The following is a 72089-nucleotide window of genomic DNA, read 5'->3' as shown; positions in this document are numbered from 1 at the left end:
GGTTCCCCTGCAGCGAAGTCCAGATCCCTCTATAGGGGTTAAAGGGTGAATACCAAGGGTTTCCTTAACTCTGCTTGCCGATTTAGCCCTACGTCAAAACCCTTGGTGACCAAGTGAGTTCACATCACTCTATGCTGGCTCCGTGAAAGGTTATCCCACGGGCCCCTTGACATTGTCTAAGAAGAATACACATGAGGCAATGCAAAGAAAAAATTAGACCTTTCCCAATATTTGAACATCTCTCCTTGGGAAAAAGAATTCATATATTAGGGAATATTTTTCCCGAACATGCACCCTGAGCTCAAAAGAAATATCAGAATGCTTGTTGGATCTGGGTAGAATTTTTACATATATGTCCAAGTGCCCAAGGCAGGAGTTTAAGATTCCTAGAAGTGCTTCTATGGAAACTACAATTTGTCAAAATTGCACTAAAAGGAGACATAAAGCAAAGGTTTACGTTGCTTACAGTGCCTGTATGAAGAGGGTCTATCCTTAGGGTTGTCTGCCAATAACAGCGACTTCCTGCTCTCACCATTAAGAAATTGCAGGCATTATAAACAGTGCTTGTATTCTGTCTAAGGCTCCAGGGCTCCAGAGCAATCACAGGGAATTGGATTTCCCCACGCCAGGTCTTTCCTATTACAAAAGTCGCTCCAGGGAATGATTTAGATATTAGGTACATATTAGGAAATTGCTATATAGACTGTAATTATCTTATATTTAGAATTTAAAGATTAACCTTTGAAAAACTATTTGAATGTCTAAGCAAAAGAGACTGCTTGTATAGTGCAAGGATTTTTACATATCTTTAATAACTTGAGTAATCACAACTTTGATAACTGATTAAAATATACACCTACAACCTGTAACCTCCATCTGCAGGACGGATAGCACACGTCTGCCCTATGTCCATACTCCATTTAGGACAATTCATGCTTCTTACCCCGTGAGGATGCACTGTCATTAAGAAGTAGGTTATAAAGAGAACATTGAGCACAGAGATGAATCCGCAAGAGAAAATGTGGCCCAGATCTAATCTTTACCACTACAATTAATGCTAACCTTAATATTATCCAGGAGAAACAGGGCATTGGCAGTAGATTCAGGCAAATTGATTCTGGAAGAAAGACTGTATACACATGATTGTTCACTGACTAGAGTTCAGATTTTTGTGGGAACACTTGAAAAAAGTAAAAACAACCCTTTTTATGTAATTTTTTGATACCTGGTGTAATTTCTAGCAATATATATATGATCAGCCCTTTTCTTAAAAAAAGTAGGAAAATCAGGATAGACTAATGAATTTAGCAAGGATATATCTGAATTTGATGCTGTGCACCATAGTGAGCATTGACCATCATAGGATTGCACGATGCATCAAAAGTTCGATACTGTTTTGATACAGTGCACCCTCAAATGGTTCGATATCGTTATTGCATGTATTTCGATACTAAGCTGTGCAGCTGCACAGTTTAGAATTGTAACACATGAATCTATGAGAGCGGAGCTGCGGCTGTGTGATACAGCCACTGCTACGCTCCTGAGTCCTGAGAAGTGTGCGCGTGGTCAGTATGATGTGATGCGACCAGCACTGCACTAATGAGCGGCGGCACTGAAGACCGAACATGGCGGATGTACTGCAAAACACCCCCATGTTCTGTCTTCAGTGCCTGCGCTCACTAGTGCAGCGCCAGCTGCATCACCTCATGCTGACCGCACACGCATTTGTTGTCAGGAGCAGGGCAATGGCTGTATTACACAGCCGCAGTCCCGCTCTAAAGGCGGAGATCAGAGAAACCTCTCATCTCCGCCGCTAATCCCCTGAGTGCTGCGATCAAACTGATTGCAGCATTCAAGGGGAAAATGCAAAGGGAGATGCCCCATGGATTGCGTCACAGGGAATCCCTGTGAAGCAATTGAGGGACGTACCATATATGGTCAGACAGCCCAGGGTCCATTGAAGGACCCCAGGGCTGTCTTACCATATTTCCTGTTGTTTGGGCATACATAGGTATGTCCTAACAACTGCCTGTGTACACATATCAGTATCAGAAACACCTGTGGGGTCAAAATGCTCACTACACCCCTAGATTAATTCCTCAAGTGGTGTAGTATCCCAAATGGGGCTTTGATGTCAAGAAACCAATCCAGCAAAATCTGTGCTCCAAAAGCCAAATGGCGCTCCTTCCCTTCTGATCCTTGCTGTGTGCCCAAACAGCAGTTTATAAACACATATGGGGCATTTCCGTACTTCAGAGAAGTTGCTTTACAAATGTTGGGGTTCTATTTTCCTTTATTTGTTGAGAAAATGAAAAATGTTGAGCTAAAGCTACGTCTTATTGACGAAAAAGGATTGTTTCAATTTTCACTGCCCAATTCTAATAAAATCTATGAAACACCTTGTGGGGTTAAAATGCTCACTACACTGGCGCTCTTTCCCTTCTAAGCCCTGCCGTGTTTCCAAACAGCCGTTTATGACCATATAATTTATGTATTGTAGGAGAAATTGCTTTACAAATGTTGTGGTGCTTTTTCTCCTTTAGTCCTTGTGGAAATGAGAAAAAAATAGCTAAACCTACATTTTAATTTTCACTGCCTGCTTCTAATAATTTCTGCAATAAACCTGTAGGGTCAAAATGCTCACTATACCCCTAGATAATTTCCTTAACCCCTTCCCGCAATTTCACGTACAGTTACGTCATGGGAGATGGCCTATTCCCGCATCTCCACGTAACTGTACGTCATGGAGATGAAGCTGGCTCAGGAGCTGAGCCAGCGACATCACCGCCGGGTGACAGCTGTATGTTACAGCTGGCACCCTGAGGTATCGGCCAGGACCGGAGCCAGCCTCCGATCCGACCGATTAACCCCTCACATGCTGCGTTCAATAGAGATCGCAGCATGTGAGGAGTTTATAGCCATCGGCACCCCAGCAACGTGATCGCTGGGTTGCAGGTGGCTGCAAAGGCGATCAGAGGGCTAATGCTTACCTCCCGGTCCGCCAGCAACGGAATCCTCCTATGCCCCGTCGTCGGCGGGGCCCAGGAGGCTTCCGGTACCATCGGCAAGATGGCGCCGGCTCAGCTTCCGGCTCAGAAGCTTAGCCGGCGTCATCAGCAGTGGGTGTCCGCTGTATGTTACAGCGGACACCCCGATCTATCACCAGGAACCGGAGCTAGCTCCGATTCCTGGCATTAACCCCTTCGATGCAGCGATCCATTGTGATCGCTGCATCCTAGAGGTTTGTAGCAAATCGGCAGCCTTGCCACGCGATGGCAAGGCTGGCGACTGCTACCATGGCAACAGGAGCCCTAACAATGGACTCCTGTCTGCCATTACGTAAGCTGATTAGGCCCCGCCCAGAGGCGGAGCCTGATCGGCTTGCTGTCAGTGAACAACTGACAGTTCTATTACATTGCACTACATAGGTAGTGCAATGTATTAGAACATCAAACAAACAGTTGGACCTTCAAGTCCCCTAGTGGGACTAAAGAAAAGTGTAAAAAAAAAGTGTAAAAAAAGTAAAAATAAAAGTTGTAAAAAATACAATAAAAGTTTCAAATAATAACACAAAACACAATCGCCCTTTTTCCCTTATCAAGTCATTTATTATTGAAAAAAATAATAAAGCCATACATATTTGGTATCGCTGCGACTATAACGACCTGAACTATAAAAATATTATGTTATTTATTCCGCACAGTGAACGCCGTAAAAAAAATAACAAAAAAATACTGACATAATTGCTATTTTTTGGTCACTTTGTCTTCCAAAAATTGAAATAAAAAGTGATCAAAAAGTCGCATGTATCCAAAAATGGTACCTATAAAAACTATAACTCGTCTCGCTAAAAATAAGCCCTCATACAGCTCCGTCAACGAAAAAATTAAAACCGTTATGGCTCTCACAACATGGCGACAGAAAAAATACATTCTCTTTACAAAGGTTATTTTATTGTGCAAAAAGTTGTAAAACATAAAAAGTGCTATAAATTAGGTATCACCGGAATCGGACTGACCCGCAGAATAAAGCTAACATGTAATTTATAACGCATGGTGAACGCTGTATAAAAAGAACTAAAATGTGCCTTACATGTGCCCCCACATTATAAACGGAAACACCAGTAAGACTCCAAACAAAACTACTACAAGCAAAATCCACGCTCCAAAAGCCAAATGGCGCTACCTCCCTTCTGAACCCTACACTGTGCCCAAACAGCAGTTTACTTCCACATATATGGCATCGCCATACCCGGGAGAACCCTTTTAACAATTTTTGGGGTGTGTGTCTCCAGTGGCACAAGCTGGGCGCCACATATTGGCATATCTATTGAAAAACCATTTTCACTCTGCAACATCACGTGCACACCAATTTTTGCCAATCACCTGTGGGGTTAATATGCTCACTACACCTCTAGATGAATACCTTGAGGGGTGTAGTTTCCAAAATGGGGTCACTTCTGGGGGGGGATCCACTGTTTTGGTCCCACAGGGACTTTGCAAATGCGACATAGCGCCCAGAAACCAATCCAGCAAAATCTGTACTCCAAAAGCCAAATGGCGCTCCTTCCCTTCTGTGCCCTACTCTGTGCCTAAACAGCAGTTTATGACCACATATGTGGTATTGCCGTACACAGGAGAAGTTGCTTTACAAATGTTGGGGTTCTTTTATTCCTTTATTTGTTGAGAAAATGAAAAATGTTGGGCTAAAGCTACGTCTTATTGGAAAAAAATGATTTTTTTTATCTTCACTGCCCAATTCTAACAAAATCTATGAAACCCCTGTGGGTTCAAAATTCTCACTACACCCCTAGATGGATTCTTCAAGGGGTGTAGTTTCCTAAATGGAGTCACTTTTTTGGTGTTTTCACTGTTTTGGTCCCTTAGGGGCTTTGCAAATGCGACGTGGTCTCCGCAAACCATTCCTGCTAAATTTGATCTCCAAAAGCCAAATGGCGCTCTTTCCCTTCTAAGCTCCGCCGTGTGTCCAAAAAGCCATTTATGACCACATGCGGGGTATTGTTTTACTCGGGAGAAATTGCTTTACAAAAGTAATTTTCTCCTTTTAGTCCTTGTGGAAATTAGAAAAAATTAGCTAAACCTACATTTTCTTTGAAAGAATGTAGATTTTCATTTTCACGGCCTACTTCCAATAATTTCTGCAAAAAACCTGCAGGGTCAAAATGCTCACTATACCCCTAGATAATTTCCTCAAGGGGTATAGTTTCCAAAATGGTGTCACTTTTGGGGGATTTCCACTGTTTTGGTGCCGCAAGAGCCTTTCAAACCCGACATGGAGCCTAAAATATTTTCTAATAAAAAGGAGGCCCCAAAATCCTCTAGGTGCTCCTTTGTTTCTGAGGCCTGTGCTTCAGTCAATAAGTGCACTAGGGCCACATGTGGGGTATTTCTAAAAAGTGCAGAATCTGGGCAATAGATATTGAGTTGCGTTTCTCTGGTAAAACTTTCTGTGTTACAAAAAAAATAGATGAAAAATGAATTTCTGCAAAAAAAAAAAAAGAAATTTGAACATTTCACATCTACTTTGCCTTAATTTCTGTGTAACATCTAAAGGGTTAAGAAACTTTCTAAATGCTGTTTTGAATACTTTGAGGAGTGAAGTTTTTAAAATGGGGTGACTTATCGAGGGTTTCTAATATATAAGGCCTTAAAATCCACTTCACAACTGAACTGGCCCCTGTAAAAATAGCCTTTTGAAATTTTCTTGAAAATGTGAGAAATTGCTGCTAAAGTTCTAAGCCTTGTGATGTCATAGAAAAATAAAAGGATGTTCAAAAAACGATGCCAATCTAAAGTGGACATATGGGTGATGTTAATTAGCAACAATTTTGTATGGTATTACCATCTGTCTTACAAGCTGATACATATAAATTTAGAAAAATGCAAATTTTGGTGTTTTTCACAATTAAATACTTAATGTATCGAGCAAATTTTGCCAGTAACATAAAGTCCAATGTGTCACGAGAAAAGAATCTCAGAATCGCTTGGATAGGTAAAAGCATTCCGGTGTTATTACCACATAAAGTGAGACATGTCAGATTTGAAAAAATTGGCTGTGTCCTGAAGGCCAAAACAGGCTGTGTCTTGAAGGGGTTAAGGGGTGTAGTTTCCCAAATGGGGTCACTTTTGGGGGATTTCCACTAGGTGCTCCTTTGCTTCTGAGGCCTGTGCTTCAGTCCAGTAGAACACTAGGGCCACATGTGAGATATTTCCTAAAACTACAGAACCTGGGCAATAAATATTGAGTTGCGTTTCTCTGGTAAAACTTTGTGTTACAAAAAAAATGGATTTGTAAAGGATCTGCCAGGCACAGCTTCGGGGTTAACTCCCTTAATTAATCAGTCAGCACCTGAATCTACATCCCTGAGACTGACTCCAGCTTCCACCACTCAGGCTGGCAGGCTTAGGAGTGGGAGAGCCTATCGCAGCCTGGCCAGACTCAGCTAGCTCCCGCCCTCTGTCTATTTATACCTGCATTTCCTGTTCCTCCTTGCTTGTTATTCTTTTTCGTGTCGTTTCCTGGCCCAGCTACAGCTCCTTCTATTTTGTTCCTGCTCCTTACAGACCCTGGCTTACTGACTACTCTTCTGCTCTTCGTTTGGTACCTCGCACACTCCTGGCTTGACTCGGCTCGTTCACCACTCTGGTTGCTCACGGTGTTGCCGTGGGCAACTGCCCCTTTCCCTTGCTTGTATTCCCTTGTATGTTTGTCGTGTTTGTCGTGCACTTACTGAGTGCAGGGACCGCCGCCCAGTTGTACCCCGTCGCCTAGGGCGGGTCGTTGCAAGTAGGCAGGGACAGAGTGGCGGGTAGATTAGGGCTCACTTGTCCGTTTCCCTACCCCCCGGTCATTACATAATAACATGCCCATACCTAGTCTACCCTGGTCCCTGACACCACTATGGACCCCCGTGAGACCCTGGCTCAGCAAATGCAGGGTCTCTCCCTACAGGTCCAGGCCCTGGCTCAGAGGGTCAACCAGCCTGATGCTACCTTGGTAGTTCCCCTCACCGCACCTCTTGAACCCCACCTCAAGTTGCCCGACCGGTTCTCAGGGGACCGGAGGGCTTTTCTCTCCTTTCGGGAGAGTTGTAGGCTTTACTTTCGTTTAAAGCCTCATTCCTCAGGTTCTGAGAGCCAGCGGGTGGGTATAATTATGTCCCGGCTCCAGGAAGGGCCCCAAGAGTGGGCCTTCTCCTTGGCTCCTGACGCCCCTGAACTTTCCTCCGTTGATTGTTTCTTTTCTGCTCTCGGACTTATTTATGACGAGACTGACAGGACTGCCTTTGCCGAGAGTCAGCTGGTGACCTTACGTCAGGGTAAGAGACCTGTTGAGGAGTATTGCTCTGACTTTAGGAAGTGGTGCGTAGCTTCTCGGTGGAATGACCCTGCCTTAAGGTGCCAGTTTAGGTTGGGTCTGTCGAATGCCCTGAAAGACCTGCTAGTTAGCTATCCCTCTTCTGACTCCCTAGACCAGGCTATGGCTTTAGCGGTGCCTCCCGAAGTTCCGTTGCTTCGTTCCTCCAGGAAAGACTCAGAGATACCCATGCAACTCGGGGCCTCCGTGTCCCCCCAACAACGTAGAGAATTCCGCAGGAAGAATGGTCTCTGCTTCTACTGTGGGGATGACAAGCATCAAGTGAACAACTGTCCTAAGCATAAGAATGCAGCCAGAGAACTTCCGCGCCTAAGTGATCATCGGGGAGGTCACTTGGGCGCACAGGTATTTCCAGTAAATAGGAAACGTACTAAGATCTTGCTTCCCTTTCAGGTCTCTTTTGGTGGTAGGTCTGCTACCGGCAGTGCCTTCGTGGATTCAGGGTCCTCTACTAATATTATGTCTGTGGAATTTGCTATGTCTCTTGCTATGCCTCTGATTGATTTGCCTAAACTTGTCCCGGTAGTGGGTATCGACTCCACTCCTCTTGCTAATGGTTATTTTACACAGCATACCCCTGTTTTTGAACTCCTTGTTGGCTCCATGCATTTGGAGCAATGCTCTGTACTGTTGATGCAGGGATTATCGTACGATTTGGTTCTAGGCCTTCCCTGGTTGCAGTTGCATAATCCCACGTTTGACTGGAATACGGAGGAGCTAACCAAATGGGGTAATGAATGTTGTACGTCATGTTTTTCTGTTAATTCTATTTCTCCCCCTGAGGAGGCGAATATGCTACCCGAGTTTGTTCAGGACTTCGCTGATGTTTTCTCTAGGGAGGCCTCCGAAGTGTTACCTCCTCATAGAGAATACGATTGCGCTATCGAATTGGTACCAGGAGCTAAGCTTCCTAAGGGTAGGATATTTAATCTTTCTTGTCCCGAACGTGAAGCCATGAGAGAGTATATCCAGGAATCCCTGGCCAAGGGTTACATTCGTCCCTCTTCTTCTCCGGTAGGTGCTGGCTTCTTCTTCGTGGGGAAGAAGGATGGTGGTCTTAGGCCATGCATTGACTACCGTAGCCTGAATAAGGTCACGGTAAGGAACCAGTATCCCCTTCCTTTGATTCCTGATCTCTTTAATCAGGTTCAGGGGGCCCAATGGTTCTCTAAATTGGATCTACGTGGGGCGTATAACCTTATTCGCATCAAAGAGGGGGATGAGTGGAAGACTGCATTTAACACGCCCGAAGGCCATTTCGAATACCTCGTCATGCCCTTTGGGTTGTGTAATGCCCCTGCGGTCTTCCAGAATTTCATAAATGAGATTTTGAGAAATTACCTGGGGATATTTCTTGTAGTGTACCTTGATGACATACTGGTGTTTTCCAAGGACTGGTCCTCCCACATTGAGCATGTCAGGAAGGTGCTCCAGGTCCTTCGGGAAAACAAACTGTTTGCCAAAACCGAAAAATGTGTGTTTGGGGTACAGGAGATACCATTTTTGGGTCAAATCCTCACTCCTCATGAATTCCGCATGGACCCCGCCAAGGTTCAGGCTGTGGCGGAATGGGTCCAACCTGCCTCCCTGAAGGCGTTACAGTGTTTTTTGGGGTTCGCTAATTATTACAGGAGATTTATTGCTAACTTCTCGGTCATCGCTAAGCCTCTTACGGACCTCACTCGCAAAGGTGCTGATCTCCTCCACTGGCCTCCTGAGGCTGTCCAGGCTTTTGAGGTCCTTAAGAAGTGCTTTATCTCGGCCCCGGTGCTGGTTCAGCCCAACCAAATGGAGCCATTTATCGTGGAAGTTGACGCATCTGAGGTGGGAGTGGGGGCTGTCTTGTCCCAGGGTACCAGGTCCCTCACCCATCTCCGCCCCTGTGCCTACTTCTCCAGGAAGTTTTCGCCAACTGAGAGTAACTATGATATTGGCAACCGCGAACTCTTAGCCATTAAATGGGCATTTGAAGAGTGGCGCCACTTCCTGGAGGGGGCTAGACACCAGGTAACGGTCCTTACCGACCACAAGAATCTGGTTTTCCTAGAATCTGCCCAGAGGCTAAACCCGAGACAAGCTCGATGGGCGTTATTTTTTACCAGATTCAATTTTTTGGTTACCTATAGGGCTGGGTCTAAAAATATTAAGGCTGATGCACTGTCGCGTATCTTCATGGCCAGCCCTCATTCGGAGGAAGATCCTGCTTGTATTTTGCCTCCAGGTATAATCATTTCCTCGATCGATTCTGATTTAGTCTCTGAAATTGCTGCTGATCAAGGTTCAGCTCCCGGGAACCTTCCTGAGAACAAGCTGTTTGTTCCCCTGCAATTCCGGCTAAGGGTACTTAGGGAAAATCATGACTCCGCACTATCTGGTCATCCAGGCATCCTGGGTACCAAACACCTCATTACCAGAAATTATTGGTGGCCTGGGTTGCCTAAAGACGTTAAGGCCTACGTCGCCGCTTGTGAGGTTTGTGCTAGGTCCAAGACTCCCAGTTTCCGACCAGCGGGCTTACTGCGTTCGTTGCCCATTCCCCAGAGACCTTGGACACATATCTCCATGGATTTTATCACCGATTTGCCTCCATCCCAAGGCAAGTCGGTGGTGTGGGTGGTGGTAGACCGCTTCAGTAAGATGTGCCACTTTGTGCCCCTCAAGAAACTACCCAATGCCAAGACGTTGGCTACCTTGTTTGTCAAACACATCCTGCGTCTCCATGGGTTCCCTGTCAATATTGTTTCGGACAGAGGGGTACAATTTGTTTCATTGTTTTGGAGAGCCTTCTGTATGAAGTTGGGGATTGATCTGTCCTTCTCCTCTGCCTTCCATCCTGAAACCAATGGTCAAACGGAGAGGACTAATCAATCTCTAGAGCAATACTTAAGGTGTTTTGTCTCTGACTGTCAATATGATTGGGTCTCATTCATTCCCCTCGCCGAATTTTCCCTTAATAACCGGGTCAGTAACTCGTCAGGGGTCTCTCCCTTTTTATGTAATTTTGGGTTTAATCCACGGTTCTCCTCCGTTTCACCTGGTAGGTCCAACAATCCCGAGGTAGAGGTCGTTCATCGAGAACTGTGCACAGTCTGGGCCCAGGTTCAGAAGAACCTAGAGGCGTCCCAGAGCGTACAAAAAACTCAGGCTGATAGAAAACGTTCTGCTAACCCCCTGTTTATGGTCGGGGATCTGGTGTGGTTGTCGTCTAGGAACTTGCGTCTCAAGGTTCCGTCCAAGAAGTTTGCTCCCCGGTTTATTGGGCCGTATAAGGTCATTGAGGTCCTCAATCCTGTCTCCTTCCGGCTGGAGTTACCCCCGTCTTTTCGTATACACGACGTGTTTCATGCCTCCCTCCTTAAACGCTGCTCCCCGTCCTTGGCTCCCTCGAGGAGACCTCCTGTTCCCGTCCTCACCCCTGAGGGGGTGGAATTCGAGGTGGCCAGGATTGTGTACAGCAAGATGGTCCAAGGCTCCCTCCAGTACCTGGTCCATTGGAGAGGTTACGGGCCCGAGGAGAGGACTTGGGTACCCGCCCGGGATGTTCACGCTGGGGTATTGGTCAGGAGGTTCCACCTGCGTTTCCCCAGTAAGCCAGGTCCACTTAGAAAGGGTCCGGTGGCCCCTCATAAAAGGGGGGGTACCGTAAAGGATCTGCCAGGCACAGCTTCGGGGTTAACTCCCTTAATTAATCAGTCAGCACCTGAATCTACATCCCTGAGACTGACTCCAGCTTCCATCACTCAGGCTGGCAGGCTTAGGAGTGGGAGAGCCTATCGCAGCCTGGCCAGACTCAGCTAGCTCCCACCCTCTGTCTATTTATACCTGCATTTCCTGTTCCTCCTTGCTTGTTATTCTTTTTCGTGTGGTTTCCTGGCCCAGCTACAGCTCCTTCTATTTTGTTCCTGCTCCATACAGACCCTGGCTTACTGACTACTCTTCTGCTCTTCGTTTGGTACCTCGCACACTCCTGGCTTGACTCGGCTCGTTCACCACTCTGGTTGCTCACGGTGTTGCCGTGGGCAACTGCCCCTTTCCCTTGCTTGTATTCCCTTGTATGTTTGTCGTGTTTGTCGTGCACTTACTGAGTGCAGGGACCGCCGCCCAGTTGTACCCCGTCGCCTAGGGCGGGTCATTGCAAGTAGGCAGGGACAGAGTGGCGGGTAGATTAGGGCTCACTTGTCCGTTTCCCTACCCCCCGGTCACTACAGGATTAAAAATGAATTTCTGCAAAAACCAAAAAATGAAATTTTTTAATTTTACCTCTACTTTGGTTTAATTTCTGTGAAACGTCTAAAGGGTTAAGAAACTTTCTAAATGCTGTTTTGAATACTTTGAGGGGTGAAGTTTTTAAAATGGGGTGACTTATTGGGGGTTCCTAATATATAAGGCCCTAAAAGCCACTTCACAACTGAACTGGTTCCTGAAAAAATAGCCTTTTGAAATTTTTTTGAAAATGTGAGAAATTGTTGCTAAAGTTCTAAGCCTTGTAACGTCCTAGAAAAATAAAAGGATGTTCAAAAAACGATGCCAATCTAAAGTAGACATATGGGGATGTTAATTAGCAACAATTTTGTGTGGTATAACTGCCTAAATTACAAGAAGATACATTTAAATTTAGAAAAATGCTAATTTTTGCAATTTGTCACTACATTTTGTTGTTTTTCACAATTAAATACCAAATGTACCGAGCAAATTTTAACAATAAAATAAAATCCAATGTGTCACGAGAAAACAATTTCGCTCGGAAAGGTAACTATCGCTTGGATAGGTAAAAGCGTTCCGAAGTTATCATCACATAAAGTGAAACATAGCAGAAAAATGAGGCTCTGTCAGGAAGGTCAAAAGTGGCCAAAGCGGGAAGGGGTTTAGTAAAATAAAAACAAAAATACATACACATTTTTTATAATAAACATTAAAATACGTCTCAATACATAAAATATACACATATTCGGGATTGGCGCGGCCGTAATAACCTGCACAATAATTTTTTTGCGGCATTTCTGATTTTTCCCCAAAAAAAAAATTAAATAAAACCTTATTTTACTTATTAATGTAAGGCACGAGGTGTGATGAATTTAACCTCCATGTGCCTCACATTAATAGTAATTAACCCCATCAGGTACCTCACACATTAACCCAATGTTGTCCATTATGACTGAGGAACATGATGGGGTTAATTACTATTAATGTGAGGTACATTCAAAATTCATCGCACCTCACTCCTCACATGAGAAAATGGAAGAACTTATTTTTTTATTATTAGGGTATGTTCACACGAGGGCGTCCATTACGGCTGAAATTACAGGGATGTTTCAGCCTGAAAACATCCCCGTAATTTCAGCCGTAACGGCATGTGCAGGCGCTTGAACGCCGCGTCCATTACGGCCGTAATTAGCGCTGCTATTCATTGGAGTCAATGAATAACGGCTCCAATTACGGCCAAAGAAGTGACAGGTCACTTCTTTGACGCGGGCGTCTATTTACGCGCCGTCTTTTGACAGCGGCGCGTAAATTACGCCTCGTGTGAACAGACAAACGTCTGCCCATTGCTTTCAATGGGCAGATGTTTGTCAACGCTATTGAGGCGCTATTTTCAGACATAATTCGGGGCAAAAACGCCCGAATTACGTCCGTAAATAGGCCGTGTGAACATACACTTACTGTTGGTAAAGTATCGTTTTGGTATCGAAAATCGCAATACTACACAAAGTATCGGTATCGAAGTACAAATTCTGATATCGTGACAACCCTAATCCATCATCGTCGAAGGCAACGGGTGAGCAACTACTATATTTTATCGATACCATATGTTGTAATGATTCTTATATCTATGCTAATGTTGTTTTATAAAAAAAAAATTATCATTTGTTTACAATATCTTTAGAAAGGCCCAAGAAAGACCTAGGTGACGACTAGTGGCTGATAGACCCGAGAAGGAGTATTTTGTCACGACTTACCGAGATTTATAAGGGTAAAAACTGTTTCATTTTCTCTAGTTCAGCATTTTCCATTACAGCCACCCTCTGGTACTCCATAATATCTTTACATAATATGGGGAATGGAGAGTATAATTACTTGGTGCCCTCCTTCTTAGTGTATCTTCCGTGGATACGCCGATTCCTGGTCCCATCTTCCTTTAGGTAAAATGACCGCCAGCTTCTCAGACTACCCGATGGACACTGTGCTTCGGTAGTCTGAGACACTTTCCCCTGTTTTGGTTGCACTAGTGCTGATGACGTGCTGGAGAATGCACTGGATGGACACTTTGTCTCAGACTTCCAAAACCAGGAATCGGAGTATCCACGGCAAAATCACTAAAAAAGCTGCTTCAAATCTATTTTTTCATATGTTCCATATGTTTCCAGACACTTTTGTACCGTTCTGATGGCTTTCCATCAGAGCTTTCGATAGGCTGCTTGAGATTTTCCGGACTGGCATTATAAAGCATAGTACTGCGATGAGGAGGACGATTTATGCGGAGGAAAGGCTGCCCATCATCCTTGCGCTAAGTGTAATATTTTTATGTATACTGTATTGTATAACCAATGGCTTTAATAGTAAGGTAGTTTTGACTATTGGAAAAGTAATCTTTTATTTATGCCATATGTAGTGCTGCCATGTTGTTTTTATAAAATTGTGCAATGTAATTTTGCTCAAAATTTTATTTTTATTTTAGGTTTTTGGCCACAGGAGAAAGTTTCACATCACTGCACCTACAGTTTTTGGGTTGGCAAATTGACCATTTCTAAAATTGTGAGGTGAACATGCAATTTTTTTTTTCAATTTTTACACATTACAAACATGCAATTCCATATAATGTAAATAGTAATATGGAATTATTAAAATTCCCCTCCCTCTTGTATCTTGGACCTCATCCCCTCCCACACACAAGGACAGTGATTGTCAGATTAGTTACCGAATTTACATAGCCCTATATGTATAGACGCGCCATCAGATGATGCCTATCTTCCTCCGAGATCATCTTTGTTATATAAGGCCCCCAGTGCTCCAAGGCACTTGGGGCATTCCCAAAACCTGTGATACAAAATAGCACATACTAAACCACATTTTAGATATTTCTTCTTGTATTCTGAGATATATTTTTCGGAAGGCATAGTATGTTCTATGTATAAGATGGGGCACAGCCTCTCTCCAAAATTCTGAAACTACCATCCTCCTCACCTTTTAATATCTTGCCATTAATTTAGGGGATATTTCCTCCACTGAAGTTCTGGATCTAAAACCTCCCTCCATTTTCCTGCTGATAGCAGGAAACTTTATATATTTCCATATGTTGAAAAATGAAGAAGGAAACCTGGACCACACATCCACAATATACACACTGATCTGTAGCTACTAAGCCAACACATATTTCTATGAACATGAGGTTCTTTGTTAACATTTTGATCAAATTGTATAAGCCCACATGCCACTTCACGGCGACCACTTTTAAGTGAAGTAAAAAATAGTTTTTACTGTGTAAAAGTAGCATAACATACACAATCTATATAAATTTGGTATCGCCACAATCGTAATCACCCACTGAATAAAGTTATTATGTTATTTATACCACACAGTAAACGGCATAAATCTAAGATGCAAAAAAGTGTGGCGAAATTTATATATTTTTTCCATTACTCCCCCAAAAAAGTTAATAAAAGTTACTCAATAAATTATATGTACCCCAAAATGGTGCTATTAAAAAAATACAACTTGTCCCGTAAAAAACAAGTCCTTATACAGCAATGTCGATGCAAAAATAAAAAAGTTAAAGCTCTTGGAATGCGACGATAATTAATACGTTTAAGGGTACAATATTTAAAAGACGCAAGTATTGTTTTAGTGGCAACATCTTGGCAAAAATCAGGAGATCATATCATCTATGGCCACCGGGCCACGGACCAATACCGGGCTGTGGATCATGTGGTACCGGGCCGCGGTATCTTGTATCAGCCCCGGCTGCAGGGAATTCGGGGCGAAAAAACGCGCCATATTGTGGTGCAGATTTTTGTCTGGAATGTCCGCTGCAGAAAACTGCTGAGCATTCAGCAAGCCTGCTAGCAGGCCCGCCTCCTCAGATGACGTATCATCCCAGGAGAGCGCTGCAGCCTGTGATTGGCTGCAGTGGCGGTCACAAGGGATGAAGCGTATTCCCAGGAGGCTGGCCCTCTAACGTCACCCAGGCGGAATCGCAATAAACACAACAACTGCTATTTTGAATTCAATGGGAAAATTCTGCAACAAATAAGCAGCATTTACGCAAATGCAATTTCCGAGCAGTTTTTCCTCTCACTATTTATGCAGCATGTGGATGAGATTTGTCCTATCTTTGCTGCTACTGTATAACGCTGCGGATTTTCCGCAACGACTTCCATTGCGGAACATCCGCAGTATTTATGCAACGTGTGAACTGACCCTATACCCCGAAACACACACCACTCCTCCCCCCCACCGGTCCGTGGAAAAATTGTCTTGCATGAAACTGGTCCTTGGTTAAAAAAATGTTGGGGACCGCTGATTTAACGCGTCCATAACACATAGGCTCTAATGGCCTCACAAGATATATAAGCATAGCTATCCATGAGAAGATCTAAATTTGTTCGTAGATAGAAGAAGGTGTGTTCAACTTGTGATCTAGTTCTACCATCTAACTCGTCAACAAGAAGTCAGCGGAATTAAAATATTTCCCCTTAAAGGAGCCATTTTTGTTAGACTGTTTGATCTACTGCAAAGTTGCATTGAACTAGTGTAGTTTCATAGAACCAGGAGTGTCTAGACACACTACAGTAGTACCACTCTATCTTCCTATGTCGATCACTGCTAGGCTACTTTATTTTAGAAAGTGTTCCCTATAATGCTTTATGTTTTAGAAATCAGTCTTAAAATACTGATCATTTGCAGAGACATGACTATTCTGACGTAACTGATGTCTGTGATATTATTCTTATCACTACTGTTTCATGTACCTTGCATGGCAAAGAGATTATGCGGCCTGATCATCTGCGCAGACTAACAGGTTCTCTAGTACAAGATGATGACTTTTGTGGCATACTAAGAGGGAGATAGATGAAGTACAGCCAAGATAATGCACAACACGTGGGAGATACATTACTGTTTTGGGAAGCAGCCAAATTAGTTCTTTGAGGGAAAAATAATATTTTGTGGAGTTATGAAAAATAGGAAAAAATGTCTTATGTCTTAATCCTCCTCTCCTTGTCCCAGCTCTTAACACTTAATGGTCTAAAAATGGTGGATAACTGAGTAACACAATGAACGCTGGGAATACTGTGCCAAGCCCATTTAGCACAGTATGGCATAGTACTTATCAAATTATTATATGGGAAAGACTGGAGACAATGGGTAACTAACAAGAGCACAAAGAAAAGAAAATGATCCAGAATGTACAATAACTTATAAGTACACAAAATGAAAAATTTTTCTGCCACAGGAGGTCCATGCTACTCAGGTTAGAAGCTCCTATTAAAATGAATAACAGTATTATGGTAAATGCTTCCATACTAAACATAAGATGCTTAGAGACAGAGTACACACTGGATCTTTTTCTACAATTCTTCTCAGTATGCAGCACGGACCACAGAAGGTCCCAGCTAATATATTTAAAAGGAAGAACAAATGGCTATTGAGAATTGAGAATTTATTTGTATATTGAGAAGTACATTTTAGAATTGGCTATTTTTCTATTTGGCTATGTGTACCTTTGAAAGGCAATTTTTAAAATAAAATGAAAAAGGTTAGTGTGATCAGTGTAACTTTCTAAATAGTTTTTATTAAAAATTATTTTTACTTTTGAAGATACAACTGCTCTGTATTTGGTATACAGAGCAGCTGTATAGTGGGCTAAATCCCGTTCAAATCAGGTCCGTGGGAATGACAGGGTCAGTGACTGCGGGTCCTGCGTGTTTCTGATATGCAGGATCCACCTTCAATCTATCATATCTAAATTCATAACTTAGATGTGATAGATTACAGGTGGATACTGCGTGTCAGACCCGCTGTCACTGAGTGCCGTTGACCTGACGGGAACAGGATTTAGCAAAAGATACAGCTGCTCTGTACAGAGAATACAAAGCAGCTATACCTCAAAAGGTAAAAATTCTTTTTAATAAAAACTATTTAGAAAGTTGCACTAATCACACTAACTAACCTGTTTATTCCCAAAAATATAATTCCCTTCAAAGGTGTACATAGCCTTTCATTTGTTTATAACTAGATGTACACTTTAGTGCACTTGGCACTAAAGTTTGTGAGGGTCCAGGGTAGGGACCATATTACATAACCTTTATATTGAAAAACCAGTACAAAATGACCATTATATTGCATTATGGTTAGTGGTAGCCTGCACGTAGAACCGGCTAAAGGCTGGGTTCACACTAGCCTTCAGCTTTCTGCTCCTTTCCAGAGGAGCAGAACGGAAACTCCGGGAGGCGCGGTTCCATTACTTTAATGGGTTCTGTCGGGGTTCCGTGGTTTTACCGGAAAAAATGCTGCGCTATTGTATTTTTGGCCGGATCTTGCGACGTAGATGTGATCGAGGCCTTACATGTGTTTATTGGGTTGCATTTAGGGATATTACAGGTACACAAATAGTTATATATAATAAGAGTGAATTATTTTATAATGAACAGTAATACAGGATTTCCAATATACTTTCTTTATCAATTCTTGATGGTTTTAAAGTTCTTTGTTTGAAGTCAGTCAATTGGACCCTTCATTGTTTACTTTCAGGGGTGAAAATTTGTCCCATACATATGATGGACGCACAGGTGCTTGGCTTGTTACAAGATAGACCTCTGATAACTGTACTGTAATGAGCCGTGCACCTGTGTGTACATCACATGACCTGGACAGGTATTTATCCACTAGAAGTAAACAATGAATGGTCCTACTGAATGATAGCAAGCAGGATCTTGAAAACTGTGAGGACTTTATACACAAATACACAGTCGAGTCACATTATTATGACCACCTCCTACTTTCAATATCGGCAGGACATAGCCCATGAAGGAAGTGATGTGTTGTGGGCTGACTTCATGGGTATATAAGGTGTGTGTCACGGCTATGGGGTATGTGGACCCAGTAGGCTGCTCCGGCATAGCGAAGTAGCAGCTGGCCAAACAGTAGTCAGTGATAGTCTATAGTACAAGAGTACCTGGATAGGAGATTTGGCAGACACTTGGCTTGGCAGACACATGGCACAGATGGTACTTGGCACAGGTGACACTTGGTACAGATAGTGAAATCTACTCCAACACTAGAACAAACACACTTACTGGATACGGGATACAGGATACGGGAACACAGGATACAGGATACAACTAAGGGTTGCTAAACAAACATGAGTAGACACAACAACGTTCAGGCAAGGAGGAAGAGGGCAGAGTCCTTTTTAAAGTACAGGATGCATAGGGATTTGTTAGGGAAAATTACACTGCTGCGTGCGCTGGCCCTCAAAGGCCAGGAATGAGTGCCTACGCACACCCTGCAGAAATCAGCGTGCTGGTGTCTCCGGGGAGGGAAACGCCGGCAAGATGAAAGTGTCCTGCGGCTGCTGGTGAGTAGGACGCGCCAGCGGTCAGCGACCGCGAGCACAACAGTGTGTGATATGCTGTCTGGACACATCACTCGTTGTTGCCATGAGTAAAAGGGGCGATTTGTCAGAGTTACAAAGGGATGATTAATCGCTTTCAGGCCAAAGGTGGCAGTATTTCTCAAATAGCGCAGTTTGTAAACTGTTTGCCTGCTGCTGTGGTGAAAGTGTATTGCGAGTGGACAAATGGCACCATTGGGAATAACCATCATAGAAACTGCAGAGCACCTTGTGCCATTGATGTGAAAGGTCAAACGACACGCTACAGTGGAGCAGCTCACCGTGAAAATCAACCAGGGGGCTACAAGACATGTGTCTAAAACAACAGTTCAGTGAACCCTACTGCGTGTGGGGCTCCGAAACAGACGGATCGTCTCTGCTCCTATGTTAACAAAGGTGCATCGGAAAAAAAGGCTTCAATTGGCACGGCAGTATCGGAATTGGACCACCGATGATTGGCAAAGGGTTGCCTTCTCTGATGAGTCACGTTTTCTGCTTCATCGAATGGATGGACGTTGACGTGTCAGGTGGGAAACATTAGAGAACAAACGCCCTGCAACCATTCCTGGAAGAACACAAGCTGGTGACGGAAGCGTTATGGTCTGGGGAATTTTTTCATGCCATTCTCAGGGCCCACTCATCCATGTGGACGGCACTCTGAACCGATTTGGGTATGAATCCATAATTTCAGATCACGTCCACCCATACATGCTGTTTGTTTTCCCTGGGGCAGATGCAAGACAATGCAAAATGTCACACAGTTAGAAATGTCCAAAAGTTTTTGGAAGAGCACGACCAAGACTTCCAAGTACTAACCTGGCCCTCTAATTCACCAGACTTGAAACCAATTGAGCATCTGTGGGACCACCTCGATCGTCTTGTTAACATTATTATGACCAACAGCTAATATCCAGAGTAACCGCCATGTGCAGCATGGACAGCAGCTAGGTTGTCTCAGGTATTTGGAGCCGTGCTGACTGCAGTTCATCCCGCATTTGCTGGGGGGTGCGTGGGGGAGGATCCAACAATGCGCGGCTATTACTAAGCAATTTTACAGTCAGCATTACGGGAGTGAAACATGCCCTTGCCCTTAGGCTGAGTTTTCACATCGTAGTAAAAATGCAGTTTTTGTGCAAAATCGACGCAATCGCCGTTTTGCTGCAATTTTGCAAAAAGCGTGATTGACCGCGACTTGTGAGCCCAGCCTTCAGTAAGATCTGGTCGAGCCAATAAACTTCAAAAGCCATATGATTCGTTGAATAAGGTCCCCCTGTGTGCAATCAAAGTGTCACATGACCTGTCACATGATGTCAGTATAAATACACCTGTTCCGAAAAGATCCCGGAGGCTACAACACCACTAAGAAAGACCAATGAGCTCTCCAAACAGGTCAGAGACAAAGTTGTGAAAAAGTATTTATCAGGGTTGAGTTATAAAAAAATATCCCAAACTTTTAACATCCCACGGAGCACCAATAAATCCATTATAACAAAATGGAGAGAAAACTACAAACCTGACAAAAAGGCCTACCACCAAAACTCACAGGTCAGGAAAGGAGGGAATTATTCAGAAATTCAACAAAGACACCAATGATAACATTGAAGGTGTTTCAGAGATTCACAGCGGAGATGGAAATATCTGTTCATAGGACCACTATAAGCCGTACACTCCACAGAGTGGGGATTTGTGGCAAAGTGGCCAGAAAAAAGCCATTGCATAAAGAAAACCATTTATTTATTTCTGTTACTTATATAGCACCAACATATTCCGCAGCGCTGTACAAAAGTCCACACTTACTGTCCCCATTGGGGCTCACAATCTAAGTTCCCTATCAGTATGTTTTTGGGGTGTGGGAGGAAACCGGAGTACCCAGAAGAAAACCCACGCAAACACAGGATGAACATACAAACTCCATGCAGATGTTGTTCTTGGTTGGATTTGAACCCAGGACCCCAGTGCTGCAAGGCAACTGTGCTAACCACCGAGCCACCACATAAAAAGTAACATGTTTTTAGATCACCAAACAGCATGTGGCAGACTCCCTAAACACATATAAGAAGGAGCTCTGGTCATACAAGGCTAAAATTGTACTTCTGGCCATCATGGGGCACAAATCCAACACTTCCCGTCACCCCAAGAACACCATTCCCACAGTGAAGCATGATGGTGCTAGAATCATAATGTGGGATGTATTTCAGTGGCAGGGACTGGAAAACTGGTCAGGGTTGAAGAAAAGATTGATGGCAGTAAATACAGGGCAATTCTTGAGGTAAACCTGTTTCAGTCTGCAAGAGATGTGAGACTAGGATTGAAGTTCACCATCCAGCAGGACAATGATCCTAAACATACTGCTAAGACTACACTGGAGGGGTTTATGAGGGAACATGTAAATGTCTTGGAATGGCTGAGTCAAAGCCCAGACATCAATCCATTTGACAATCTGTGGCATGACCTGAAGACTGCTGTACACCAAACACAACCCAACTTGAACTTGAAGGAATTAGAGCAGTTTTACTTGGAAGAATGGACAAAAATCCCAGTGTCTAGATGTACTAAACTAGAGACAAAAATCCCAGTGTCTAGATGTACTAAACTAGAGACAAAAATCCCACTGTCTAGATGTGCTAAATTAGAGACAAAATCCCAGTGTCTAGATGTGCTAAGCTAGAGACAAAAATCCCAGTGTCTAGATGTACTAAACGAATAGAGACAAAAATCCCAGTGTCTAGATGTACAAAACTAGAGACAAAAATCCCAGTGTCTAGATGTACAAAACTAGAGACAAAAATCCCAGTGTCTAGATGTGATAAACTAGAGACAAAATCCCAGTGTCTAGATGTGCTAAACTAGAGACAAAAACCCCACTGTCTAGATGTGCTAAATTAGAGACAAAATCCCAGTGTCTAGATGTGCTAAACTAGAGCCAAAAATCCCAGTGTCTAGATGTACTTAACGAATAGAGACAAAAATCCAAGACTTAAATAGAACCTTTCACCTCCCCATACATGTGCAGCATGTAATGGGGAGGGCTGCACAAACCCTGGGGCACTTTACATTTTTTTCTACCCTCCTCCGTTATTTAGATATCAGTGCCGTTATATTTGGTGCCCGATATTTAAATAACCCCCTGAACTGTCAATGGGGCGTGCAATGGAAAGGGGGCGTGTTACTATGACTGTGACACTGTCCAATCAGATACGGACAGTGTTACAGCAAGAGAGAGGAGTGAATGTGTATGCGCGCTCTCCTCTCTCCAGCTCTTACACTGTCCGTAACAGTGATTATGCCCCCTTGCCAGTTCAGCAGACCAGTACAAGACTGTGTGATCTCTCGCGAGAGATCAGTCTTGTCCTTGTCTGCCGACAGCTGAAGAGGGAGAGCGTGCGCGCATCCGCACGCGCTCTCTCCTCGCTCTTGCTGTAACACTGTCAGTAGCTGATTGGACAGTATCACAGCCATAGTAACATGCCCCCTTGCCATTACATGCCCCATTGACAGTTCAGGGGGTTGTTTAAATATCGGGCGCCAAATAAAACGGCACCGATATCTAAATAACGGAGAAGGGTAGAAGTTTTTTTTAAAGTGCCCCAGGGTTTGTGCAGACCTGCCCATTACATGCTGCACTCAGCTGCACATGTATGGGCAGGTGAAAGGTTCTCTTTAAGGGGGTTTTACACTGGCCGATCATCGGGCAGACACATTCATATAACGCTCTTTGCCGATAATTGCCCTGCGTAAACAGGGCAGCGACCAGCAGATGAACGAGCAAACGCTCGTTTATCTGCTGATCGTATGGTTTTAAAAAAGTATAATATTATCGTTGTCGGCAGCACATCTCCCTGTAAACAGTGAGACGCGCTGCCGACATGATAATAATGTATGGGGATCTCTCGTCCCCATACTTGCTCGTCCCCATACTTGCTCATTGTGTCTCGTTGATCGGCGCTCGCTGCACAAGCCAAAATCGGCCAGTGTAATAGGGCCTTCACATCTGTAATTGCAGCAAAATTGAGATCCACAATGTATTGACTCTCAGGGGGTAATGAACATTAAGGGTATGTGCACACGATAACGACCATTACGGCTGAAATTACGAAGCTGTTTTCAGGAGAAAACAGCTCCGTCATTTCAGACGTAATTGCTCGTACTCGCATTTTGCGAGGTGTCTTTGACGGACGTAATTTGGAGCTGTTCTTCATTGGATTCAATGAAAAACGGCTCAAATTACGTCCAAAGAAGTGTCCTGCACTTCTTTGACGAGGCAGTAATATTACGCGTCGTCTTTTGACAGCGACTCGTAAAATGACAGGTCGTCGGCACAGTACGTCGGCGAACCCATTTAAATGAATGGGCAGATGTTTGCCAACGTATTGGAGCCGTCTTTTCAGGTCGTGTGAACCCAGCCTAAAGGTCTCTGTTTTTTATCTTCATTTTTGTTTGTATCACAGTAAAAAACATTTAGCACCTTCAAAGTTGTAAACCATCAAATGGTAGAATTATCCACCAAAATGTATTCCAAGCATATAATGAACAGTCAAGACATAATTACAGTGGAGGAAAAAAGTATTTGATCCCTTGCTGATTTTGTAAGTTTGCCCACTATCAAAGACATGAACAGTCTAGAATTTTTAGGCTAGGTTAATTTTACCAGTGAGAGATAGATTATATAAAAAAAAAAAAAAGAAAATCACATTGTCAAAATTATATATATTTATTTGCATTGTGCACAGAGAAATAAGTATTTGATCCCCTACCAACCATTAAGAGTTCAGCCTCCTCCAGACCAGTTACACGCTCCAAATCAACTTGGTGCCTGCATTAAAGATAGCTGTCTTACATGGTCACCTGTATAAAAGACTCCTGTCCACAGACTCAATTAATCAGTCTGACTCTAACCTCTACAACATGGGCAAGACCAAAGAGCTTTCTAAAGATGTCAGGGACAAGATCATAGACCTGCACAAGGCTGGAATGGGCTACAAAACCATAAGTAAGACGCTGGGTGAGAAGGAGACAACTGTTGGTGCAATAGTAAGAAAATGGAAGACATACAAAATGACTGTCAATCGACATCGATCTGGGTCTCCATGCAAAATCTCACCTCGTGGGGTATCCTTGATCCTGAGGAAGGTGAGAGCTCAGCCGAAAACAACACAGGGGGAACTTGTTAATGATCTCAAGGCAGCTGGGACCACAGTCACCAAGAAAACCATTGGTAACACATTACGCCGTAATGGATTCAAATCCTGCAGTGCCCGCAAGGTCCCCCTGCTCAAGAAGGCACATGTACAGGCCCGTCTGAAGTTTGCAAATGAACATCTGGATGATTCTGAGAGTGATTGGGAGAAGGTGCTGTGGGCAGATGAGACTAAAATTGAGCTCTTTGGCATTAACTCAACTCGCCGTTTTTGGAGGAAGAGAAATGCTGCCTATGACCCAAAGAACACTGTCCCCACTGTCAAGCATGGAGGTGGAAACATTATGTTTTGGGGGTGTTTCTCTGCTAAGGGCACATGACTACTTTACCGCATCAATGGGAGAATGGATGGAGCCATGTACCGTCAAATCCTGAGTGACAACCTCCTTCCCTCCACCAGGACATTAAAAATGGCTCGTGGCTGGGTCTTCCAGCACGACAATGACCCGAAACATACAGCCAAGGCAACAAAGGAGTGGCTCAAAAAGAAGCACATTAAGGTCATGGAGTGGCCTAGCCAGTCTCCAGACCTTAATCCCATCGAAAACTTATGGAGGGAGCTGAAGATCCGAGTTGCCAAGTGACAGCCTCGAAATCTTAATGATTTACAGATGATCTGCAAAGAGGAGTGGGCCAAAATTCCATCTAACATGTGTGCAAACCTCATCATCAACTACTAAAAATGTCTGACTGCTGTGCTTGCCAACAAGGGTTTTGCCACCAAGTATTAAGTCTTGTTTGCCAAAGGGATCAAATACTTATTTCTCTGTGCACAATGCAAATAAATATATATAATTTTGACAATGTGATTTTTTTATTTTTTTTTATATAGTCTATCTCTCACTGGTAAAATTAACCTAGCCTAAAAATTCTAGACTGTTCATGTCTTTGATAGTGGGCAAACTTACAAAATCAGCAAGGGATCAAATACTTATTTCCTTCACTGTATATCTTAGAAAAACCAAAAAATGTCTAAACCAAAAAATACACAAAAGTATTTCTGAAATAGAAAGATACAAATCTTTATTGTCTCATTTAGGGAAATACACCCCCTCTCAAATACATACTTCGTCAGGTAGCTACGAAGGTAGCGAAAGGCGCGTTGAGGTGTTTCCTCGGATTGGAGATTGTTATAGGCCAGCATGTCTACCATAGGTAAATGATTTAGATACTGATATTTATTGTCATACCAGAGAGACCAGATTCTAGATTCCTGATCTCTGGTGTAACATTTCACATTATTATTATTTTTCATTTACTTGACCAATAACTTTATAGGGTCATGGTGGACTTTCCGATCCGAGGCTTTTTTGATTGTATGTTTTTAACTATTGTATGTATTTGAAAGGAGGTGTATTTCCCTAAATGGGACAATAAAGATTTGTATTTTTCTATTACAGAAATACTTTTCATCAAATGGTAGAAACCCACCAAAAATCTATTTTGATTTAGGCCTGATTTACACGAGCGTGTGCGTTTTGTGCACGCAAAAAACGTGGCGTTTTGCGTGCGCAAAATGCACTTAACAGCTGCGTGTGTCGACAGTGTATGATGCGCGGTTGCGTGATTTTTCGCGCAGCCACCATCATTATGACACTCCTTTTGGATGTTTGTAAACAGAAAAGAACGTGGTGCTTTTCTGTTTACATTCAGAGTTTGACAGCTGTTGCGCGAATCACGCTGTTCGCACGGAAGTGCTTCCGTGCGACCTGCGTGGTTTTCACGCACCCATTGACTTCAATGGGTGCGTGATGCGTGAAAAACGGCGAAATATAGAACATGTCGTGAGTTTTACACAGCGGAGTCACGCTGCACAAAACTCACGAACTGTATGCATGCCCCCATAGACTAATATAGGTGCGTACGACACGCGTGAAAAACACGTACGTCGCACGCACGTATATTACGCTCGTGTAAATGATGCCTTAATGCAACAAAACAGGAAAAATCCCAAGGCATGGGGGGGGGGGGGGTTTAATATACCTTTGCAAGGCATTGTAAACATTATCTTTTACACAGGACGATTATCGGGCAGACGAGCGTTAATATAATGCATGTTCCCCATAATTGCCCTGTGTAAACGCTGGTTCATCAGCTGATCGTATTGTTTTAAAAAACTAAAAGATTATAGTTGTCGCTGCCGACATGATAATAACGGCAATATGATAACCGCTCGTCCCCATCCATAGCTCTGTGTGTCTCGTTGATCGATGCTCGCTGCACTGGCCGAGTATCGGCTGGTGTAAAAGGGCCTTAACTGTGTGTGCATGTAAATTGCCCTACCAGACACTGTTGGGATCTGCCAAGATTTCCTGGCCAGCCCCAGTGATTGCCTCCTCCTTTTGTCCACACCATGATAAGCAATGATCGCGCGATTATTCAGTAGTTAAAGAGGCTCTGTCACCACATTATAAGTGCCCTATCTCCTACATAAGGAGATGGGCGCTGTAATGTAGGTGACAGTAATGCTTTTTATTTAAAAAAATGATCTTTTTTCACAACGTTAGGAGCGATTTTAGTTTATGCTAATGAGCTTTCTTAATGCCCAAGTGGGCGTACTTTTACTTTCGACCAAGTGGGCGTTGTTCAGAGGAGTGTATGACGCTGACCAATCAGTGACCAATCAGCTATATCAATATATAGATATATCGCTATGTGCAGCCTCATACACAAGCCCTAACATTACTACAGTGTACTGATAATGAATACACATGAAATCCAGCCTGGACGTCATGTGTATTCAGAATCCTGACACTTCTGAATCTTTTTTTGTGAGATTCCGGCAAGTGAAACCAAATCTCGTTTAGCTCCGTGATCTCGCGAGATTTCGTATCCGTTGCTGGAATCTCACAGAAAAGATTCAGAAGTGTCAGGATTCTGAGTACACATGACGCCCAGGCTGGATTTCATGTGTATTCATTATCAGGACACTACAGTAATGTTAGGGCTTGTGTATGAGGCTGCACATAGCGATATAACTATATCGCTAGTGCAGTGTAAATGAATGGAGAGGAGTACATGATGCTGATTGGTCAGCGTCATGCACTCCTCTGTACAACGCCCACTTGGTCGAAAGTAAAAGTACGCCCACTTGGGCATTAAGAAAGCTCATTAGCATAAACCAAAATCGCTCCTAACATTGTGAAAAAAGATCGTTTTTTTAAATAAAAAGCATTACTGTCACCTACATTACAGCGCCCATCTCCTTATGTAGGAGATAGAGCACTTATAATGTGGTGACAGAGCCTCTTTAAGTGGCCCGGATTGGAGATATATACTGTGATAAATGCCATATACAGAGGACTTTTTAGATAGTTATTGCACAACACAATTACATTGTGTGCCGCTGGGGTTTATGGGAGCACCGCTGGGCATGACGGGAGGTTTAGACCCCACACCTGCAGTAAATTGGCTTATTTACATATTCAATGCGCACCGCATAAGGCATTTTTTATAACTTTTTTTTATATTAGTAATTATTTATTTTGTGTGGGCTAATGATTTTTCTGTTAACACATCATGTTATCCCCGTGATAGGTCCTCTTTAAAGCAGTACAGTAAAATGATTAGTATCCTATGTTAGTAAGATCCTTCAATTTGAGAATGACGTTGTGTAATCCAAGCATCTTGAAATGAGTAATACATGAGGCTAAAACGCTGGCAATGTAAGGCAGATTACCGCATGGGCATAAGGCCCTGTTCACACAGAGTATTTTGACGAGATTTTTGGCGCGGAAACCGCTCCGCAAAACTCGTCAAAAAACATCCGAAAATGCCTCCCAGTGATTTCAACCACCTCGCGGGAGAAAGAAGGGACGTGCCCTATCTTCACACTGTTACGCCTCTGACCTCCCAGTGACATCAATGCGAGGCAGAGAAAGCGTATTTCGCTGAGTTTTTTGCCAGTAGCACACAATGGGCGCGAGCGAAAATCGCGGCAAACGGTGTGCAGGAAGGTCAAAATCTGCCTCAAAATCCCAAGCGGAATTTTGAGGCAGAATTTTCCTCCTGCAAAAAACTCTGTGTGAACAGGGCCTAAGGGGCAACAGACCTGCGGGTCAAAACACCAACACCATTGAAGTCTAATGGAGGCCACAAAACAGCTGATAGTTGAATGGAAAAATGGAAATGCTGAGGATTTTTACACACGGCATACATTGTTGCGTACATTTCTGTAATTGAAAGTCCGTTCCATTCATCTGAATGTGGTAGATTCTGCAGCAGGTGGATGGATTTCTCCAAGTTCCATTCACATGTATGGAATAATCGCATATTTTTTTGCAACAAAACTGCACCCTTTAAGGTTGCACTACAGCTGCCACTGTTATGGGGGTACCCTGACTAATGCCAACGTGGTCAGTATGTGAGGGCGAGACTTGCTTGTAAAAAGTCTCCCTCAAGCTGTTACTTGCATTTTGCCAACTCTGATTTATCTAAATGAATGTGAAATTAGCAGACAGTGAATTCAGTGTAATGCTCGAACGTGCAAAACATACAGGTCTCCAGCTAAGGTATATAGACTGGTAGCAACTTGGCGGGCAATGCATGAGGAGAACGTTATATGCGCATCATTGTATGATCTTTCTGAAGCCTCATTCAGCTTGTGTAGAGAACAGGACTGAACCATTTTCAGAACAGGGGGGCGCACTTTCTTTCATTTATTAGATTACCTTGGTATGTGGTCCTGATATTTTGACTATTAGACTCACTGTACATAATAACCTTCTATAGACTCCATCAAGTGTGATAAATTCTTAAAGCCTGTGTATATGACATTCCTGTGATAAATTAAATGAGAACACCCCCCCTTCTCCTCTGCTATGTAAAGTGCCGGCTGCCGGCTGGTCTGTAAGCTGTACAATCCGCTCAGCTGCTCCAGGGAGACACACACACTCATTTATACCGGGGCTGCTTTACCGGACGCACTTACCTGGGAAGCACGACTACCGGCGCTTACCAGGCTCTCACACCGACCGAGAGCGGCCACAGCTTGGCAATAGCCGTTATATACAAGTGTACGGCGGTATACCCTGGGGCGCTGGAAGATTACATCTTGATCCGAGGACAGGACACAGGGATAAGGTAATACAGAGGTGTAGTCGGTGAATGTGTGTCACGTAACGGTATTATTTAACCCTGTCAGTGATGGGCGCAGGAGATATTCATTGTATCATTACGTATTAGCGTGTGTATATATGTAAACTTCTTCATTCATCACCCTTCTATATACAGTCCATCCATCCATCCATTCATATAGAGGCACCTCAGGTTTGTAAGCCTGTCCCAAGCAGCTGCTGTGATGGCACACGCTATGGAGAGCACTGAGCCGTCCATTCGCTGTAGAGATGATTTCTAACACTGCTCATTTGTGCATATATTATATAACGTGAATTATGTAATGTAGCCCACTTAGACGCGGTTATAGCCCGCAGGAGGGTTCTCCTAGCATTGGATGTGTACAGGGTTCCAGGGCACCATTGGGTACGCATCCTGCTAGAAGTAAGGATTATGTGCCTGCTGCGTGTCTGTCACTCCATGTGGAGCACCACCACCACCACCAATGGGCTGCTTCATGGTGCACACATGTTAAGGGTTAACTGGGCAATATTCTGCGCTGTCTTCTGTGCCACCCCAACTAAACACTAGAGATGGCTCTTTGGGCTCCCCCAGGAACCCCCTCTCTGATGGGGTCACATCTGCTGAGTTTGGTGTCCAAAGATACTGTGCACATGCCAGCTGTGCTGAACAGCTGTACCAGACCCTGGGATAATCTGAGATCAGCCAGCCGGTAATGAATTCCCATCACACACAGGGAGGAGGTGACATGCCTGTGCTCAACACAAACATACACTAGTGGATCAGGCACAAACCTATTACTGTTTACGTATATGAGCCTTATGCGTCATGTCATAGAAATATATAATGATCATGTCTGCATTAAAAGACACTTTAAATACTAATGTTTGTGATTCAATCATAGCACTTTTTTCAAAGATTTTGTGTCATATATATATATATATATATATATATATATATATATATATTTTTATTTTTTTTATGGTCGTCTTGTGTCCAATTAGTCTGTTACCTGGTCATCTAAAGACCAAATATAAAAAAAGACTACTAAAAATAATCTACAAATCTACGCTCATTGCTTTGCTGCCCCCAGAAACTGTATGGCCCTATATGATCATAAAAGAATAATAATTGTAACTGATGAAACAAGCAGAATCTAGATAACAGAGAATGACATTGATCTATATTGCCTCCACCTCTCTAACAACCAGACTTCTTAAGGGACTGTATGCGATTCACAGCTACTCCATTTCCAGAGGAACCAAGGACATGAACCTTACAGGTTTGCACAGTCATAAGTACACCTTTTTCCCTTTCTTTTTGTTGTATCATACCAGTGTTGCCCAACCAGGGTTCCTTGGAACCTGGTCGGTCAGGGCGTCCCCAGCAGGAAGACCTTTTTACTTTTACAGTAGGGATGGCAAGCTGATTTCATCCTGCCCAAAGATGCATCTCCACTAGAATATACAGCTAGACCAGTATTCGAGAACGCTTTACCCTCCTCAATACAAAGCCTCTTTGAGACATGAATGTCAGGAGTTTCCCAGAAGTAAAAAACTGCTTTTAGTGGTCCCATCCCCCCCCCCCCCCCCATGGTTGGGAATCACTGGACTAGACAATAAATGAACATTTAGAAATGTACAGGTGGCACCTAACGTTTTGGCTCTTATTCTGTTATCTATTGAATTTCTGGTTGCTTAAAAAATTAAACTGGCAACCGGCTTCTAAAGTGAAGAGCCGGATCGTGCATTGTTTTTCGTGCTGACGCACTTTTCTTGCACAGAGAGGGTTGAACGAATGCGCTTGGTCTGACATACTTGTCGGTCGGAATGTGGAACCTTGAACGTTCTGCTTCTCTTAGATCTTCCTTCTAATGGAACTTTACAGCAAAAATCTTACCAGAAATTGCACTACAAAAGTAATAGTCACTATAGTCTTCAATTGATCCTCACGCTGGTATCTCGACTCCTTCATCAGCATCCGCTCGGCCAGGCATGCATGTTGACTGTCATAGAGAACCGTGAAGACATTAGCAGCATTTACTGGGAACTGTAAAATAAGAATTAAATTCACAATAACCTCCACAAACATCAGCTTTAATTTTTTATTATGGACACTGACCAAAACTTCCCTGTCTTATGGTCTGTCCATCAGTTTGTAGGGCTCATGCATACAGCTGTTCCAGATCTAAATTGTACAGATTTATAATACAGCCGCCATAGCTTGCAATGGGTCCTTACTGCACCTTCAGCTTTATGCCGAGCCACAAAGATTTATTTTCTCACAGATTTCAAATAGCTGTGCCTCAATCACATGCTGTCCAAGAATACATTTCTACTAGGGGAATATACGGTGCCCCGCGGATGCACCACACAGCCGGACATGGAGTCTCTAGTGGTCTGTAATGCATACCTACAGGGCCTGTGCATGAGCCCTTACAGCATATGTCGCCCTCTAAAAGCCACCGCTTTCAATAAGTGACATCCACCATGCCAGGAGAAAACAGACCTGGTCTGCAGTAATCCGTCCACTGCTGTCTTATATGATCATGTATGTCTCTTCTGCATCAGGTCCTTGCGTTGTTTATGGCAATTGCTACGTTCAACCAGTCAACATGCGGCATCTTTTATTTCTTGAATACACTGCGCAGAGAATTTATGTGGAAACCGTCTTCCTCTGCAATCTGTTCACCATGATTAGATAGGCCTGGATCCACTATGTTGTCTCTGCATTTTCTGAGCTGTCATGCAGTGAACATAACAAATGTCTAGGGCAGAATATTCTTTCTTCTGTGATCGGCAGATGGGTGAAGAACCTAATTTCATGCAGGTTTTAAGTGTGAAGACATCGCCAGATTCCAGTTGTTGGCGTGAGACATCTAAACCATGATCTGATTGGTTATGAGGAGGAGACCTCTACGTCTCTGGTGTCATTCTGGGTTTCATTAATGATTCCCATAGTGATGTAGTAAACGCGTCATTGAGTTTGCACTATCTTCTGTATTCAAATCTAGTAAGTATAATGTGGTTTGCTCCCACTTCTATGGAGGCTCCTCACAATACTTTAAAGTATGTCACGAAATCTGGCTGAAGCCTATAGCAGGAATATGCCTATTGCTATATAGTGCTAACATATTCCGCAGCACCATACTTGGAATTGAGTAATACACATCAGTCCTTGTTTCCAGTGGAGTCACCGTTTAATTTCCCTATCCTATGTCTGTGAGCAGAGGCCTGAAAGTTCACTTCCTATAAGATTAGCCCATCACTTTTTTTTGGTTTTGGATTGGAGAAGTTAACCAAAGCAAACTCAAGCATGCAACATATAAGCACCATGCAGAGGTTGCCCTGGTCAGAGTGCTTGTATAAACTAGACCTACTAAGGGCCTGTTCACATCTGTGTTTTTGGCTCCATTAGGGGCCTCTGTCACAGATCCAGCAGAAAATACCGTAAGCTATAGCGTAGCATTCTGCGCTATCGTTTCTGGTAAAACCACAGACACCCCGACTGTTAATGGGTTCTGTCCACCGCTGGTTGTCTCCGTTCAACCGTCGCTTCTGAATTTTCACTGTTCTGCTCCTCTGACGGAGTAGAACGGAAACCCGAACGCAGATGTGAACAGGCCCTAAGTCTTTCTTTTTCTTACAGCTTCCCACTTTTATTTTTACTATAGATCAGAACATGGGCCTTTTCCAAAAAATGTTGAACTATTCCCCTTCCCTCTGCCAGTAACCATGGGCACTTGATCTTGTCAACAACTACATCCTCCAATGGCTGTAAACACTCCTCCGTTTATTATTGAGTAGCGCCTCCCGAAAACTCATTTGACCAGGTGCCAATGTATGACTATCTCCACGTCTATACACGTAGCCATGGACGGTGTTCTGACCTAGACTTTGATGTCCTTCGTGTAGAAATGTTGACCAATTCTTTTGGGTTATGGCATAACGGGAAAGAATAAGGATGTGTTCAGTTTCCACACCTAAAATACACAAGAAGGTACAGTGCAATGCACGTGAACGGGGTTTTCAATACCGACATTTTTGCTCTGCGTATTTGGAGGCATGCGTGCCAATGCAAACATTGAATTCTGCGGCAAATTCACAACAAAATGTGCACTGAACTATACTGAAGGTTACATACAGCAGTTCATTAACACTTTTCCTCACAGAAATACATGTCTTATAGGTATGCAGTTCCATCACCTATTTATGATTCCCAGTAGTACCCTAAGTTTTGCCTTAGTCTACCTGCGATATCGCATTATGTGTCAAACAGAATGCTGCCAACATTTACAATTAGTTTGCAGTATGAAGCTACATAACTGGCACAAATTTTAGTTTTGTAATGGGTAATATGGCTTTTCGACATTTCCTGTCAGCTTTTACTTGTAAGTTGACAGTGATCTATATGGACTTACAGTGAGATTGTGATTTCTAAGTCTCACTTAACTATGGCCTTGTCTTTCACTCGTCTCACTAGAGTGAGACCGAGGAGTGATCAGTCCTATACCCTTTTGTGGGTTAATGATTGTTAAAAATGGAATTTAGAGGTGTCCCTTAGGAGGTTACAAGGAGAAGACAGACAACCTTCCTGTGCCAAGACTCCACAGGACATCAGTGATTTCTACCTCTTAAACTAATCAACTGTCTTCCCTGCGAATGAGCCTCTCACCTTGGGACCATTCTAGCTTTGCTGCAAACCTTTTATGTCTCTGAGACAGCTCAGCCTTATTTCTGGCAGCCGGGGGTGCTTTTGTGGCGTTTTATAGCTTCGGCTACTTCTCCAGCCCACGTGACATGGACTTGTGGACAACTAAACTGAGGCTAGAGATTAATATAAAGTTACCTCTGCAAAGTTCTGTGGAACATGTTGGGGCTATGATGATAATTTAATTATATGCAGATTAATCTTGCTTTGGTTTGTTTTTCTTTGTAATGTATTCTTATGTGTCACTGCATTTTGGCCTTTGCAGGCGATGGGGAAGCAGAACAGCAAGCTCCGCCCAGAGATGCTGCAAGACCTGCGGGAAAATACAGAATTCTCCGATCATGAGCTGCAGGAGTGGTATAAAGGCTTCTTGAAGGACTGTCCATCTGGCATTCTCAATGTGGAAGAGTTCAAGAAGATCTATGCCAACTTCTTCCCATATGGAGATGCCTCCAAGTTTGCTGAGCATGTTTTCCGTACATTTGACACGAATGGTGACGGGACTATAGACTTCAGGGAGTTCATCATTGCACTGAGTGTCACCTCAAGGGGAAAACTGGAGCAGAAACTAAAGTGGGCATTCAGTATGTATGACCTAGATGGCAATGGCTACATCAGCCGAGAGGAGATGTTGGAGATAGTACAGGTAAATGGAGAATGTAAATGTAATATTTATATAGAGAATAGCTTTTTAAACAATTGTGCCAGAAAGTGTTCATATATGCAGTGTTGGGTAAAGGGCAGATATGCACAACCTTGTGTACATAGCAACATTTATATTATATGTATGTGTAATCTATATCTATATCACACATACATGCATCCCTTCTCTTTTATTGAGCTAACCTTTTGCATGTACAATGTATACAATTACTTACACTCCATTGATGATCTTAATTACACTCATTGTAGTGTTATATACTCTCACACAGCATACCCCCCCCCCCCCCAATAATGATCTATTCAGCCTCGGCAGTTTGCATTAGTCAGAATTATGGACAATGTAAATCCTAACCACACGCCTATAGTCCACAGGTACATTCCAACAATTATCTTTTTCATTCTTTCATTTACATGTAATGACAATTAGAAAGGATGAGCCAAGTCTTGCCATATAGATTGTGTACGGAGTTGTTCGGAAATAACCCTGCAGGGACACTGCGGTTTCCCTGGCTGCTGATCAGTCAATTGATTTGACATGACTATTGCATACTGTATATAGCAAGCTTATTAGTTGTATTGATATTGCAGAGAAGCTAACAAGGATAGTGCATGATGTATAATGTAATATCCATAAAGAAAATCTCTTATGCAAGTTTAATACTCCGTCTAATCTTGAAGAAGATCTCTGCAGAAACAAATAAAGGTAACTCGATACAGAATGCAGTATAACTTGTGCTACAATTCCAAATAGTGAGCACAGCCTGTGCTCATTTCAATAAATCATACATGTATTGCCCAGGGGACCCCTTTAAAATTTGTCTAAACCCCCCCCCCCCCTTTTTACAAACGTTTAGTTTATTAAAGAGAAAAAAAATAATTTTTAGCAACATTTTTCTGCTGGTAGATGTATGCGTGCCCCTGTTTATACTGATTCAGGGTGCATGGACTGATTGTATAACCCTCAGATCCAACTTTTGGTCTTGCTTGAAACATTCTACATGATTCCGGTCTGACTTTTCTGTTCGTTGTGGTTTCATAGGCAATTTATAAGATGGTTTCCTCCGTAATGAAAATGCCAGAGGATGAGTCCACGCCAGAGAAACGCACAGAGAAAATATTCAGACAGATGGACACTAATAATGATGGTAAGTTGGAAGCACAGAGCACCCCCAACTACACTAACAATGACCTGTCATGTTTGTGACTGCGTGTTTTACATAAAACCTAGTGCACTGTGTATGTGTTCAGAAGCAAATGAGCAATGTTTTCCTATGCTCTCGTGCCTGGGAAAGAGCATAACTTGTTGAACTCCACTACACATGCCATATGCTGCCTCTAGTGTGATGCTTGTGCCGGGCAGCAACTATGAAAATATTGACGGAAGATGAGCAGTATGGAGTGCAACTCTGGCGCCCTGTATCTGCATATATGTAAAACACGACAGCTATTGGGTGATTCGTCTATGTGACTAGGTCACATGACTTCGATGATATGTCAAAACGGATGACACTTCATCTGCAGCCACACTGTTTACATGGCGGTGGTGTTTTTCAAAAGGTAGCTGAGTTAGTTTATCATATAGGTATATTCCCAGAAAATCACTTTTTGTTGTTTGTCTCCTGCTGGCTCTTTTCAGCTACATCCCAATTATGTTCTCTATTTATTTCTTTCCAGGTAAACTATCCTTGGAGGAGTTTATTAAAGGTGCCAAGAGTGACCCATCTATCGTACGGTTACTGCAGTGTGATCCCAGCACAGCCTCACAGTTCTGAGCCTTGTTGCAGCCTGGGAAACCGTCATTTCTTCCAGTGGCCGTGCCTCGCCTCTGTATAGATGGACATGAATGCACTGCCAACCAACCAGCCCACTTCCTATCCCTTAATTTATTACTCTAAATCCTGTATTATGTTTATTATATGGAGAAACCATGGGTTGCATGGAGAATATGGGCACAAGGGAAAGGTGGGTGGGCATTTTTGGGTGTGAAATGGGACCAGAGACACCTTGCAAGTTTAGATTTGAGACAAAGTAGAGTAACTGGTCAGCAGCTAATCTGCTTTGATGGAAACAAGGTGGTCTACGTGAATTGAGCACCAGTGGGTTATGAATGCACTAAAGCAGGGAGTAACTATGCACGCTACATTTAATATATTAGGGGAAGGGAGGGTAGGTATTAGTTTCCTATTTTGTCTAGATTTGCACTTTGCTATGTCTCCTTCTTATTAGAGGGAGTGTGGTTTAACTAGTGTCCTTTTGTTCTGGGTAGGTGATCTGTGGATAATGATCCCGCTTCATTTTTCTACTTACAGAATCTGCTCCATTAAAATATGCCATTCACTGTAAACCCATTTGGATGCATCAATAAATACACAATATGCATTTCTGTCGTGTATATAACGCAAGTTCAGGGACCTTTAACTTACTAGAATCTATATACAATACATACTGGAGACCTAGAGCAATACTCCAAGTTTATTGTTCTTTTCTGGGCTTTTCTTTTTGGAGTTTTAAAAGTGACGAGGTTCTAAACATAGGAAAAGTTTGTTATATGACAGATTGATGGGTAAAAATGAAGTCTCATGAATGAGAAATCCACGAAATTGTACGTTTCTCGATAGTTGTAAAACTGTCATTTTAACTGTACAACACAAGCACCATGCATATTATCATTAGGAAGCAGGCAAACAAAAGGCAATATTTTATACTGGACTTTAATGGAGGTAGCTGAACAGTGAGTGTATCTTACAAGTAACTGTACCCAATTTGCAGACTGGCATCTTGTTGGTAGTATCTACTCATCCATGTCACAGATCTGTTCTGTTGGCATACTGCTAGATGTACTCAACTATGATGGCCGAGTGCATTGAGTTGTAATGTATTCTTGCCTGTAGAAGACAACCTTTAAGCTTTTAGTACAATGAATTTCTAGAAGGTAGTGGACGGTCCTTATATTTTCTTGGTAATAGGGATGTGATGACTTTGGCACCATTGGCTCAGATGACTATCTTTGTAAATTCTGCTGAGGGTAAAATAGCATGATGGCCATTATGCTTGACTCTCCTTAAGAGAATTCGCTTTGATGTGCTATGCTTTATTGCTGATATTTCTAACTAAGCATAGGGATTATGTCCTTATTTTACATGTATAGCTGGCTAGACACTAACCCGAAGTCTATTCATGCAGATATTTCACTAGGAAACGGACCATACTTTTTATTACAGTACAGTTCACAGTGGCATTTTTATAATCTGAATGTTCCTTTCCATCTTTGAAGAGAATCACACGTGGACTGATTCCTAGAAATGAGTCTTCTTTATCTTTGCTATTTATAAGATGGTTCGAAGGCAACTGGCATTAGCTCTGTATTTCTATGGATGTTCACGGCATGATACTGCATCCTTTGTATGAAGAATGGTTTGACGGTGGTATGATGCATGAAGCTGTGAATAGTTGATCTGATTCTTGCTCGTATTACTAGCAATATACCGCTTGAAATATATTCAACAGTGTTAGCACACTAGTTGTCATAGTTTGGTTATGGCAGCTGTCCATTTACCAAACCTAAGTTGTGGATAATGAATTGTTTCTCTATAGAAGAATAATACAATTGGTTGGGCATAATTCGGATTTTGCTTAGCTTGCAGTGATAAAAATCTGTTCCTGGGACGGTGGAGGAGGGATTAGTAAGGAGCAGCATTTAGGAATTCCTGTATAAATGAAAAATGCCTAAGAGCAGGGGAAGCACAGTTATCTTTTCTATGAGAAATAAAGTCTTGTATCCATGTCCAAATGCTGTCCTCAACTTGTTGCATACACCTGTTTGGAAGGGCGCGCGCGCGCACACACACACAACACAAATATTTCTCCATAAAATAGCATTGCATTTTCAGAGAAAATCCTGGCACCCAACATAAGATCCACCATGCATCATAGTGCAACTTCAAATGAAAGCTCCTTCCACTTACATAACATGTGTATCAAAAATATGGTTCTGTACACTGCAGATCAGCAGACAGTTCTCCACAGGATCCCGCTGCAGAGTTTGACAGACCTTCCAGAAATATGTCTTTGTATTTAACCAATGTCCATTAACGCATTTGGTAAACCTAATCGCCAGCTGTTAGACCATACTTGTAACTTCAAAGCCAGTCACTATGGCTGCCGAGCATTTCTTCCTCTGCACTTCCACATCTTTCTTCCAGGGGTATTTGTATTCTGACCTACAAGAAGATATATATTTTATAAGATCAATGAACATTATCAAAGAGGTTCTCCAATTGAAACATTTTTGTGGGTGTATGAAATAAACAATTATTGCGGTGACGTGTAGTCCGTCACTCCATCTCGTGGCACTGCATGCAGGCTGTGCCAACACTGATGGACGAATCAAGTGACCACAAGACTGTAACGTCACAAGGGCTACACGTCACCTTGCGAGTTTTGTTTCCATACGGCTACAGCCTCTGGGCAGTTATCGGCTGTGTGTAAATGCACAAAAAGTTCATCAATAAATAATGGGAATATAATTTGTTGATCCAAACTCTTTGCATATACCTAAAAATCGTCATTGATGCGATATCCATACATTTAGATGCCATAAGTATCGGAATTAAAATGTCCTTGTTCACAATTCTCAAGGTTTTCATGCTAGGAGCTGATCCCGCTTTTTTTTTTCTTTTGTCAGAGAATGTAGTAAATAGAAAATATGCTAAAGCTACTTAAAACCAAAAGCTTTCAATATGACGTCACTTACTTTGTTTCTCCTCTTGTGACAAAGATGAACATCCATCAGCTGAAGTACTGTAAAGTAGCAGCGTGCGCTGAACACCATTTCTGCAGCATCCAGTATTATAGAGATCACCCAGAGACATAATGTAGTGCTCTGTAAGATAAAACAGAGGGGTCATACAGCAAGAACCATATGGTCATAGGCGATAGCCCATTGTACTGCAGACTGAATACCTTGTAATACAGCTGTGTTCCTTTACTTACATAGATTCGTGTAGGATCAAAGGGGCATTCATGGGATATTTGTATAAGCTGCAGGTTGGTGAATGTACATGTAGATAACAGAGTACGTCCTTCATTGGCCACAGTAATTATAACAGACACGGTTATGCCCACCGTACAGACCGCAGAGATTATTGCATTAATTATACTTAGAATCACAGCTGCCCAGCGCTGCAAACATAAGAGACAATGTCAGTACGTATAAACACCATTACTGTATGAGTATAATGAAATATTAAACAGAGAAGCCATTTAATCCCATTAATCCTTCATTCCCAACCTCAAATAGTACCCATATGTCATATGTTCTTCCTCACCAAAGAAGTGTGTGCTAGATACCGCGAGAGAACGATGGCCACTATTCCACAGGATATGCTCTGAGGAAAGAAGCCACAATATGCATCATGGTTACAACATTTGTAAAAAAAAAACTTATGATATGCTGACAAGTACAAAAAATTAACAATTTAATAATTTTTTTTTTTAAGTAACAAATATTTTTCCACAGGTAACTGGTAATACAAGATATAGATTCTTATGGTAAACCACAAATGGGTGTTCAGTATAAATGAGGATTGTAATAAATCTGCTTCTTTTCCACAGTTAGGGTATGTTTACACGCTTACTAAAAAACGTCTGAAAATACGGAGCTGGTTTCAAGGGAAAACAGCTCCTGATTTTCAGTCGTTTTTTCTGGACGTTTTTGGAGCTGTTTTTCTATAGGGTCAATGAAAAATGGCTCAAGAAGTGACATGCACTTCTTTTTACGGGGCGTCTTACGCGGCTGTTTTTTCAAAACACCCACGTAAAAAAAACGCCCCAACAGAACGCCGTATTACCCATTGAAATCAATGGGCAGATGGTTGGAGGAGTTCTGCTCACGATAAACAGCTGAAAATAAGCCATGTGAACAAACCCTTAGGGTCTCCTTCACACACAATTTTTGAGGCAATTTAAACTGCATAAAAAAAAACGCTAGTGCTATTAAAATGTAACATGCCTTTTTTTAAAGGTGTTTTTGGAGGTGTTTTCAACTTAGTGTAATTTTTTACGTTCTTTTTTTCTGGCGTTTTTGAAGTACTATAGGGAAGCCTAGGGAAAATAATGGCTGAAAAAATTCCATACCCAGAGCATGCTGCATTTGGAAAAAAAAGGCCACTGACCACAAAATTGCTTAAAAAACGCCAGAAACCAAAATGCAGTGGTGTATAGTGCATTTTATATTTTACTATAGACTAATGCCACACTAAACACCAAAATTAAAAACGCCAAGAAAAACTCAGCAAAATGCCTTAAGAAAAAAATAGAAAATAGATCAATGAAAATAAATGTGGGAAATATAACAAAGTTCAGAGGCTTGTACAGTGCATTTGGAAAGTATTCAGACCCTTTAACTTTTTCTACATTTTGTTATGTTGAGGTCTTGTGCGAAAATTAAAAAAAAAAAAAGTTTTTCCCCATCATCCTGCATTAAATACCCCAAAATGACAAAGTGAAAACGGAATTTTAGAACTTTTTGCAAATTTGTTCAAATTTAAAATTCGCATGGACATAAGTATTCAGACCCTTTGCTATGAGGCTTGAAATTTAGCACTGGGAGCCTCCCATTTCTCTAGATCTAGATGTTTCTACATCTTGATTGGAGTCCACCTGTATTAAAAGTTATAGAGCAAAAACCAAGCCATGGGGAGGAAAGAACTGCCTGTAGAGCTCAGACAGGATTGTGTGGCGTCACCGATCTGGAGAAAGGTACAAAAAAATGTCTGCTGCACTGAACATTCCCAAGAGCACAGTGGCCTAATTTTTAATGGAAGAAGTTTGGAACAACCAGGACTCTTCCCAGAACTGGCTGCACCCACCAAACGAAGTAGTCCTGGGAAGGGGCCTTGGTAAAAGTGATGACCAAGAACCCGACGGTCACTGGCTGAGCTCCAAAGATCCTGTGTGCAGATAGGAAAAACTTCCAGAAGGTCAACCACCACTGCAGCACTCCACCAATCTGGGCTTTATGGCAGAGTGGCCAGAAAGAAGCCCCTCTTCAGTAAAAGACACATGAAAGAATGTCTGGAATTTGAAAAAAAGTACCTGTAGGACTCAGACTGTGAGAAACAAGATTCTGTAATCTGAAGAAACCAAGATTGAACTTTTTGGCCTCAATTCTAAGCGTCGTGCCAGGAGGAAACCAGGCACTGCTCATCACCTGCCCAATACCATCCCTACAGTGAAGCATGGTGGTGGCAGCATCATGTTGGGGGGTTATTTTTCAGCAGCTGGGACAATGAGACTGGTCAGGGTTGAGGGAAAGAAGAATGAAAAATACAGAGATATTCTTAATGATAACCTGATTCAGAGTGCTCTGGACCTCAGACTAGGCCGAAGGTTCATCTTCCAACAAGACAATGACTCTAAGCACACAGCCAAGACAACACAAGAGTGACTTAGGGACAACTCTGTGAATGTCCTTGAGTGGCCCAGCCAGAGCCCTGACTTGAACCCACTCAATCATCTCTGGAGAGACCTGAAAATAGCTGTCCACTGACGGTCCCCGTCCAACCTGACAGAGCTTGAGAGGATCTGCCGAGAAGAATACCCCCAAATTCAGGTGTGCAAACCTTGTGGCATCATACCCAAGAAAATTGGAGGCTGTTATCGCTGCCAAAGGTGCCTTAACTTAGTACTGAGTAAGGCCCCATGCGCACGGCTGCAGCCGTGTGTACAGTCTGTGAATACAGCACAGACGAGCCGTGGACGGTCGCCCGCATTTGCGGTCCTTGCTGACATTATAAAGTGCAGAAGCACGGTCCACAAAATGCAAAAAATAGGCTATGTCCTATTTTTTGCAGATCATTTCTACGGCCCAGACACTTACCCGTAAATATACTGAAAGGTGTCCGTGGCCCATAGAAATTAATGTATCAGTATTTTATCTGCAATTATGGATCCGTAATTGTGCATGAGGCCTAAAGGGTCTGAAAACATGTCAGTAAGTTTTTCCTCTTCAACAAATTAGCAAAGATTACTAACATTCTGTTTTCACTTATGTCATTATGGGGTACTGAGTGCAGAATGATGGGGGAAAACGTGAATTTTTTTCATTTTAGCACAAGGCTTCAACATAACAAAATGTGAAAACAATTAAAGGGTCTGAAGACTTTCCAAATGCATTGTATACTAGGGGGTCATGTGTCAGAGCTGTTTGTGTGATGTGTTCATTTCACTGAACATGGCATATCTGGAATATATTTTTTAAAAGCTTGTATTTTTCATTATAAATTTGTTACTCTGGGGAAGCCTATGAGAGCATTCTAGCATGTTGTAACTGTGACAAATATTCACATAAATTTCTAGTGTGAGTGTTTATACAAAAAGAGGTTGTGACTATGTGACACACATATCGATATGGTACCCGATCACCAATTTACTTGTAACTTACTCTACCTGAAAATATTTCTAATTTTTAGAGGATTTTCAAATTATATTTCGCAGGATCATGTAAATCCGCCACTAAAGGATGTTAGCATTAGACAACACCACACTGCATTGAACTGATCTAAGAACAGAGTAGTAAAAAGTGAGGAACTGAAAAGATTGGGGTACTGCATTATTTAAAACTTAAAATGTGGATTTTACTGGGCATATCAGCTTATAGGGGTTTTCCACTACCGGACAACTGATGGCCTATTCACCGGATAAGTCATCAGTATATGATCAGAGTTTATCTGAAACCCGGACCCCGCACGGACCAGCTGCTCCGGCTGCCTGCCGGCATCGGATGCCATTGCACACTATGCAGTGTACGGAGCCGGAAACAGTTGGCTCTGTACCTTGCATAGCGGCTGAGCTGCAGAACTGAATAGGTGCAGAGCTGCAGCTCGGTCGCTATTCCGTGACCGGAGCCAACTGCTTCCGGCATGGCTGTCTGGTGCCCGGAGGCAGCTGATCGGTGCGAGGTCCAGGTGTCAGATCCCCTCCGACCATATACTGATGACCTATCTGGTGTATAGGTCATCAGTTGGCCGGTAGTGGAAATCCCCTTTAAGTTTCCTGTTTTAAAGTGCACACACACATCCCAAAAAAATAATTAAAATTTGGGGGTCTGCACACAGATTCACCAGGTGTGCAGTGGGAGAGAATTTTTTTTCTATCGCTCTCACACATTGGGGCAGGTGGTAGATTAAACAAAACTAATGGAGCATGAAATGTAGTAGTTCCTCATAGTAACCTTTAGTATTCCAGCTGTCCATTTTTAGAGGGCCTTTAGAGCACACTGATTGGTTACTATAGGCAACTACTCCACTTTTTCCTTGCACTAGTTTTGTGAAATCTCCCCCAATGCATGAAAAGGGTGTACACAAGACTGGTATACCTTACAGCTATACCATACCTACCAACCGTCCTGCATTCAGCAGGACAGTCCCATATTTCGGGTGCTGTCCCGCTGTCCAGATTTCGGGTGGCCGGTGGTATGTCCTGGACTCCCGGTGTCAACTGTTTCTGCGTCCTCAGGATGGAGATATAGTTGAACCCATTGCTGAAGCAGGGAATTGTCAGCTCCCTGCTTCAGCATTAGTATAGAGAACTCCCCGGACGCAGCGCTACTTTAAGCGCTGAGCCTGGGGAAGCCCTTGACATATATGGACAGTGACGTTAGTGGCTCCTCCTGTAGCTGAATCCACGCTATGGCCGGAGATTCTGCGCCTAGAGGGAATCCCTGACGTTACTGTCCATATATTGACAGAGATGTCAGTGGCTCCTCCTGGAGCAGAATCCCCGGCCATGGCGTTACTGACACTCTGACTGGGAATTCCACCCCCAGAGGGAGTCTCAATTGCTATGGGGGGGGGGGTATTGCTATCTACAGGGGGGTGGCACTATATTTAAGGGGCTGTGGCACTATTTACATGGGCAATGTGTGTGGCACTATCTAAATGGGCACTGTGGCACTATGTGGGCACTGGCACTAGGGGCAGCTAAGGGGACATTATACTGTATGGGGTAGCTAAGGGGCATTATACTGTATGGGGCAGCTAAAGGGAATTATACTGTATGGGGGAAGCTACAGGGGAATTATACTGTATGGCGATGCTGTGGGGGCATTATAGTGTATGGGGGTAGCTATGGGGCATTATACTGTATGGGATAATCTATAGCGGCATTATACTGTATGGGGCAGCTGTGGGAGCATTATACTGTATGGAGCAGCTATGGGGCATTATACTGTATAAGAACAGGTATGGGGCATTATACTGTATAAGAGCAGGTATGGGGCATTATACTGTATGGGGGCAGCTAAGGGGCATTATACTGTATGTTGACAGCTAGAGGGCCATTATACTGTATGGCGGCATTATACTGTATGGGGGAAGCTACAGTGACATTATACTGTATGGGGCATCTGTGGGGGCATTATAGTGTATGGTGGCAGCTTACGGGGCCTTATAGTGTGTGGTGGTAGCTATGGGGGCATTATACTCTATGGGGGAATCTATAAGGGCATTATACTGTATGGGGCAGCTGTGGGGGCATTATACTGCATGGGGCAGCTATGTGGCATTATACTGTATAAGAGCAGCTATGGGGCATTATACTGTATGGGGGCAGCTATGGGGCATTAGGCTGTATGGGTGCAGCTATGGGTGCATTATACTGTATGTGGGCAGCTATGGGGCATTATGTTGTATAGAGGCAGCTATGGGTTATTATACTGTATGGAGGCATTATACTGCATGGGGGCAGCTATGAAGGCTTTATACTGTATGCGCCGCAACAGTTGTCCCTCTTTGCAATACTTGAAAGTTGGGAGGTATGGTTATACTAATATATGAAATATGAAAGCCTATTTATAGTTCATTGGCCTCTAAATGCCCCCTGAAACCTAATATCCCTGTTTTATAAAATAGGGACGGATAAGTCAGAGCGCAAAGGAGACATTGTTTTTTGACAGATTTTTGATAATTATAGCATAATAATTATAGCATACTCTGATTTTTTTATTTTGTCTTATATGCTGTCAAAAATCAATTGCAGGAATGTCCTTTGACTCTCTGATCTCTGATGTCATCTTGAAAACGGAATCACACATTATTTATAGCTAGTGAGAAAGAAAGTTACTAACTCCACCATTTTGTATGATTGTTCTATCTTCCATTTTAACTTCAATATAAAATCAATGTTTAGAGATATATATATATATGTTGCTGTGTTAAAGAAAATGTTGTTGAATATGCAAAAATGACTCCTGAACAAGGAAGCCTCAAAAAGAATATGCCCTTTTGTAACAAGAAGATAAGGAAATAACTACGTCCATTGAATGCCATTCTAGATAATGAATTGCAAGGACAAGAAAATATTGTGTGATGTAATTGTTCCATCTAATGCTATATAAACCCCCTCCTATTCTATGGAGAGAAGCATGCCGTAATACTTCAATGCAACGTGACACGTATGTCACCTTCCTGTAACCCCTTGCTTAACCAATAAATTGACATAAGTTTAGAGCAGCGGTTTCATCACTGATTTATCCACAACGCTAGTTATTGTAACGTCCGTGGTCTCTGACCACAAACTCCTTCCGTCCAGTCGACGCCCTCCTCTCCAGAGATGTCTGCACATACGGTCGTCCTGTTCCACAGTGACCACCAGGGTGCACTCGCGAGCTCAGTCCAGACTTAAGGAGCCAAAGCGCACATAGGTGGGAGATTGAGCTGATTGCTCCCAGAGCACCCTGGGCTATAAGAAGGGCTGTGCCCCTCCCTGCAATGCCTGAGCGTTGTTGTCGTACCCTAGTCTGTCTAAACAAATGGTCTCCTAGTGTTTCCCAGTTCCCAGTGTTTCCCGTTCCTGCTACCTGTAACCTGTATCCCGTGCTATCCTTGTCAAGTACAGTGTTGAGCTGAAGTCATGCTGTGCAGTATTACACGCCTGTTTTGCTACACCACGCCTGGAGCCTGCCTGCTGCCTAGTCCCAGCCGAGCCTGTCTTGCTATTGTCTGAGCTACCACAGGTACACTGTACGAACTATAGACTGTGACCTGGGGTCCTGTTGGCCAGCTGCCATACCGTGAAGGCGGTACGGCCCAGTGGGTCCACGTACTTAACGTGACAGTTATCAATAACCACTAATTATAGGACAACGGTTCGCAACCTGCGGTATGCAGCCTTAAGGTGTACGCCGGGGAGAAAACAGCCTGCCCTGGTGTCGAGCAATGTTTCATCTCTCCTGCATCATCTATACTCCCTTCTACAACTACTAATTGAATGGGCATAGATGTCTTCCAAGTCCATTGTTGGTGCTCTTAGCAACAATGAGAACATGCTAGCTGACACCTAGGACAGTAGTACAGTGCCCTGAATCTCGCTAATACAGGACGCTTGGAAGGTGTAAAAATATTATAGCTGTAATCTGATTCTCATAGGCAGTTTCCAAAATAAAGAACGTTCTGGGGACCTATAAGCAAAACAGAGCAGGTGTCTTTTTATAAAAAAAATTGGCACCAGTATTTTGAAGTACACGTGGTACAAAAAATTGGAAACATACACCGCTCAGCCATAACATTAAAACTACTGACAGGTGAAGTGAATAACATTGATTATGTTATTACCATGGCCCTTTTAGGGGGTGGCATATATTAGGCAGATAGTGAACAGTCAGTTCTTGGAGTTGATGTGTTGGAAACAGGAAAAATGGGCAAGTGTAAGGATCTGAGGGATCATGACAAGGGCCAAATTGTGATGGCTAGACAACTGAGTAAGTACATATCTGAAACGTAATAGAAGTAGACGATGAAAGTATATCCAGCACTCAAAATAAAAGTTAAATGGTTTATTCGGTCATTTTAAAACAAAGATTTAAAACAAAAATCCCGGGACCACGCTTACAAGCTATGACTAAGGACCCTAGCGGTCTGAAACGCGTAAGCGTGGTCCCGGGATATTTGTTTTAAATCTTTGTTTTAAAATGACCGAATAAACCATTTAACTTTTATTTTGAGTGCTGGATATACCTTCATCGTCTACTTCTATTACCTTGCATACCTGCTGTCAACACAGGACCTCGTTGGAGGATATTTTTAAGCACCTGCAGCATTTGGATTATATTCACTTGAATCAATTAACGAATTGAAAACGCATTGGAAACGTGGTGAGCAAACTTTCTGTAATACATTTCTCTTTTTCACATATCTGAAACGGCAGGTCTTGTGGGGTGTTCCCAATATGCAGTAGTTAGTAACTACCTGAAGTGGTCAATGGAAAAACAACTGGTGAACCAGCGTGCTTAAGGGGAGCAAAGGTTAGCCCATCCTGTCCGATCCCACACAAGAGCTACTGTAGCATAAATTCCTGAAAAAGTTGATGCTGGCTATGATAGAAAGGTGTCAGAACACAAAGAACAGCACAGCCTATTGAATTTGGGGCCGCCTAGTAGCAGACCGGTCTGAGTGTCCAACACAAAAGCACCTACATTGGATACGTAAGCCTCAGAACTGGGCTGGTTGTGGCAAATCATGTTCGAAGAAGGCAAGCCGGCAGAGGCAGTGTAATGCTCTGGACAATGTTCTGCTCTGAATCCTTAGGTTCTGGCATTCATGTGGATGTTACTTTGAGGGTATGTGCACACACACTATTTACGTCCGTAATTGACGGACGTATGTCGGCCGCATGTCCCGGACCGAACACAGTGCAAGGAGCCGGGCTCCTAGCATCATACTTATGTACGACGCTAGGAGTCCCTGCCTTGCTGCAGGACAACTGTCCCGTAGTATAATCATGTTTACAGTACGGGACAGTTGTCCTGCAGCGAGGCAGGGACTCCTAGCATCGTACATAAGTATGATGCTAGGAGCCCGGCTCCTTGCACTGTGTTCGGTCCGGGACTTGCGGCCGAAATACGTCCGTCAATTACGGACGTAATTAGTGTGTGTGCACATACCCTGACACCTACCACCTACCAAAACATTGTTGCAAACTAAGTACACCACTTCATGGCAATGGTTTTGCCTAAAGGCAGTAAACTCTTTCAGCGCCCTGCTACACTGCAAGAATTGTTCACGAATGGTATGAGGACATGACAGAGTTCAAGGTGGGATTTGATGGAAAAGTCTGATCCATGAAAGCTTCACCTCACAACTTACAGGACTCAAGGCAGTGGCAGAACTACTGCTGCTACAGCACCTGCACTCTCAGGGAGGCCTGGCCCGGCTCACACCACAAGGCCTGCTTAATTAGACAAAGCAGAGAACCATTGACTCCCTGCCCCGCCAGTTACTCTGGTAAGCCAGCTGCCAGTTTAGGCCTGTGGCCTACAAGAGGTCGGGAAGACGTCAGCTTGAGGTCCCAGTGCAGGCAACGGGCAGAAGATCCAGCAGCTCTTTTATGGGTACAGGGTTAGGTGAGTTTATTGTTTTCTTTTTTCACATTGGCACTGGGGATCTATTAATATGTGGGGATTAACCAATATATGTGGGCCTAACCACTAAATGGAGGGTCTAATCAATATATGGGGGGTCTAATCACTAAATGGGGGCTAACTACTATATGGGGGTCTAACCATTATATGAGGATGCCTAACCACTATAAGGCGGAGGCTAACTACTATATAGGCGTCCTAACCATTATATGGGGTGGGCTAACTACTATGTAAGGCGCTAACTACTAGATGGGGCATCTAACCACTATATGGAGGATTTAACCACTATATGGAGGGGTCTGGCCACTAGATGGGGTGCCTAACCACTATATGGGGGCCTAACCACTATATGGGGTCACCTAACTACATTGTGGGGGGAATAACTACTATATGGGGATGTTTAACTACTAATTGGGGGCCTAACTACTATATGGGGGCACAAAATAGGACTACTATTGTGTGGGGGCACAAAGGGAAATATTACTACTGTGAGGGGGAGCTATTGCGGTCTGGGGCCTAAAGAGGGCACTATTACTGTTTGGGGAGCACTATTACTGTTTGGGTTGCACTATTATCGTCTGGGGCACTATGGATGGTGAGTTTTTGTAGAGGGTGAGGAGTGTGCTTGAAAATCAAGGAGTCAAAGATGTTTGTATGTCAAATTCTGCAGAGACGAGTCGTGGTTGGGAGAAGTTGTCATGGCAGTCTAGGCCGGATAAAGAAGAAAAGGGGAAGTGAATGACTACAACCAGAGAAAACATCACCTGTGATTGACTATACAATATTTACTAATATGGTCTGCAGAGCGCCTTCGTAGGACTGGTCTCTACCACTATATGCTCACTGTATGATGGTAATATCAGTCTTAGTATAGTGGCTATATTCAGTAACAGTATGGTGTTTTATTCAGTAACTATGTGGTGGTAATATGTGATCATGGTATGAAGGTATTATTCAGTAACAGTATGGTGGTGTTAATCAGTAACTATGTGGTGGTAATATGTGATCATGGTATGAAGGTATTATTCAGTAACAGTATGGTGGTATTAATCAGTAACTATGTGGTGGTAATATGTGATCATGGTATAAAGGTATTATTCAGTATTAGTTTGGTGGTATTCTTCAGTCATTATGTGGTTGTAATATGTGGTTATGATGTGAAGATATTATTCAGTAACAGTATGGTGGTATAATTCAGTCACTATGTGGCGGTAATATCAAGTAATAATGTGGAGGTATTATTCAGTAGCAATATGGAGGTATTAATTAGGTAATATGTAGTTTCATAGTGTAGCAGTATTGGTGGTATCATTGTTAATTCTGGCCCTGGATTTTGTTAAGTAACAGTATTGTGATATTTGTTTCTTGTATAGTGGCCAGTGGTTATTTGTGGTAACTTTCTGACTGTATAATTTAGAGGTATATTATGATGAAGAAAAGTGTTTTATACCTAGTGTATGTTTTTTTTTTTATACTAGCAACATCACGATGGACAGCACAACCAAGCTACAAGCACTTATCTGGGGCTCAGGGACACAGGATGTTGGCAGGCACGCAATTTGACTGATGGAGATGTCACAGCTATCAATGAACCTGACCATGTTCCTATCAGGGTCCACATTATGCCGCCCTGGAACTATTCAAAGTTGCAGCAGAAAAGATTTATCCTTCTTTCCAAGGCCAGCAATTATACAGTGTAGCATCCAGGGCCACGGACCGCCAGGTTTACTCAGACCCCGGCGGCCGCAGCCATGGATCTGTGAGTGCTGGCTCACATCTCCTTCCTAGGAGATGCCAGCGCTCACTTCCGCTCTGGTCCGCTGTGTCCCATAGGGTGCACGCGCACGCTCGTGCCCAGCCTTAAAGGGCAAGCGCGCGCACAAATGGAATCACCATCATCAACTGCCCATGATTCCCTGGACTATAAAAAGGGCCCTGCCCTTCTGATCCTTGTCTGAGCATTGTTAGTGTTCCCATGTCAGTCTTGCAAGTGTTCCCTTAGTGTTATCCTGTTCCTTTTGTTACCCAGCCCTATATCCCGTGCTGTGCCATTGTTCCAGAGCCTGTTAGTGTTGGAGTCGTATCCCTCAGCACCTGCTGTCGTCTGCCACATCCAGTGCCATCTGCCACATACAGTGTCATCTGCCACGTTCAGTGTGATCCGCCACGTCTGACGCAACCTGCTGCACATGCTGTCATCTGCCACGTCTGGCGTAACCTGCTGCATCCATCTCCATCCGTGCCAAAGCCTCAGCCACTATCTGGACTATTCAGGTACCCTAGACTTTGTATTGCTGGGGTACTCTGTTGTGTAGCCAGCTGCCTCCCCGCTACGGCGGAGCGGCCGAGTGGGTCCACATACCCACAGACCGTGACATACAGTGTGCTCAGTGCCTAAATCTCGGCTTGATCTCCTACTTTCCCTGGTGTCTCTCCACTACCCTCTCTTTTTTTGGCGCCACTACACTCTCCATCCACCCCCGGCAGGGTCACAATGCAGCTTTGCAATGCTTAGCGACACCCCTTACAGAGCTGACGAAAGCCAACTTCCGTCACTCTGTAGAAGAGCGTCCTTGTCATGATGCATGGTGCTTTGAGCCATGACAACACTGATGCTCCTGCAGCTCGGGAGTCGTACTCCTATGCCAGTTCCTGTGTCCCAGTGCCATCACTGCCCAAAACAGTAAGACAGAAAGGAGAGGTAAGAAAGGGGTAGTATTCGCCCTAACAAGCGCCTGTGGCACTGTCTGCGACAAAGTCATCATCCGCCTAACTGAGCCTAAGACTGTGCCTCTCATATTTAATACTGTTATTGCTTTTCGTGCTGAAAATCGGTCTAATAAATTGGAGTTTACAAGAAATCTTCTCTCTTCATACCATCATTTCCGTAGCACACCTGCAGGGGCTGTACACTACCTAGACCCACATTAAAGTGGCAGGTTTTGAAAATAAAAAAAGTTATAGCTCTCTGAATGTGGCCAGGCAAAAACACAAAAATTCCTGCAAGCCTTTTAAAAAAAAAAAAAAAAAAGGCTTAGATCTTAAAAGGTTAAGAAACACATGCTTCTTAATAAATTAGATGCATCCCTGGCCATCCATGTGTATATTGTGATACATTTGTCAGGCCATGCCCCCTTTCGCTAAGCTTCAATTTGTTTTCAGGAAAATGGCTTGAGCGACGGAAAGTGGTGTGAGTGCCATTTGCGACTTTTCTATGCGAGGAAACTAGAGTAGAAAGTTAATAAATTCCCACCCATGGATAAACATTTGCAGCCACCGGTAGAGGGAGCTCAGGAGCGTAATGCATGCTATTTATACATTAAACTTAAAGGCTGTGAACACCTTTGAGGGCATATATATATATATATATATATATATATATATATATATATATATATATACACATGAAAATAGATTGCAGTATTCCAGTAAGGTCCAGTAAAAAATCTGTGGTTTTATTTGCCCATGCTTAGAGCCAAGCGACGTTTCAGTTCCACCATGGAACTTTTTACAAGCTTGAAAAAAGCTTGCAACGTCTGTGACACGCAGGATTCACCTGTAAATGATCACATCTAAGTTCATAACTTAGATGTGATCGATTACAGGCGGATCCTGCGTGTCGACCTGCCGACACTGAACCATGATTCCGTGTAAAATGAGCGTTCATCTGTTCTGCCAGAGGAACAGATGAACGGAAAGACAAACGGAAAGTATCATTTACGTTTGCATTACCATTTATTTTAATGGTATTTTTTCGTTTCAGTTTGTTTTAGTTTGCCTCCGTTCCGCTAGGTTTCAGTTTTTTTCACAGAAACAATAGCGTAGCACACTACACTATTGTTTCCGTGAAAAACATGGAAACTTAGCAAAACGGAGCAAACTGAAACAAACGGAAACAATAAAATACCATTGAAATCAATGGTAATGTAAACAGAAACGATACTTTCCATTTGTCTTTCCGTTCATCTGTTCCTCTGACGAAACAGATGAACAAAAAGCCAAACGGAAGCCCAACACTGATGTGAACAGGCTCTAAGGAATGTCTCATACCAAAAATATTTTGCATGGTGCATATGTGTGGTGCTAAATATCTCCACATAGTGCCCCAATGTAGCCCTAGAGAGAAGGGGTATGTATGAGTTTAGGTGCTCCACCTAAACCCAAAGGGGGTCTGTTTGCAATAACAGATGACTAGCATTGTTGAAGCCTGTAACATACCTAAATAAGGAGATTGAGTAATACAATTTAAAAAAAAAATAGTGCTAACACCCTAAAATGCTCCCATTTATATTAGTCATTGAGTGTCATAGGCGGAGTCGACTGTCTCTTTTATTAGAAATCTATTGTTAGCTAGAGGAAATATATTTTTTTCACAAGAGTTAGTTGACTTACCTTGACACTATAACTACTAATACATGTCATTGTTTTACAACTTGAATAGTTCAGGCTGCACTTCCAAATGGGTTAATGTTTGCTCATAATTAATATTAAAGGCTATGTACACTTTTGAATATATTTTTTTTTATTAAATCAATGTCTTTTATGTTTTTAAGAACTTTTCGAATTGACTTGAATTTTCGAATTGAAAAAAAAAATGACTTTTATGATACAGCTTCTATGTATCCTGTACACATAGAATATGTGTTGTTCTCTCTCAGCAGAATCCGTCAGTTCAGCTTAACTGATAGTTTGGCTGAGAGCGAGCTCTGCGTGTCTCTGACACACAGGATCCGGCTAAATATGATCAGTTCTAAGTTATGAAAGATGTTATCGATATTAGCTGGATCCAGTGTGTCAGAGATACGCAGGACCCGCTCTAAGCCAAGCCATCAGTTCAGCTGAACTGACGGATTCGGCCGAGAGGGACCAACACAGCTGCTATGTATACAGGATGCGTAGAAGTTGTATCGTAAAAAGCTAAATACATTTTTAATAAAAGGCAATTGGAAAAGTTCTTAAAAACACAAAAAACATTGATATAATTGAAAAAATACATTCAAAACTGTACATAGCCTTTGAATCCAAAAGTGTTTTGTTATTTGAGTGAAATAGACAAAACAATATCACAAGGTTTGGCTAAATATTGCATTAGACAATTATCGGACTCCCTTCTTTTCAAGTGGAAGTGATTCGAATAAATATAGCCATTTTGGCCAAGCACATACTGACATACTATCCATGAGGTGACAAGGTAATGCAACTTTCTCATTTATCTTCCACTGGACAGCAAATGTCCATAGATATAGCAATGTATATGGACGTGCTGCCTAAAAACACGTCAATATATGCTGCACATTGATAGAATCAGCTGCATAGACACAACATGCTGTATGGAGACTGACTGTCTTCTGATCAAGCTACGAGTTCTCTATTCCACATATAGCGCTGTGTAGGGGAATAGAAATTACAACCACTATGGACGTTATTTAATGGCTTGTGGTCACTTATTTGGCTTCCCTAGACAGTTAGCCCAACCTACTTGCCATGCAGACCATGCAGTGCCAATTCTGAAGTCATCAAAATAAATCTTACAAAAATCCACCACAATTTGGTTTGCATAATTGTACATTAAACATAAGACTTTTTATAAATTTTCCTGAACTCTGATGTCTTTTCTGCTATTGCTCAGTGACTCCTTAGGACACGTTATTGATAACCTCCGGCTCCACAATGGTTATTAGAGCTTCATGCTACTTATGTATGGAAACCTTTACATATATGTGACACAACATCTTTATCTGGAAGAGCTTTTGTGATCCTTTAATGTAGGGAAAGAATTCCAAAATAGTCAGTGTAGTAGCTTCATGGTCATTTAAACACACTTCCTTAACTTACCAGAATTGCAGATGACACAGCAGTGATGTTGGTTACAGCATACTGTAGTGACAAATTGTCCACCAATTTTGTCACATGTCTCAGTACCAATCCATGGACTATAGCCCCCACTATAAAATTAAGGTGCCCAATCACAATCAGTGCCAGGCCCTGTTTCATCAAAACCTTTCCAAACAGTGTGTTATCCAGTGGCTCTGTAGAAAGAAAGTATATGTCAATTATGAATAAGTAGGCTACATAATACATATTTCATATATTGTCCACATATTTAAAGATACTACCCCCTAAAATTAAAGGGAATGTCTCATATAGTTCATTTTTTATTTTATTTTTAAATGTTGTAATTATATTTAAAAAAAACTTCCCTGTAGTGGCCATATTGGAGACACACACTTTCTTACTTCATTGTCTGTATTGAGAATACAACATGGTATATATCTTGGCTTGGTCTCAGCCCACATTCTGGGTTTCCACCGCAAGAGGGTCACATTATTCCTTGTGACCCTTTCGTATCTGTTTTTAGTGGTGTTTTAAAGTATATTGTCTGTTGGTGTGTATATATATATATATATATATATATATATATATATATATATATATATATATATATATATATATATATATATATTTTCTTGTATATTATTAGTTAATAAAGTATTTTTTTTATATGTCTGATCTATATGGGTATGCAAGGCTTTTGTAGGGAGTCACTTTTTTTGCTTTGTCTAAATAGTCTTTTGATGCTGGTGTTTGCACCCCTACAATATTTGCGGTGCCCGCCATTTCTCTATGGTGTTTAATACAGCATGGTATGACATTACAGAATGGAAGTAAATTGACAGAGAAATGTCATAGACTTTTATATTATACAAGAAAGTGATGTTTTACAGCCCCTTGCCCACCAGAGGCCAGAGAGTGACAGGGGAAATACATACAGAGCCTGATATGTGTATAGTGTTGCTATCCTGCCTTATCTAGCCCTCCAGCAGTACAAGCTGGCATTAAATACCCTACCTTCTGTTCACCCTGTCCTTCTCTACACAGCAATGACAAGTGAGCTGCAGAAAACAGGAAATGTCAGCTTAATGGGGTTCGCCCATGATTAAATATTATTTTTTTCTGTTAGATCACACAAAACATAACAATTTTTCATTTGAAATCTTACTTAATAAAATACCCCTGTGTCTAGATATTGCTGTTACATAATTGTTATGGTGCCCCCTGGCGCTCTTTTAACTCAGTCTCGGAACGTCCACCTGATATGTCCAGTGCTGGTGAGAAGAGGCTGCGTCGACATATTACTGTCCACATACAAGAGGATCCAAGAGGTGGGACTGAGGATGTGTGACCACCGGCAATGAACACATTAGGTGGACGTTCTGCGATAGAATTCAAACAAACGGGGCACCAAAACAAGTATATAAAAGCAATATCTAGATCAGGGATAGGCAACCCTTTTTGTATGGTGTGCCGATTTAAAAAAAGTTCAATCAAAGATCAAGTACTCAATGTGCCATGCAACATGAAAGTCGCATAACACAAACTGTTACCATGTATAGTTCCATGAAAGGGTTATGTGACTTATAAAGGATGAGGGGACATGTCGTATTAAGGGCGACAGCCGCCGTTTATAGAATAGCACTGCGTACATACCCCCTTTTCCGCCGACGTCATTTCCTTTAGTGAAATCTCACGCAAAAGCTGTTCCTTGGCCATAAGGAAACCAGTGATGTCGGCGGACGCTAAAGCATCCAGCAAGCCAAGGGGGCGGCGTTGAGCTAGGTTTAGGCTGGGGATCATTTGTGGGGTGCCAGGCAAAAATGTTCTGTGTGCCAGCTGTGGCACACAAGTCATAGATTGCTAACACATGATCTAGACTCAAGAGCAATTTGTATTAATAATGATTCCAATAAAGAAATTGTTCTATTTTGCCTGATATAACAGACATGTAATACCGATTCATGGGACAACCCTTTTAATGTTTTTAAAATAAAAACCTGATTTAAATGAAATGTAATTTTTTCTGATAATACATTCCCTTAAAAAAAAAAAACAGAACACACCTGGAAATTTAACTCCTTGTGTAGTCATCATTAATTTTATTTTTTTTTTTAAAAGCTGAGTAATGACCAACATGGCTGCCAATACAGCCAGCCTTTATTCCTGACTGTCATCCAGCTTTTCCTGGCATCTAAGTGACAAATCTTTTTAGTTATGCAATCATACATTTTCATCTCCAATATCACTACTTGACTAGGGTGATTTGCTGTTCAAATACTGACAACGTCTTTGGGGGTATAATAGGGGCAAAATTAGTTGTCACTCCCAGCTTTCTCAGAAACAGGTATAACTAAGACACAGCTCGCTGAATAGACTTTTTCCCTTTACAGGAGGGGGCATCACAATGATTTATATTTTTTGGTGAATATCACATTCTTTTGCCTCTTAGATTTGGATTATATCTTTTTGATTCTATCCAGATACTAACTTCTTCAAGAATCCTTATCTAATGAGGAATTACACTACCCTAAACAAGCCCTGCATGACACGATGACTGTGTCTTTAAATCATTTACATAACCTTTTGGACAGTTCCATTATAGAAATACTATTGGTTAAGTAATAATGACATCCCACCTAGAGACTGAAGCAGACGTTGAAAGGAATTAATGAAGGGGGTGCAATGTGTTTACATCTCAGCTGCCCCATGTCACAATGAATGAGTATTGTCTTACCAGGGGGTAAAGCCCTCTGGAATGTAGGGTAGTGGGACCAGGGGTTGTACAAGGTTTCATAATGGAATGAAGTATTTACTTTTTACAAAAATGTTTTATTGGGTTTCTACTCACTGAGCGCACATGGAAGCATTTACATGTTCTCGTAGAAACATATGATAGAATCTGTGCAATATCGGCCAGCCCAATCACTGCCTTGGCAGTACATCTTTTGACATATTGGTCCAGTCTGTAGACAGCTGGTCTCAGTCATAGCCATTGGTTCTTCTGAGTGACATCTGTGACTACCCAGGCTATCCAATAGGGACCTGCTATACAGTTGTAACTTGTCCACTATTGCCCCCTTCTTAAGGTGCATTACATGGCCCGATATGGGTTGTGAAAACGAGCGCCGATCATCGAGACAGCTTTTTGATCGGCGCTCGTTTGCTCCTATCAGGAGAAATGCTTGGTTATGTATGGGGACCAGCAATCACTACGACGATCATTCGTCCCCATACATTTCCCTCATGTCAGCAACACATCTCCCTGTTTATACAGGGAGATATGCTGCCGACAACGATAATATTTATTGCTGCATAAATGATACGATGAGCTGTTGAACGAGCGATTTCTCGTTTATCGGCTGATCGTTGCCTTGTTTACACAGGGCAATGATCGAGAAGGAGCGTTCATATGAACGCTCGTTTGCCCGATCATTAGCCCACGTAAAAGGGCCTTTATTCCTCCTTGGATCACATGACAACTTCTACAATATTAAACTGGAGGGAGCAGATTTGAAAAAAATACATAGTTACATAGTTAAAAATATAATATATGATTTACATTAAATAAATAATACATAATACATACAAAACATAGTATGTAATATGAGGAATATCTTGATTAGGAAAAAATTGATTGTGAAAATTAATACCTAACTGTAATGACAGGGGCGTAGCTGGGGGGGGCAGGCCGGGCGCAACTTAGAGGGGGGCGCCAGCGCCACCTTCTCCTGCACTATAATTGTACCTGTGTCTATAGGACACAGGTACAATTAGAAGCAATGAATGGCCGGGTATGTTCCGTGCCTGGCTATTCAGCTCTTTTGTACCAGTGAAGCGACATCGCGCTTCCGTCAATGAAAGGTGCTGACTGACTGACAGGGAAAGTCATCCTTCCCAGCCAATCAGCGCCTTTCATAGACGCTTCGTTCAACCCCCAGGAGACCTGCGCAGAAGAGAGCAAGTCTCCATTGCTGCCGGCCGGCGTGGGAGCGGGATTAAGGTGAGTTTGAATAGTTTGTTAATTTATTGTAATAATAAAGTGTGTGGCTTTATCTACGGGGGTGGCTATATCTACAGGGGTGCTTTATCTACAGGGGGGGCTTTATTTACAGGGGGGCTTTATCTATGGGGGGGCTTTATCTACAGGGGGGGTGGGGCTTTATCTACAGGGGGTCTTTATCTACGGGGGACTTTATCTACAGGGGAGCTTTATCCACGGGGGGCTTTATCTACAGGGGGGCTTTATCTACGGGGGGCGGCTATATACTGGGGTGGGCTATCTATGAAGCACCATATACAGGGGTGGGCTATAACTACAGGGGGGCTATATACAGGGGTGGGCTATCTATGGATCACCATATACAGGTGTGGGCTGTATGTACAGGGGGGCTATATACAGGGGTGGGCTATCTATGGAGCACTATATACAGGGGTGGGCTGTATCTACAGGGGGCCTATATACAGGGGTGGGCTATCTATGGAGCACTATATACAGGGGTGGGCTATATCAACAGGGGGGCTATATACAGGGGTGGGCTATCTGTGGAGCACTATATACAGGGGTGGACTATATGTGGAGCACTATATACAGGGGTGGGCTATATCTACAGGGGGGCTATATACAGGGGTGGGCTATCTGTGGAGCACTATAGGGGGAGCTATTTGTGGGACACTTTATACAGGGGTGGGCGATCTATGGAGCACCATATACTGGGGTGGGCTATATCTACAGGGGGGCTATATACAGGGGTGGGCTATCTATAGAGCACTATATACACGGCTGGGCTATATCTACAGGGGGGGCTATATACAGGGGTGGGCTATCTATGGAGCACTATATACAGGGGTGGGCTATATCTACAGGGGGGCTATATACAGGGGTAGGCTATCTGTGGAGCACTATAGGGGGAGCTATTTGTGGGACACTTTATACAGGGGTGGGCTATATGGGGGCACTATAAACAGGGGGCTCTATGGCAGGCACTATCTATAGGGGGCACAGTGTGTGTGTGTGTATGGGACACAGTGTATGGTGCTATTATAATTAGAGGTGCAGTGTATGGTGCTATTATATTTAGGGGCGTAGTGTGTGGTATAATGAGAACTTTATCTTTATTTATAGGTGTAGAAATGTTGGAAAAGTGAGAAGCTGAAGGCATCTGAGCGGCAAACTGCAGAAATGGTCTGTGAGCGGGAGAAGCCATCATATAGGTCTGGACCGGATGGAGAAAAAGAACTAGAATCTGAGACGTCACCGGTGAGTCACTTAATGTAAATGTTTATTCTGCCTCTAATCAGCACTGTAGTCACTGTGTGATCTGCAGCGAGATGATTATGATATGATTTATTTTTTGTGAAACAGCAACTCGCAGCATATCCTTATCATTGTTCGGGCCATGCTGGGAGCTGTAGTTTTACGCCGTACATACCTATACGGCAGGGGTGCACTAAATTGAGTTGTATTTGTGCTAGTGTTGTATTTATGTACTGGGCTTTGTTCTGGTGTTGTGTATAGAACTATATTGTTTGTAAAATGTGCAAATGCTTTCATGCTCGAGTTACATAAAAAGAAATGTGGAAAAGAAATGACACATCATTGATTGGTAGAGAAAACAAACACAGCGAGGGGGAAGGAGATGTTGGGAAAGAGGTTGGGGGGGGGGGGCGCCAAACTGAATCTTTGCCCCGGGTGCTGGAGAACCTAGCTACGCCTCTGGTAAAGAGATCCATTAGTCTCTATTTTTCCACAAAATTAAAATGTCCACAATATTTAATTCACCAAATAATTCTATAAAGTGCCTGATTGTCTCTTTCATTTTCATTACTAACTATTGTCATTTTGCTACTTGTGTGTGTGCTTGCCTATACTTACAGTATTTTTGTAATAATATTAATTTACATTTTTGTGAACGAACATTTGAGACATTTGAAGTATAATTTTTATTATTAAGATGATTTCCTGTAGCTTGTAGCTGATTGATAGATAAGCGTGATACAACTGGTTACTATGTAGCGAGCCATATGTGCACCTAACGTTAAATAAACGAATTGTAATTATTAACAAGATCTCTTCAAGGTCTTGGTTTTAAGCATGTTTGTGATAATCATTTTTAACTACACGAAGATATGCTTTTCTATATTCAGTTTTATTAATAATTTCATATTTACGCCAGTTTTACAAGGCCATAATATGGCCACTACACACGGACCCCTGCAGTTCTACCAAAGCAAACTTAAGTCGCCATTGGGTTTTAAGACCCCTTAATATACTCTAACCACTTTAATAAAATAATAATAAAAAAACATATCACGAAAACTTCTTCAGACATTAATATTCTATTAAAATAATGAGGTTTTCAACAACTGAATCTCTGAACAAAAATTCTGAGGTGTATAAACCCTAAGACCCTGAGAAGTATCCACATCCACTTTACAGTATCTAGTACATAGATCTTTCTCTAATATGAATTTACTATGAGAATATGATTATATAATTCATTTACAGGTATAAGCAGAGGTTACTCTTCAGGGCCAATATTACTATCAGATAATACTGTCAGGATCAGTCTTGTCTGAAGAGAGTTACAAATGTTTACACGAAAAACATCCAGATTTTGTAGAATTAATTTCTTACCTATTCTGATTAATGCATAATTCTTATATCAAAACACACATTGTATATAAAGTATAATTTCCCTAGATGCTGTGGTTCAGTCACCTATCCCCCTAAAGCCTCCTTAAACACTGAGAGAGTTCTACAAACAAGACACATCATATGTAAACTCCCTAAAAGCAACATAACCTAAATGTTTGTGTGGGAGGGCACAATACACATAGTATAGAAACGTCTTTACCTCCACCACTATTAACGTTCTATGTTTTATATACTACAAATACTAACAGGTTGTATTAAGAGAAAAAGGAAACTTACTGGGTCCACACATGGTTGCTTTGCAGTGATGTATCTTTCCTGTGTTCTTTCTCTTTTAGTCTCAGTTCACTGTTGGTAGTTTTCTTTCTCTGGGATCCACATTGGGACGGCTCTACCTTTCAACCAGTCTGACTGGTTTCAAAGTTCCACCTCCCTTGTGCTTTTATGTCTGCATAGCATGTGGATCCTCTGTGGGATGACTGTGCTGCTGTGTGAGATAATATAGTTGTAGTTTGTCATTTGAATATATACGACTTTATCATTTTAACACGACTATAGTGTTTATTTCCTGATCATCCTTGGCAGCACAACACATATGGGTTTTAGTCCCCTAGGTACAATCAAGCAGAGACAGATTAATTATCAATAAGCATTAAGCAATTAAACAAATAAGGACTTCCCCTATAAGTATGTACCGACAACCGGGCCCCAGCGTATTTTTTCTTTCCCTCTTAGGTCAGTACGGAGACAGTACTCTATTCTTCTAACAGAGGAAAAGATTATTCCGGGCTGCATACAGGGCTGCGCCTCTGTCCCTCAGCCGCGAAGGTGTATCAAGATGGCAGTCAACGTCTTGGTACACGGCGACGGGGCGCCTTACCTGATCCTGGTAACGATAGCACGGGAGGAGGACCCCGTGTTGGAGAATCCCCCGTTCATCTAGGTCCGAAGTGGATTCCAGACCAACCTCCCGCGCTCTCCCAGTTATCCGGTAGTGCTGCTCGGCGTTACAGAGGCATGGATGGGGGCGGAAGTGATGTCATCATTGGCCCCGCCCCCAGATGTGACGCGCTGACGCAGCGGGCTCATAATGCCGGCGTCTCATTCAAACATGGCGCGCTCTGCCTCTGGACAGCCCTCTGCTTGCTAAGGTTAGTAAGCCTGTTTACATATATGGGTCCTGATGTATCTTGATGCTGATGGCTATGCACATTTTCCTACCATGCGTTTCTTTCTGCCTCTTCTCTAGATGTCTGCCAGAAGAGAAGGTAGGAAAAGGACCCACAAATCCAGGCACAGTCTTTGCAGGGAATGCCTCCAGCCTCTACCTGATGACACTCTGTTAGATCTGTGTATCTCATGCTCCACCCCAGTCGCCTCCCCTCCCAGGGAGGATTCTAGGGGATTCATGCAATGGTTCAAACAACAGCTGTCTATAGTTTTTGAGGATGTAAAATCATCACACCATGCTAAAAGAGCCAGGCGCTCTTCCTCTCCACCTACTCAATACCATGAGGATTCCTCCTCAGCAGGAGGTTTCGATTCAGAGGTGGTCTCTGACAATCCAGATTCTGACGACCCGGAAGACTGTTATATCCTAAGTAAGGATAAGCTCCATGATCTCCTCAGAGTGGTGAAGGCTACATTGGAGACGGGGAAAGAGGTTGAGCATAAGCCTAAAAAGGACAGACTGTTATATTTTCCCATTTCCAAGAGGAAATTTTTTTCAAGCCATCCGGTCCTAACGGAATGGATGAAACGGGATTGGGATAAGCCTGAGAGGAAGTCAGAACTGGGTTCTCGGTTCAAAAACCTCTACAGACTGGATAAAACTTGCTCCAAAGATTGGGAGAATATACCAAAACTGGACTTGCCGGTGGTTAAATTGGCAAAGAAAGCCGTTTTTCCACCCGATGAATCAGCCCTGCTGAAAGACCCCATGGATCGCAAGGCGGATTCCCTTCTGAAGAAGGTGTATACTTCAGCAGTGGGCTCGTGCAAAGCCTCTTTGTCCTCAGTACCGGTGGCTAGAGCACTCCGGGTCTGGCTAAGCTACCTGTCAAGGGATCTAGAGGACGGAGTCCCAAGGGCAGAAATTCTCCAGTCCCTCCCAGTAGTGAAGTCAGCTTCGAAGTTCCTCTGTGACTCCCAGCTGGATAACATCAAGTGTGCATCCAGGGCCTTGTCCCTATTGAATGCGGCCAGAAGCGCTCATTGGCTTAAGTTATGGTCTAGGGATAATCTCTCCAAAAATAATTTTTGGAGCCTCCCTTTTCAACCAGAATCTCTATTTGGTCCCCAATTAACGTATATTTTGAATTCCTTAGGGGAGGGCAAAGGGGCCAGGTTTCCTGGACCTAAAAGGAAGGATACCAGCCGTTACTTGCGGGATCAGAGAAGAAAATCCCCGAAGTTCAAAAGAAGGTTTCCAGACCGTGAGCGCATGTTTAAGACGAAGCGGTAAAACCCTTCCTCCTTCAGAAGAAAAACCCAGCTCAAAATCCAAATAGTTTATGACGCCCAGCCAATCCTACAAGTAGGAGCAAGGCTTCAGAGATTCTCCTCTCGGTGGTCGGTGACATCATCCGACGACTGGGTGACGGCAACCATCAGGAGAGGATACTCTTTGGAGTTAAGAACTCTCCCCCCAGACCACTTTTTCCTCAACAGGCATGACAATCCGATAGTCCATCAGCTTCTGCAGGTCTTTCTCCAGAAAGCAGCCCTGGAAGATATCCCAGTCTCAGAAAAAGGGCAAGGAGTTTACTCCAGAGTGTTCCCTGTGCCCAAATCAGACAGCAGTTGGAGGCTGGTAATAAACCTGACATTCCTCAATCAATATCTGGTGAGGAAAACCTTCAAGATGGAGACTATCTGGTCAGTGATGAACCTTCTGGAAAGGAACGACGTGCTGGCAACAATCGACCTCACGGACGCATACCTGCATGTCCCTATTCTGGCCACGCACAAGAGGTTCTTCCGATTGGCGGTCCAGACGCAGGGGGAAGTACAGCACTTCCAGTTTACCTGCCTACCCTTCTGGATTTCGTCGGCACCCCGTGTGTTCACGAAAATCGTGGTGGTCCTAACAGCAGCACTGAGGCTGGAAGGGATATGTGTGGTCCCTTACTTGGACGACTGGCTAATAAAAGCATCATCAGAGTCCCTTCTACAAGAACATCTCCAAACCACATTGGAGTTTCTTCACTTTCACGGGTTCCTGGTGAACTTCAGAAAGTCACAGCTCTCACCATCACAGAATCTGACATTTTTAGAGTTCATGGTGAATTCCCAGTCGATGACAGTCAAGTTGTCTCCAGAGAGGATTACTGCAATCCGGGGTTCAATAGAACACCTTATTTGCCATCCAAATATATCGGTTTGAGGAGCTATGAAAATCCTAGGTCTAATGACCTCATCCATAGATGCGGTCCCCTGGGCCAAAGCCCACATGAGATCATTACAGCTCGACATCCTCAAAGCCTGGGACAAAAATGTCAGAAATCTGGACGCCCTTTTCAAAGTCTCCAACTTCACCCTTTAATACCTCAGCTGGTGGTTAATCCCGGACACTCCCCAGTCCGGCAAGTCTCTGGTTCCCCCACCACAGAAAGTCCTCACAACGGATGCCTCCTCCTGGGGCTGGGGTGCCCATGTAGATCACCTATGGGTTCAGAACAGATGGAGTCAAAGAGAAGTGTCACTATCCTCCAACATGAAGGAACTCAGAGCAGTGAGATTGTCGCTAATGTCCTTTCAATCCCATCTGAGAAATACCCAAATTCTGATCCAGTCAGACAACCTTGCAACTGTGTTTTTTATATAAACAAGCAAGGAGGAATGAGGAGTGCCTCAATGTCAGCCGAGTGCAGACGACTTATGAGTTGGGCAGAACAACACTCATTAGGAATTTCAGCAGTTCACATCAAGGGCTCCTTGAACCACACTGCAGACTTCCTGCGCCGAAATATACTCTATCCGGGGGAGTGGGTTCTCAACCCTCAGGTTTTCAGCAGCTTAGCTGCCTCATGGGGAATGCCAGACGTGGATGTGATGGCATCGGAAAACAGAGTCCTCGGCTTCTGTTCTCTGTACCACACCCGCCATGCTGTAGCATTAGATGGCCTGTTGGTCAGTTGGGGAGGAAAATTAATATACATCTTTCCTCCCCTCCCCTTAATACCCAGGGTATTGAAAAAAGTTTGGGACGAGAAAGCAGAAGCCATTGCAATCCTGCCATTTTGGCCCCGCAGGGCCTAGTTCTCCCTAAGATTGTCTCTCTCGAAGGGCAGGTTCCTGAAACTACCAGTGTCACCGGACCTCCTGTCCCAGAAAGGGGTATATCACCCGAACCATCACAGTCTACATATCACAGCCTGGAGACTCACCGGGAGAATCTGACAGAAATGGGGCTTTCATCAGAAATTATTAATACCTTGCTGTCAGCTAGACGACCTTCAACGGTCTAAGTTTATAACAGAGTTTGGACCCTGTTTACCTCCTGGTGCTCTAAAAATTCAGCAAACGTGGTTTCTCTGAATACTATCCTGCAATTTCTTCAGGAGGGCTTCAATAAAGGTTTGAAGCTGAATACCCTTAAGGTGCAGTTCACAGCAACTAATGCCCAATTGCAAAATCGTTTCTCCACCCAGCAGTTGGTGAAGACCTTCAAGGCTTTAAGAAACCTTAGCCCAGTCTCTCAGGTACCCTCTTCTTCCTGGGACCTTTCAGTGGTGGTGTCGGCTCTAACAAAGCCACCGTTTGAACCCATGCAAGAGTCATCAATTTCTCTCCACCATTTCTCTCCTTCAAGGCCTTCTTCCTGGTGGCAATCATGTCGGCCAGGCGCATAAGCGAGCTGCAGACCCTTTCCTTCAAAGAACCCTATTTGAGAGACCTGGGAGATTGTCTTCTACTACGTACCATGCCTGGGTTCTTGCCTAAAGTTCCTTCCTTTAGGAATATAAATCAAGAAATATTATTGCCAGTTCTTTTCCCTCATCCCCAAGGTGAAGATCAGGAGAATTGGCATACACTGGACGTGAGAAGAGCAGTTCTGACCTATATTCAAAACACAAAGGCTTTTAGGAAAGCAGAAAATCTCTTCCTTCAACGCCGGTCCTAATAGGGGGCAAAAAGCAAGTAAAGCCACCCTAGCAAGGTGGATTAGATGAACTATTGAAAAGTACTATCATCTCAGTAGCCTTCAATCTCCGCTGCAGATCAGGGCACATTCTACACACTCTACAGCTACCTCAGGGGCAGAAGTCGGGGCATATTCCCCTGGATCAGATCTGCAGAGCTGCTATGTGGGCATCCACATCAACCTTTGTCAAGCACTACAGGCTCGATTCACTGGCATCAGAGGGTTGTCTATTTGGTAAAAATGTGCTTGAAATGGCGTCTGCTATCTCGCCCATACAGCAATTGCTTGGCAAGTCCCATATGTAATGTGCTGCCAAGCAGGGGCGTAACTAGAAAGACTGGGCCCCATAGCAAACTTTTGACTGGGGCACCCCCTCCCCTGGGTGTCACACAACCCCCCCCCCCTTGTAGATAGTGCCTTTTTTACAAACCCCCTCTTTTGATAACGCCATACTGCCCCCCTCTAAATAACGCCATACAGCCCCCTTTGTAGATATCTACAGAGGGGGCTGTATGGCGCTATCTACAGAGGGGGGCTGTATGGCGCTATCTACACAGGGGGCTGTATGGCGTTATCTACGGGGGGACTCTATGGCGTTCCCTACAGGGGGGACTGTATAGCGTTCCCTACAGGGGGGACTGTATGGCGTTCCCTACAGGGGGGGGGCTTTATGGCACTATCTACAGGGGGGGGCTGAATGGCGCTATCTACAGGGGGGGGCTGTATGGCGCTATCTACAGGGGGGCTGTATGGCACTATCTACAGGGGGGGACTGTATGGCGCTATCTACAGGGGGGCTGTATGGTGCTATCTACAGGGGGGCTGTATGGCGCTATCTACAGGGGGCTGTATGGCGCTATCTACAGGGGGGCTGTATGGCGTTATCTACAGAGGGGACAGTATGGCGTTATCTAGATGGGGTACTGTATGGCGTTATCTACGGGGGGGCTGTATGGCGTTCCCTACAGAGGGGGCTGTCTGGCGTTATCTACAGGGGGCACTGTATGGCGTTACCTACAGGTGTCTGTATGGCGTTCCCTACAGGGGGGGTCTGTAGGGAATGCCATACAGCCCCCCCTGTAGGGAACGCCATACAGCCCCCCCTGTAGGGAACGCCATATAGCGTCCCCCCCTGTAGGGAACGCCATACAGCGTCCCCCCCTGTAGGGAATGCCATACAGCGTCCCCCCCTGTAGGGAACGCCATACAGCGTCCCCGCCTGTAGGGAACACCATACAGCGTCCCCCCCTGTAGGGAACGCCATACAGCGTCCCCCCTGTAGGGAACGCCATACAGCGTCGTCGTCCCTGTAGGGAACGCCATACAGCGTCGTCGTCCCTGTAGGGAACGCCATACAGCGTCCCCCCTCACAAAAAAATGCGACCTACAGTGTGTCCTAATAAAAGACATGAATCCCCTATCCACAGGATAGGGGATACATGTGTGATCGTTTGCAGCAATAGGGAGAACAGGGGACTGAAAGTCCCCCAAGTTCTCCATGACTAACCTCTGACTTCCGGCGTTTGTGTCGGCAGCTCACTAAAAATGAAAGGAGCGCTGGTCACGCATGCGCACAAGCGGGACCGGCGCTCCATTCATTTCTCCGGAGCTGCCGACACAGACCCCGGAAGTCCGAGGTTTGTGATGGAGAACTTCAGGGGACTTTCAGTCCCCCGTTCTCCCTATCGCTGCAGGCGATCACACATGTATCCCCTATCCTGTGCATAGGGGATACATGTCTTTTGTTTAATGGCAGAGCGGGGAGATACCTCCCCGCTCTGGCGTACTGTTCAGTGGCGTCCCACTGTAGCAGCCATAGCGGCTGCTAGCGGAGCCTGCGGCCATGGTGGGGGCCCGTGCCAGCGGGCGACACGGGCCCCCTCATGCCGCGGGCCCCGTAGCAGCCGCTACTGCTGCTACGGCGGTAGTTACGCCACTGCTGCCAAGGACGATCAGGAAAACGAAAATTTACTCACCAAAATTTTTATTTCCTGTAGTCTGTAGGCAGCACAAGCTTCCCCCCTTGGCATAACTTATGACTATTGCTTCGTAAAAATTACGCTCGGGCCCGGTTGCCGGTAAATACTTATAGGGGAAGTCCTTAATTGTTTAATTGCTGAATGCTTATTGCTAATTAACCTGTCTCTGCTTGATTGTACCTAGGGGACCAAAACCCATATGTGTTGTGATGCCTACGGACTCCAGGAAATAAACATTTCGGTGAGTAAATTTTTGTTGTTTGGACTGAAGCACTTATAAAGAGCACTGGAACCTTCTAGACACATTTTATCATTAGTAGATTGAGTCTTGTGAAAATTAGCTTTTGGTAGGTTAATTCATTTTATTTCACCCTCAGATCCCCAGCTGTAGTACTACCGATCTTTCTCTAAAAATGTTGATACTGTAAATGACTGAATTCTTATAATCAACGTTGGCTTTTTACTTCCGCCCCCAATGCTCATTCATAAAAACACATGAAATCAGAAATTCAGCAGTGCTGTAAACATACAAAATGACATTGTAACGACGGGGGTAGGGAAACGAACAAGTGAGCCCTAATCTACCCGCCACTCTGTCCCTGCCTACTTGCAACGACCCGCCCTAGGCGACGGGGTACAACTGGGCGGCAGTCCCTACGCTCAGTATGTGCACGAGACAAACATACAAGGGAATACAAAGCAAAGGGAAAGGGGCAGTTGCCCACGGCAACACCGTGAGCAACCAGAGTGGTGAACGAGCCAAGTCAAACCAGGAGAGCAGGAGGTACCAAACGCAGAGCAGGAGAGTAGTCAGTAAGCCAGGGTCAGTATGGAGCAGGATCAAATAGTTAGGAGCTGTAGCTGGGCCAGGAAACCACACGAGAAGAATCACAAGCAAAGGAGGAACAGGAAAGGCAGGTATAAATAGACAGAGGGCGGGAGCTAGCTCCGTCTGGCCAGGCTGCGATAGGCTCTCCCATTCCTAAGCCTGCCATCCTGAGTGGTGGAAGATGGAGTCAGTCTCAGAGACGTAGATTCAGGTGCAGACTGATTACCTATGGGAGTTAACCCCGAAGCTGTGCCTGGCAGATCCTTTACAGTACCCCCCCTTTTATGAGGGGCCACCGGACCCTTTCTAAGTGGACCTGGTTTACTGGGGAAACGAAGGTGGAACTTCCTGACCAATACCCCAGCGTGAACATCCCGGGCGGGTACCCAAGTCCTCTCCTCAGGCCCGTATCCTCTCCAATGGACCAGGTACTGGAGGGAGCCTTGGACCATCTGGCTGTCCACAATCTTGGCCACCTCGAATTCCACCCCCTCAGGGGTGAGAACGGGAACAGGAGGTTTCCTCGAGGGAGCCAAGGACGGGGAGCAGCGTTTAAGGAGGGAGGCATGAAACACGTCGTGTATATGAAAAGATGGGGGTAACTCCAGCCGGAAGGAGACAGGATTGAGGACTTCAATGACCTTATACGGCCCAATAAACCGGGGAGCAAACTTCTTGGACGGGACCTTAAGATGCAACTTCCTAGACGATAACCACACCAGATCCCCGACCATAAACAAGGGGTTAGCAGAACGTTTTCTATCAGCCTGAGTTTTTTGAACGCTCTGGGACGCCTCTAGGTTCTTCTGAACCTGGGCCCAGACTGTGCACAGTTTCCGATGAACGACCTCTACCTCGGGATTGTTGGAACTACCAGGTGAAACGGAGGAGAACCGTGGATTAAACCCAAAATTACAGAAAAAGGGGGAGACCCCTGACGAGTTACTGACCCGGTTATTAAGGGAAAATTCGGCGAGGGGAATGAATGAGACCCAATCATATTGACAGTCAGAGATAAAACCCCTTAAATATTGTTCTAGAGATTGATTAGTCCTCTCAGTTTGGCCATTGGTTTCAGGATGGAAGGCAGAGGAGAAGGATAGATCAATCTCCAACTTTTTACAGAAGGCTCTCCAAAACAAAGAAACAAATTGTACTCCTCTGTCCGAAACAATATTGACAGAGACCCCATGGAGACGCAGGATGTGTTTGACAAACAAGGTAGCTAACGTCTTGGCGTTGGGTAGTTTCTTGAGGGGCACAAAGTGGCACATCTTACTGAAGTGGTCTACTACCACCCACACCACCGACTTGCCTTGGGATGGAGGCAAATCGGTGATAAAATCCATGGAGATATGTGTCCAAGGTCTCTGGGGAATGGGCAACGAATGTAGTAAGCCCGCTGGTCGGGACCTGGGAGTCTTGGACCTAGCACAAACCTCACAAGCGGCGACGTAGGCCTTAACGTCTTTAGGCAACCCAGGCCACCAATAGTTTCTGGCAATGAGGTGTTTGGTACCCAGGATGCCTGGATGACCAGATAGTGCGGAGTCATGATTTTCCCTAAGTACCCTTAGCCGGTATTGCAGGGGAACAAACAGCTTGTCCTCAGGAAGGTTCCCGGGAGCTGAACCTTGATCAGCCGCAATTTCAGAGACTAAATCAGAATCAATAGAAGAAATGATTATACCGGGAGGCAAAATACAAGCAGGATCTTCCTCCGAAGGAGGGCTGGCCATGAAGCTACGCGACAGTGCATCGGCCTTAATATTTTTAGACCCAGCCCTATAGGTAACCAAAAAGTTGAATCTGGTAAAAAATAGCGCCCATCGAGCTTGTCTCGGGTTTAGCCTCTGACCAGATTCTAGGAAAACCAGATTCTTGTGGTCGGTAAGGACCGTTACCTGGTGCCTAGCCCCCTCCAGGAAGTGGCGCCACTCTTCAAATGCCCATTTAATGGCTAAGAGTTCGCGGTTGCCAATATCATAGTTACTCTCAGTGGGCGAAAACTTCCTGGAGAAGTAGGCACAGGGGCGGAGATGGGTGAGGGACCTGGTACCCTGGGACAAGACAGCCCCCACTCCCACCTCGGATGCGTCAACTTCCACGATAAATGGCTCCATTTGGTTGGGCTGAACCAGCACCGGTGCCGAGATAAAGCACTTCTTAAGGACCTCAAAAGCCTGGACAGCCTCGGAAGGCCAGTGGAGGAGATCAGCACCTTTGCGAGTGAGGTCCGTAAGAGGCTTAGCGATGACCGAGAAGTTAGCAATAAATCTCCTGTAATAATTAGCGAACCCCAAAAAACACTGCAACGCCTTCAGGGAGGCAGGTTGGACCCATTCCGCCACAGCCTGAACCTTGGCGGGGCCCATGCGGAATTCATGAGGAGTGAGGATTTGACCCAAAAATGGTATCTTCGAAATGACCTTCGGGCGTGTTAAACGCAGTCTTCCACTCATCCCCCTCTTTGATGCGGATAAGGTTATACGCCCCCCGTAGATCAAACTTAGAGAACCATTGGGCCCCCTGAACCTGATTAAAGAGATCCGGAATCAAAGGAAGGGGATACTGGTTCCT

At 43.6% G+C, this 72089-nt stretch overlaps 2 protein-coding genes across 2 annotated transcripts; one reads left to right on the top strand and one right to left on the bottom strand.

Moving 5' to 3' along the window:
* The first annotated feature begins 29041 nt into the window (after positions 1 to 29041).
* HPCA (hippocalcin) lies at positions 29042 to 38442 on the top strand. The gene is made up of 4 exons (XM_075853105.1): positions 29042 to 29285; positions 34255 to 34635; positions 35692 to 35797; positions 36327 to 38442. The coding sequence occupies exons 2-4, from the start codon at positions 34258 to 34260 to the stop codon at positions 36422 to 36424; spliced, it is 582 nt and encodes a 193-aa protein (XP_075709220.1). The 5' UTR covers positions 29042 to 29285; positions 34255 to 34257; the 3' UTR covers positions 36425 to 38442.
* TMEM54 (transmembrane protein 54) lies at positions 37136 to 62024 on the bottom strand. The gene is made up of 6 exons (XM_075853104.1): positions 61835 to 62024; positions 54904 to 55097; positions 39980 to 40039; positions 39645 to 39833; positions 39406 to 39534; positions 37136 to 38872 (listed from the first exon to the last, which is right to left on the bottom strand). The coding sequence occupies exons 1-6, from the start codon at positions 61845 to 61847 to the stop codon at positions 38792 to 38794; spliced, it is 666 nt and encodes a 221-aa protein (XP_075709219.1). The 5' UTR covers positions 61848 to 62024; the 3' UTR covers positions 37136 to 38791.
* Between the last annotated feature and the right edge of the window lie 10065 nt (positions 62025 to 72089).

This window comes from Rhinoderma darwinii, chromosome 2 (assembly GCF_050947455.1).
Source record: "Rhinoderma darwinii isolate aRhiDar2 chromosome 2, aRhiDar2.hap1, whole genome shotgun sequence".
Lineage (NCBI taxonomy): Eukaryota > Metazoa > Chordata > Amphibia > Anura > Rhinodermatidae > Rhinoderma > Rhinoderma darwinii.
The sequence above is the reverse complement of the archived record's forward strand: the minus strand, read 5'-3'. Positions and strand labels throughout refer to the sequence as shown.

Coding starts and splice junctions, on each gene's coding strand:
- HPCA (XM_075853105.1), top strand. CDS start 34,258: ATGGGGAAGCAGAACAGCAAGCTCCGCCCAGAGATGCTGCAAGACCTG. Junction 34,636..35,691: donor AGATGTTGGAGATAGTACAG/GTAAATGGAGAA, acceptor GTGGTTTCATAG/GCAATTTATAAGATGGTTTC. Junction 35,798..36,326: donor GATGGACACTAATAATGATG/GTAAGTTGGAAG, acceptor ATTTCTTTCCAG/GTAAACTATCCTTGGAGGAG.
- TMEM54 (XM_075853104.1), bottom strand. Junction 39,535..39,644: donor TTGATCCTACACGAATCTAT/GTAAGTAAAGGA, acceptor TTTATCTTACAG/AGCACTACATTATGTCTCTG. Junction 38,873..39,405: donor GTCACAAGAGGAGAAACAAA/GTAAGTGACGTC, acceptor ATCTTCTTGTAG/GTCAGAATACAAATACCCCT.